The 62,750-nt window shown below is 43.3% G+C and overlaps 1 protein-coding gene across 1 annotated transcript; it reads left to right on the plus strand.

Moving 5' to 3' along the window:
* The first annotated feature begins 10,516 nt into the window (after positions 1–10,516).
* TMC2 (transmembrane channel like 2) lies at positions 10,517–52,609 on the plus strand. The gene is made up of 20 exons (XM_026080441.1): positions 10,517–10,562; positions 10,876–10,923; positions 12,971–13,310; positions 14,319–14,471; positions 16,697–16,787; positions 17,733–17,814; positions 18,141–18,247; positions 20,406–20,504; positions 24,420–24,562; positions 26,712–26,859; positions 29,267–29,455; positions 31,206–31,385; positions 32,484–32,636; positions 33,542–33,670; positions 38,951–39,018; positions 40,486–40,725; positions 42,479–42,604; positions 48,818–48,896; positions 51,131–51,251; positions 52,356–52,609. Exons 1-20 carry the CDS (start codon positions 10,517–10,519, stop codon positions 52,607–52,609), a joined length of 2,796 nt encoding a protein of 931 aa, XP_025936226.1.
* Positions 52,610–62,750: the final 10,141 nt, after the last annotated feature.

Genomic DNA, 62,750 nt, shown 5'->3' on the forward strand with positions numbered 1-62,750 from the left:
TGATGGCTTAGCATTCTGCATGGCAGAGGACAGCTCTCTGCCTGTCCCGTGCATCTGAGTGTTGCTGAATAATGCACGTGTCAGGCATCACACCAGAGACAGGGACTGACTACTGGACTGCCAAATGCCAAACCCCATTCGCAGTGGGATTTTAAGAGAGATCACCTGGTGAAATTGGCATCTAAGACACCAAAGTACGTATGGTTAATGATTTGGTGCCTCTCCGTGAAAGCAGGATAGTCTGACACAGCTAACAGAGAGGAGTGCAAAAACTCTTTCTAAGCCTAAGGTGTGGTAGGTGCATGAAGCGTAAATGTTACCTTGCCCGAAACCTGAACAAAACCCTCCTTGCATTGGGCAGACCCCAGGCCTGTTACAGCCACAGTGGGAGGGGGAGATGGTGGGAGCCATCAGCTGCTTCTGGTCCCAGCCCTGCTTGTTGTACAACGGCTATGGCTGAGTTGGGCTGATCTTTAAAATCTGCTGGGTGAGGGACAATCATGCTTCCAGCGGGCAGAGGGGTGATAAGTTTACAGTAGTCACAGAGGGTCTGAAGTGCTATTTAGGAGACACAGGCGTCTCAGGGAGCTGCAAATTCCCCATAAACACGTAAGAAGTGGCAGATACTGGTCAGCAAAGGCTTGCTGAGAAGCATTGGCTGGAATCTGGAGAAATAGAAAAGAGTGGGGAAGGACCAGAAGAGAGAAAACAGAAGGTAAAAATTCCTCCCGGGCTCTTTCTGCTGTGCATGCTAAATTACCCCTGAATACTGCACCATTCCTAGCACTGGTTATTTCTGCTGGTGCCAGCCCCTCAGGGCACCCTGGTGTAGCTGGGGTGGTGGTTACAGCAGGAGCTGGCATGCTGCCTTTGAACACTGTTCAGATAAGGCTGAAGTGATAAGTCCTTCGGCTGGTGGCTGCTTAGCATGCTAGGAAATGTTTAGCATCTGTTGCCCTTGGGCATCTATTTCCCTTCAAGCAATTGTCATTTTAGCCCCTCAGAGGAGCAGAAATTCAGGGCTCTTCCAACAAGGGGAAATCCTGATGCTGAAATAACAAGTTCAAAAGAAAAGAAGCTGCTGCTGATGGTGGAAGGGAGGACTTTGAGGTCTAGGGGCTAAGTGGTGACATTTTATAGGAGCCCAGGTTGAAAATCTTAAAGGTTTGAATCAAGATACAATCACATAAACCATAAATCTGCTCTGATTAGTTCTTTCAGGTACTTTTAAAAAAGATTTTCATTGCAGTCCTTGCCCCAAATTTTTCCCAGATTTCCCAATTCAGTATATTTTTTGGCATTCCTACTTTTTATAGGCAGTCACCCTGTTTGGAGAGAATTTACTAAGACAGGGTCCCCTACAGAGAGCCATGTGGCAGTTAATATGAGAATAAGGGCTTCAAAACCATTCAAGCAGAGCACAAAATTATATTTGGCTCTTTTAAAAGATAAACAAGTAGCTGGCCCAGGGAGCTGTAACAGAGAGGAGAGCACCATCAGACAGGAGAGTTATGCCTCCTCTTCCTTCTCACTTTTGTGTTTGGCCCTTCCCTTCCTTTGCTTTTTTTACAAGTGCCCAGTGGGAAATGATTTTAATTGAATGATATTTCATATAGAAAAAAACAAAACCTTGTTGTTGGGTTTTGGGCTTTTTTATGTTTGAGAAAATCTTCGGTTTTAAATTGCAGATCATGTTTATCAAAGTGGCCTTTTTTCCATTCAGCTTTTCAGTTTGGCAGCCACAATGAAGAGCCAGTTATCACACAGCACTGATTAGAGCTCCAGCCCTGCAGGACCGGTGGAGCACAGAGGTGAGCACAGCAAGCATATTCGCTTAATAAACTGGGTATGGCACCACTGAAATCTCTGGGGTGTGAAATTCAGTGGTGCTTTACAAACCCTGATACTGGTCTCTAGAAACACCCATGGGGATTATGGCAAACAAAAAAAAAGGATTTTTTTTTAATGTAACTTCGTAATTCAACAGCATGTCTGGTCTGTCACACCAGATTTCTTCCTGAAGCAGATGCTAATGAAACCTCTGCTGACTAAGTAATGAGACGGAAAGCAGACGTAGCATGAAGGAAAAAAAATAAATATACATTTCACACAGGACAAAACCTCATTCCTTTAAAAACTGTGCCACCCCTGCCAGAAGACACAGCAAATCTTCTGAAATGGAGCTATTTGCTATGCAAAGTGGCTGCCACCAGAGGGAGGTCCCATTGCACTACAACCGAGCTCGCTCGTGACTGCTGGTGACCAGGCTCATCTGCATGGAGTACCACCACCCATTTCGTCCCTCTATCATGAAAGTCTTGTTAGAAACTCCCTTGTGTTTCTCCTTTCTGTATCTCAGGCCCATCTTGCACATGAAGGATGCCTCCTAAAACCCTGGCCCCCTGAAATGCTCCCCCATCCCCTACCACTTCAGTATGTCTCTTCCCTGGCTGTGGAGAAGGAGCCGTCCAGGGACCAGGAGGACCTGGGCCCTCCTCAGTGCCTCAAGATTTACAGAGAGGACCTATGGACAGGGTCATGTCTGCTGATTTAGTCATCAAAGAAGATAATTTGACACTCTTTGCTCTTCCACTGTGAACCAGACTGAAACAACCAAATTACTCCTGGGGACTAGCTGCAGACAAGGGCTAAAAGACTGCATGTCCACTGCATGTCACCACTGACGTGGGCCAAATTTGAACTAGTTGAGAATATACTAGCAGCATATTACACACAAGCCATGCTACTCTCTTAGGAACAAAAGGGAGGTACAACTCTTGTAAGTAGTATTGATTCTTCACTCAGGGAGTAAGAGACTGAGGCAAAGGTGGAAACAGGTTACTGTAGCATGGTATAAATGTTCTAGAGACTCACTTAAAATACCTAATCATTGTATTTCTCTTCCGCAGACAAACTGCTTCTGTTATGTCTTAGATCACTCTCATGCTGTGTGAGTATTCTGCACTGTTTTGATGCTAGTTTTATTCTGCATTTTAATCTTTCTAAAAATTTAGCTCAAGCACCTAAGAAAAAAATAATTCAAAGTATTCCAGTAAGATGACATTGCATTTCTAATAATGGTACATGAGTGTGTTGTTTCATTTTTCCAAAATAAATCTACTATGCACAAGTTCTTGAAATAATTTTAAACAGAGATCCAATTCTGACTTCCAGTCCGCACCCAACTTCTTGCCTCTTGATTTCAGGCACAGAGAGAGACCTTCACGATACTTCTGATTCTGAAAGTGTTTATGGAGAGACCCTCAAAATATCACTGAGCCAGGGATCTAGTAGAAGCTTTAGGATTATTTGACAGAAACCCGTGGCTGAAAAACTTGTCAGAACCACGTGGAAGTTGCTAAAGCTTTAAGAGCTTGCAGCAGCAGAGGGTCTGGCTTGTGCAGATGGAGGCAGAATTCGTCAGGGAGCTTTGGGCTGTTTTGGGAAGAGGTAAAAAGCATGCAAGACCCTCTTGCCGGGATTAGATTGGCAGGCAGGTTTCCCTCAATCTTTGTATATAAAAAATACTTGTTTTTCAGGAAAAGGGATTCTAGACAAAAGTGAAGGAAATTAAAATAGGGTTACATTCTTTCCCATAGAAATCCCCTCAGACCCAGGAAGAAAGAAGGGGAAATCCAGTAGCAACAAACCCTCTGCGTCTGTTCAACTCCAGTTCGAAGAAGGAGAAATAAAGTGGTTCTTCTCTTGATCTTCTCATACTGATCCCTTCATTGCTGGCCTTTTGGGGCACCTCCAAAAAAACTGAGGGGACTACATGGGAATTTATCATCCAGACCAGCACCAAGCAGATGTGTAAGGTGGGAAGGGTGCCCACCATAAATGTTCATTCCTAGAAACTCCCTTACTCCAGAATTCATGCACAAAAAAAAGCCTTCTTTTGGGTTACCATATGCATTCTTTGAACAACAGGTTCTTCATATAAATCCTTCAAGAGAAAATCATTCTCCACATTAAGTCCTACATGAGTATGTTGGCCCTAGAGGTTGCTTTCCATTCTTTAGGAGATCTGCCCAGAAGTTTCCATTGTTTTAAAAGTTCCCCTATTCTCTCTTCTTGTCCTTGGAAACTTCATGACCATCTTCATTTTTGGACTTCATTAACTCTTCAGAAAGGGAATGTTCCTCTGGAAAAAACTTCAGGCCCTGTGAAGCCTCTGTTCCCTTGTTAGAGTGTGGGTGATGGGTAGAGGTTTCTCTGGTTAGAAAATCAAACTGGTTGTCCCAACACCACTTAGTAACTCATGCAGCACCAGGACCACCAGGCTGCAATGCATACCACTTTTCAGATGAACGAGAGCTTCCTGCCCTCAAAGACTGTCCTCAACAAGGCCAGCCAATGGGGATGGATGATACAGAAGAACTGTAAGCAATCTGAACAGCATGGCTGCCAAGTGCCTAAATGTGTTGTTTGGGGAGCACCTACAGGCTTATACTCATGTGGATTCAGGACTACCCTAAGCATGTGCTTAACCTGAGACACGGAGTCAATGAAGATGGCAGCAAGCAGGCAGACACATGCTTGTGTTTTGCCTTAAGTTGGGGTCTTAATAATTGTAATGTTTCCTTTCAAGGGTGCTGCTAAAGGAGCACTCTGTTTTCACATAGCTGGACAATATAAGCATCAATTCAACAAAATAATGTTATTACCAGCTCCTACATGGTAAGAAATGGAAGACTGAGAAGCTGTGTCCTGTGACAGATCTATGTTCGAAGATATCTCTCCAAACTGGCATTGCTCCAGGACCTGCCAGTACACATCCTCCTCCTTTTTTGGTTTAGTTTTTCCTGACAGGCCACCTGAATTAGCATCTCTTTGACAGTAATTGTTCTTCAGCTAAAATACAGTCTAACAGAATGCATGGAGCTTGTTATTCTCCTTCCTAGGAAACTCCCAGCTACTCATTGAGACACAAGATGAGAAATGCCAAAAACCAGAACACTATGAAATAATAACAAGAAAGATATGAAAACAGTGATGGCTGTGCCTCATAGGACCTCATCCTCACCTCAGCTTGGGATTATTCAAATAAAGGTTATTTCCAAAGGCACAGCATGAGCTGCAAAGAACTGAATTTGGCATCCTGAAAACCCTAAGATTAGTCTCACGCAATTTCTTCCAGTGGAACTGAATGGTCCTTAAAAGTAATTAATGCCCACAGGGCACAAACAGTATAGGCAACATCTTTGGCCCCCTCTTGCTGCCTCCAGCCATGATCCAGGGCCGCCGTTCTGTATGGACCTGGACCTGGAGTATTATTTTCAGAGACTGCAAAAAGCTGAGAAATTTCTTTGCCAGATTATGTCAAATTAATGAGACTGTCTACCCACATATTTACAGTGAACACTGCTGATGAGTCCTTACTTACTGAATGTTTCCATGTTGTTGTATCAGAGGTCACTCCAGCCTGTCACATTTAAGTACCTAGACACATTGCAGCATTTCAGAGATTACATGAGGATGAGGAAAACCTCTGTATACATATGTGCTCAGGTAAATATGTAGCCCAGACTGGATTTCCACAGCTTAGTCAAAATTTATTTTGCCAAATAAAATCCAGATTTTGGTCAAAAGCCAGATTGGATCACAGATGAGCTGGATCCAGTTTTATCAAGCATGTCTAAGAGATCCTAGAAAAGGCGATTATATCCATTTCCAAAAAACGTAGATTTCTTTAACAGGCAGACATAACTGAGTTAATGTTGGGAAGCGATCTCTAACTTTTAAATGTCTGTCTCGAGTATATCATTAGAAATGGCTCTAGCAATTTACAAGTTTTAAGACCTCATCAAAATATCCATACACACAGGTCAGGTATTATTATTACTGAAAAACCTTCTCAAGTAAAGATTACTTATAGATGAGATGAATATTGAATAAATGTAATCCATGGATTAATTAGCTAAAGCTCTATGTTAATCAGAAAGCAAGAAAGGAAACACTATCTCATTAAACATTTAGAAGCATGTTGTATGTGCTTCCAGGATTCAGTTACCCTCTCTTCATAACACAAATGCTTTTTATTTAACACTTGGAGGTGTGTGAGAAATCTAATGTCCTAGCGTATTAAAATTTGAAACAGTCAAATTGTATTGCTTTAGTTATCAACATGAGGAGAAACAAAATAAATAGTATAAGACAGAAAAATTTACTGCTAGCACTCTATAAATTGCTCACACTCTGTACGCAAAGTCTGACGTTTACATAATAGCTCGATTCATGATTGTGCATTACTTATTCATATATTGTGTGGAATAACTCAGAGGCAAAAGACTAATCCATTAATCCCCCTGGCCCATAATCCTAAGAAATCATAAATGCTGCAAGACACTTTATCCTCTTAGGAAAACCAAACTCTTAAGCTAAGGATGATGGCGTATTTGGTGCTGAAAAATGGCAGTACTTCCCCATTGTACAAGCACATAAGTTCAGGTCAGCCCTGCACAGAGCTATTTTGGGATCTGTTGTCTGTGTGATACACACACACACACAGACACACGGAAAGTCCTCACGTGTAACCTCTCTCAGAGCACATGTGATGTCTCATTGCTCTTTCAGACCTGCCATTCTTGGAGTTTGTTGCAACATTTTTGTATTGTATTGTATTGTATTTGTATGATTCCTTTAACAAAACCCCTTCTACCTTAAAAAAAAGATGGGTTTCAAAAGAATGTGAAATGAAGCACATTTTTTCTACTTCAAATACAGCATTTTATAGAATATCACAACTTAATTTTTCCCCTTCAATAATTCAATTTCACATATAAACAAGAAAAGCTTCAGTATTTCTCTTTTTGACCAACTCTCATTGGTGTCCAGCCTCCCTGAAATGCACTACAAATGCAGTATCATACAGGCAAAAATAGCACAGAGGTAAAGTGAGATCTCCATCAGCCTGATTCTGGGGAAAACTACAGATCTCTAAGTGCTTACCAGAATTCATGACAAGCAAACAAGGCTAGCACGTCTGTTGTTTGGCCTAAACACACTGGTCTTTCTGATAAGTTTCAGCTTGCATTATATCACTTCATTTCACAAACCCCCATCTCTCTGAGGCTCCACAGGCTCCCTTGCCCAGCCTGTCTTCTGGATCATACTATCTGGCACTGCCTAGTCATCATCCAGCCTCTTCTGAAAGCTTTGACCGCTATGTTTCTGCTATGCAGACTCTTCAGTTATACAGACCATTTCCCTATCACTCTTCTAAGATAAGGGAAGGAGGCACAGGTCACCTGTCCAGTGATTTTTGACTTGTGGCAGTAACAGAGTTGGCTGCTGGCACAGGTAGGTCTGGGACAGCTGAGGTGCCATTGTCCTGTGGCGCGGTCCCAAACCTGGGCATGGCACCTAGTGAGAGCTTGTCAGGGAAAAACAGTGATCTGACTCTCCCCCTGAGGATATGTTCCATGAGGAACAAAGATCCTGAGGTTTTTATCATTCTTCTGCGGCTTCAAATCAGCCGTAGGTGGACCGTTGTTTCTGGAGCAGGAAGACAGCATCATTTGGGATTAGTTATGTTGTTTATGCTTATCTTGTGGCTCTAAGGCAAAGTGAGCAGTAGGTGATATGAAAAGGGTTCTGCTATATATAATGCCAAATCTGAAAGGCAATGCAGGGATTCCTCCCTAAGGAATTCCTCACTCCTATGTGATCCAGTCCAATGAAGCTGGTGGTGCAAAGTATAATAATCTCTACTTACGAAAGGGGAAAATGCTGCCACCCAGCCTGTAAGAGTGCGATTTTGTCATCGCCAGTTTTACTACATTTTATAGTGTAGGTGCAGGGGGGAAAAGTGGTATCCACAGAGAGCTTATTGCAGATACTTTCAACCATGAAACAACCAAACTGATGCATTGCCCCAGGGGCACTGTATTTTACAGCTAACATTTCTGTTCTTTCCTATGTTCTGGGATCCCTCAATTAACAACCTCTCTTAAGGTCCAGTGTGATCTCACCTCCACTGTGTGAGGCCATAGATTTCCTCTGAGTTTGTTGTTTCCATGATCACTGTGACTGCCATGAAAAAGCCATAGCCTTACCACCACCTCTGTGAACTGTAGTTCAGGTTATAAAAACAAGGACAGGCATCTTGGCTCACAGCAGGAGGAAGAGGGAATGCCTGGCCTCATATTTTGATATATTGGCACGCCATGAGGTATGGGACAAGAGAAGGTGTACACACACGTGCACCCTATGGGAAAGGGAAGCTCTCTGGGCAAGATGGACCCCGGGAATTGCTGCTGTTCTGGGAGACAATATATTTCCGGGGAATGGGGCACATGGACCTCGAAGACACAGCAAATAAAATCAAAATGAATCTATATTCCAGCTTCCCCATCACTTTTCAAAATCATAACATCAGTATCTGTGGATATGCCAAGTCACACAAGCAGGCCTAGAGCCTGCAGCTCTCTCAGCTACAGTTTAAATAATGAATGAATTTCTGACCGTGACAAGCTGGAAACCACGATGCTCAACTCGCTCCTTCTCAAAGTATTTTGAATACCTCCAACAATGGCACGTTCACATGAGTGCACTCGGGGCATGTAAACAATGTCAAGGTACAACTTTGGTGAAGAGAAAGGGTGCATTGCGGCACGAGCAGTGCCAACACAGAGCACAGGGAGTGTGGTAGGCACCCCCACCCCTCTTGCCTCTTATTCTGAATGGACTGTCCGTTCCCAAAAATCTGGCTTTCATTTAACAAGGAAAAATGAAGTTCCTCGCTCCTTTGTTTGGGAAGGAGATGCTTAGGTCTGAGGCCTGATGCAACTGAAGTAACCCGCAGAAAACCTGGTCCAGTAGCTCCAACTGCTGTGAATTGCTCTGTTTTGCCTGGAAAGGTATTAATTCAACAGCCTAGTGATTGCATTTTGAACAATTTTTCAACCTACCATGTTGACATGTAGCATTACAGGTGAACCTATTCACTGGGAAGACATTCAAAGACTGCTACCCCTGTCGCTGGCCCCAGTTGGACCCATGGGTGCAGGACACACACAATACCAATGCCCTGTGTAGTGAACTTGTAGGCTTAGAGGTGTTAATAATGTATGTGCACATAACATACATTATATATTTAGCTCAGGTGAGCTGAGCTAAAGTCAAAGGTAGATCAAACAGTCTACGGGATTCGACTTTAAATAGTTGAAAGGCTTATTTGAACTAAAAGTCAGTGAGCAAAAAGAAACAGAGAGTCTCCCATTCAGGCTGGCATCTCCTCGTGTGCTGCATCCAACCCAGAGCAAGTGTGCCATGCAAAAGTGTTCACAGTACTCACTGCAGCAATGCCCATCCCTTGCTTTTCAAATCAGTTTCCTTAACAGTCCTCTCTTTTGGGAGGGAAGGGAGGAATTAACACTTTCCCTGCCAACACTTGGAAAAAAGTCTTTGTGTATTGTCACCATGCCAAGACCCCCAAGAGAATGAATGCCAGCATTAGCCTGAGATACAGGTACACCACAGACTCCAGAGACAGGGTGACTGTATGCTTGCTTCTTCAGAAACTATTCATGTGCAATCTTCATGCCTGCAGGTAAAACCCTGCATCATGGATGTATCAACTCCAAGAGAAAGCTAAAGCTCTCCTCTTTGATCCCTACTAAAGCCCTCTTCTGAGGCCTGCCAATGGAGTAGATGCTGCAGTTTTTAACCCATGGATTTCTCAGACAAAACTGTTGTCAGTGGAAGCTTGGTCCAACAGAAGATTGCAAACTACAGAAGGCAATACAATACTTTGTGTTACTAAAGCACCTTCCAGCTGAGGGTCTCACATTAATTAATTAAGCCTCAGAGCACCAGAAGGAAAATCTATCCCATTTTACCAGCAAATGCAATGAGTATGCAAAGGTCATGCAGAACAGAAGGAGCAAAGGACAGAGCCAGTGTCCCGACTCCTGACTCCTTGCTGCATCTATTAGCCCATGAGTCCCCTGCCAAGGACACACATGGAGGACAAAAGGTGACCCACAGTAATGCCTGAGAGGCACTGCACTGAGAAGTTTAATAAAATGCAGAAGGAGAATGACTAGTAGGATTACACAGATTGACATAGGTCAGTAAAGAATATGGCATTAAGAAAGCTGACACTTTCAAAGCCTGCAGCTGCATGCTTATGTCAAAACCAGACGTGACTTGTGTCTGTGTTTCATATGATACCACCAAATACCCACCAAAGGGCTTTCCTTCATGTTTAAATAATGAAATGCAAGGTAATGCCGACAGGTGCTTTTCACACTGAGAAGGGATCAGAAAATAAAGTGTCTGGATTGGGCTGTGGCAGAACGGGGTCTTCCCTGCCTTTCCTGCTCTATTCCTGCCCTCCTGCACCCACATGGCTCGTGAACAAGAGGTCACAGGCGCCTGGATGTCCCCACTTGTGTGCAATGCTCAGGAGACAAGTTCATGGGCACCAGAAGAGAGAGAAACCCGTATATAATTGGGGTGTGTGCATGCAACAAAGCAGCTACAGTATCTGTGCAAAAGACGGCAAGCTGTCATGGGGAAGAAAAAGAAATGTGCGTTAGAGGTCATCATGGAAGATGGTTAGTATCAGTACAAGATCATTTCAGTTTTGATACTACCAAGTGCTTAACAATATGTCTCAAGGCTTTTCAAGCACACCATTTTGTGCCTGTCAAAGATCATGTGTTTTCAGTTCTCTCATGCAGGGAACTCTTGTTAATTTGCCAAATCAAAAGAAATAATAAGAGCATCACTATAGAAAAAGAATATAATGCATAATCAATAAAGAACATTCTGCTGACCTCAGCTGACTGTTAAGAACTGCCTGTGTAAAATATTGCACGTGCAAATCCAAGCAACAACTGCAATTACTCTTTGTTCTTTGTCTTGCAGCTGGAATAGACATTGATGGACAAGTCGAAAGTGACACAGAGAGTGAAGGTAAAGTACAGATTAAAAACTGTGGTCTTGTTTTGAAATACAAGAGGTGATACCTTTTCTTTTTCTCTGTGGGTTGTGACTTGCTCCTTGCTCTACAGTAGGAACTGTTTCACGGGCTACTTGTAAGCAAACAGATTTTCCCCTTAGAGTTTGACTTACAATAGTGATATGCAAAACGCCAGTCTTAAATGGTCTGTTCCCTTCTACCCATGCTCCTAAAGTAGGAGGCTGTTGTAGCCCATGGTTGCAGTCACCCCTGGTAAAACAGGCATCACAGTAAAGCATCACCCTATGCCGGGCTGTGACTGATTTGCACCACACTGAGCTCCTGCTTGCTTTCTCTGCTGGGCTGGTGCTTTTCTGTAATGCTTGCTACTGTAACACACTGGTATCTTTATTGCTCATGACCATGAAAAGACAGAAATGAAAGTGGATTGGAGACAGATTAACAGCTGATAGCAACATCAGGAAGAGCCAGTGACAGGATTAAAAACAGCTTTATCCTCATATGTATAGTAAATAAAGAGAAATAGTTAAGTAACACTAAATAGAGAGAGAGAGATAAGGGGTAAGATTGTAATAGCACTGGATAGATGATATGAATGTAGAGGCAAATGGACAACTGTTTCACATCCTGTGTTCTGTAAACAGCCTGTATGATCCTTAAAATATAAGAAAATAATCAACAAAATGACTGATTTTTTAAAAATCAAATCCACCTTTCCCACACAGACAAACAAGGAAACAAGATAAAAGTGACAAATGAATGTCCCAGATTTAACCTAGTATTTAATAGCTCACAAATGAAAGCCATGACAGTTAGTGGCACAAAACGGACATTTTCTCAAAAAGGGTAGGTGGTCCTTTAACCTAGATCACTCTCTGAAATTTAGCTGAGATAGACCATTACATAGTAACTGAAACCTACCTAATGGCTCTTGAGAAATGAGTTGAAAATTCCTTCTTATTCCCTGTGACAAGTGTGACTACCACCACTTACTAATTTTGAGTGACACTAGCCAGCAAAAACTATGTGCTTGTTATTAATTTCTAATTTTTCACCAAAACAAAAATGCAAATACTCAAACTCTTTTATGTTTCTATTTTCCTCTCCTTTTAGACTGCACATTTTTCACCCTGAATCCCACTCCCCCCCAGTTTTCTTATTCCATTATAACTTCTCCAACCTTGAGGAAAAAATCAACGCCAAAATTTAAAACTTCATTTTTTAATTGAATACTCTATTTTTTTCAGTCAGAAATTTTAGCAAATTAGAAACTAAAAGAATCTGAAAACCTTACTTTTGATTTTAATATACTTGATTGCAACAGGGAAGGAGTGGTTTGAGCATTTTCTGAATGTTTTTTCCCCCTTCCATAATATTTTGCAATTAAATCATGCACCATTTCAAGCCTTCAGAACTAGAAGTGCTTTTGAACCTACACAAATGAGTTTCTTAGCTTGCAGTGCCAATGAAAATGAAATGTGCACCAAAGACTATCTGGCTTTTTTCTTCGCTGGAGATAAACTTCCCAATAGAAGGAAAAACTCAGAGAAACCAAACCTGGTGCCGCCTAAGCTGTACCTCTTCTCTATATAAATAGAAGATATCCATCCCCAGACTTAAGAATTAAGCAGCTTTGAAGGACATCACACCAGCAAGCACATTACATACTGTTTAACTAACTGCATTTTCTGTTTCCACTGTTCTGGTGTATTTACAGGTCAGGAAGATGCCTGTAATGTGCTCTGAGGAACTGGGCTTTTGTTTTTGGAATTAGTTTCCAATTTTCTTATGGTCACACACCAGCCACTGATGTGCTAAAATGAGTCTTTCTTCTCTTACATGGGAGTTGTGTAACCAAGAGCTGGATGTGACTCTCAGACAGGGCATAAGGCAAAGCCCACTGAGGTCAATGGACGTCTGTTCATTGACTTCACTTGGGTTTACATCAGGCATCCCCCTGTGCTTTTCTGGTGAATCTGTATTGTCCCAACATGGAAAATTAAGTGTTTCCCTAAGTACTTTTTTTTTTATCCATTGCAGAAGATGAAGCAAAGGAAAAGACACCTAAGAAACAGCCCCTTAGGAGAGCTGTCAGGCCAAATAGACTTGAAAGGGGAAAGCAACAGAAGGACAAAGAAGAAGATGAGAGCAAAGAGGAAGACAATGGTCCTAGACAAAATAGAGCCTCTAAGAGAAAAAACCACCAGAGAAAAAACAGTGACGGAAAAAAGACAGAAGAGGGAGTAAGCCGGAGGAAGAGAGAGAGAGACAAAAAGGCTTCTACCAAAGAGCAAAAGGATTCAGAAAATAAAGAAAAGAAAACAAACAAAGAGAAAGGAAAGGAGAGGGAGAACAAAGGGAAGAAAGACAGGAAAAACAGGTAATTTAACAATCCCTAAGTACTGTACCACATCACAGAACTGCAGCTATAGCTTTATAGACATGCCCTGAACTTGTGGCATATTGGTCAGAACTCCAAACCCAATAGACTGCGAATAAGTTGTTCCTCTTCCAAAAAAGATACAACTATGAAAAACAGTAGTGTAAAATGCAGTGTAGCCAAACCGTTTCCAAGATCTTCTGTCATTATTGTTTTCTCAGCGAGGATCAGATTCGTATATGTAATYGAGTCCTAACGCATACAGCTGGGGGTAGAAAAGTCCTCTTGAAGACAGTTTCAGTGACTTAGATCTGGGCATATTTTATTGGTTGAATGACGGAAACATTGAGGCTTAAAAGGGATCTCACATTTTCAAGTCTCTTCCCCTGTCGAATCTTGTTTGTTCCAACCTTCTGCTTCTCCCCATATCTTGTTTCCCTCCAAAGATGTGAAAAACATTTCTCTAGAACCAGCTGCAGCACTAGACAATGTTTCTGTAGCTGAAATGTGGTCCAAAGCACAATGTTAGGTGAGTTATGGTGGAGCACGATCGAAGCCTGATTATCATGGCTGGAATCAGTCATGCCCTGGGTGAAAAGAGCTGGTGCTGGCACTGCACCAAGCCACCCACGGGGACAGTGAGGCCACTGGGCCCTGGGGGAGATGCAGGCTCTGGGTGCTTCAGGGACGCTGCCCCCTATCTTGAGATTTCAATATGGGAACACCCAAAAGCCTGGGGCAGAGGCAGGTCAGAGTCTGAGCAGATATGGCACCAGGAAGTGAGCGTCTCTAACCGTGCACTGTCCATATCACGTCTGTCTGCCTACTAGCCTGACCCCCCTTTACTCCAGATGATGATCCTCAAGCAGGGAGGACCCTCCTTCCTGCAGGCCAGCTGATGGCTCTGCACACCATGTGGGGGCCCTGGGGAAGGAGAGACTGTGCCCACCCCAGCCACTATGGCTTCCATCCAAACATTAACATTTTTTCCATTTTGTGCCCTCCCAGTACTCCTTCCACTACTTCCAACTCATCCGATGAGGAATCACTGTCAGAAGAAGAGCTTGCGATTCTGATGGAACAGGTGGAGCAAAAGAAAAAACTAATTTCCACCATGAGGAACAAGCCCTGGCGAATGGTGAAGAAACTTTCGATGCTCAGGTAGCCACCACACACCAGGAACCAATGTCCCTAGGGTGTTTGCTTAGTGTCAACTGCATTTTGCCTTTCTCCCAAATTGCATTTTTGCTGCTGCTACCCTAACACTCCAGTCTTGGAAAAAGCAATGAGCAGAAACCCAGCCAACCTGTTCTGGTTTAAATGATCCGAGTTAAAATGTGGAATTCATTTTTTAATCTCTGTAACTGGAGAAGGGACGAGGTGCAAATCTGTTCAACTGATATCCACAGCTAGGTCATTCTACCCCTGTATTTAAAACCAAATGATTCACTACTGTCAGGCTACTTGTTAAAGCAGACTCTGTGCCCTCCTTTGCTTATTCATGCCCATTATTAGAAATCAAAGCAGCAAGGTGCCGTGTTACTTCACACTTCCTGAAACAGTACTGCTTGGAAAAAATACTGTATTGTTTACAGATGTTTATGGAGCAAAGATAATATTGCCACACAGACCATGCTGAATGTAAGAATAGCACAGACAGCTCCAGAGATCACTTAGTGTAGGGGAATCAGGAGCAGCAAGACAGTGAGGTAGGGCTGTGGGGCTGACCAGGGATGTCAAAACCCACAGATCAACAGGAAATAGCTCATAACAAACTGGATAAGTCACTGAGGGAATGATTCAAATCCCAGTTCTCTTGATTAAAAGTCACCTGAAACCCCTTTCTACCAGACGAGAATTTGGGCATTCAGAATAGCACTGGAACATGGGGATGGTTGATGTCCCACTCTCTGTGTTTGCCTAAGGCGCTGCTCAGAGCTGCAGCAACCAGGCTGTAAAGACCAGCAACCAATGTGTATCTCTTCTTTTCTCTTTTAACACCCTGAAGGTCAAGACCTGCTCCATCCTCCATTAGAACCAGGATGCCTGAACCCTGCCAATTATTTCTAAAGATCTGGATAAAGAAAACTATGTTAAAGCAGCTTTTCCATCTCACAGGCATGCTGTGAGCCTCAGCTCACTACAAATAAAATTTTATGACCCTCCAAGTCAGAAATTCTGCAAAAAAATGAAAAAAAAGCAAGTATTATTTCTGACATATTTTCCCACTCATATAGGATTCTGTCAGCTAAAACTCTGCCTAGGATCATGTTTGATAACATATCTCCATCCTGTCATTTTATCCCTGGACCGTGGCAATCATTACCACCCTTTACTGAACCTAAAAAAAACTGTTGCATTGTTTGTGCAAGGGGCTCTAGAAAGGATCTCAGAGTGCTGTACATTCATTAGTTACGTTAGTTGTACAGTTTACCCATGAGACAAGAAAGGATTAGCTCCATTGCACAGATGAGAAATGTGAAGCACCAAAGGAGTACAAAGGATATCCTGAGTCCTTAATCTCTTCTCATTTTATATCATCTACATCAACACACAATATAATCTTATTCACAAACTCAGCATACTCAATCAACATCTATTTAGGTTCTTTGCTCTGTATTTCCCTTAGAAACCCATTCAAAAACTAATTTTAATTTCCAGCCTAATTTTATTCCTGGCCAGTATACACTCATTTGTCTGGCACTGAGATTGTCCTGTTCTGCCAATAGTTTGTCCTTGATATTTATCCATGGGGGCTCTTCATGGAGGGAAATACTACATCCTCTTGGAGTTTGTTTCATTAGAAAATATTCTTTTCTTCTTGACTAATGCACCAGGATAGAGAAGTTGACAGGAATGCCAGAGACCAAGAGCTCTTGAGGAACATGCAGATCTTCATCCRGGGAAAAAGCAGGAGCAAGATTACAGGCAAATCTCTGCTGCATGAGCATGAGTGCTTTGGCGACCCTACAGTTAGTCCCAGATGAAACTAAGCTCTACACGGCACAGCAACAGCACCAGGAGATAGTAGCTAGCGCCTCAGGAGCAGCATGGGGCATGCGAGCAACGATAATGCCTGTCTCAATGCAAGGCTGCCTCTGAGCAGGGTTACGCTCACTGCCGGAGTTGTGTTTCCAAGGCTGGAGGCAGGACAGCTCAAAGATGCCCATGCCAATGGTTTGCAGGATGGCATTGCCTGCTCAGTGCCTGGCTGTAAAACCACACAGGAAACGCTCTCAGCCAGAGAGAGACCAAAACCCCTGCCTTTACACAGGGAGGGCAGCGCGACTGTCTTTTCCACCTGTGCAGGCAGTACCATTCACAGAAGTGAAAAGCTGAAGACCCTTTCACTCTTTCAATAACTGTCTTGTTTATTTTTAAATTAGGGAGGCACAAGCTTTTGTAGAGAAGTTTGAAGGAGCTTTGGGAAAAGGAAAGGGCAAAAAGCTGTATGCATATAAGATGATGATGGCAAAGGTAAGCACTGCAATGATGGCAGAGAAAACATTGGGTACCTGCTTACATACTCAGCATATTTTTGTCAGAGTTTATAATCCATATTTTGGCAAAAGAAACACCAGGAAACCAACAAAAGCTTCCTGTCCACATTCAAAAAATGCTAGCCAGATTGACATCTATGAAAATTACAGAAAAAATGAGGAAATTTCCCCCTACTGTAATCTCACTGTCACCTTCCCTGAAGGGAGGGTTTGGAGGAACAGGGAAAAACATGAAGGAGCAGGAAAAATCTGGTTGCAATCTCCAAAAACCCTAAGCTATGAGACAAGGTACCCACTAAGGATGAGAGAGGCCATCCCAAATTCATGCGCTGTCCCATGGACTTCCATAAAATTTCATCTTTCTCGTTGACGAGGAGACAACAGGGACAATTGAGGCTGTTTTAAGATTGAAGTGGGGAAGCAAGTCGCATGTTGTCACAGAGATTATACTGAGAGGCAAAAAATGGAGCCAGACCTGAGCTGATGAAATCAATAGGAGTTTAGCCACTGGTCTGGAGAGAAAGCATTCAAGCTCAGTGTTTTATCAAATTAATTCTTGTTTTAAATAGAGTTGGTTTTGCATCAACTCTTTCAATGCAGAGCTAGGTGTGAATTTTCCACCCCTATATAATATGGTAAAATCATAGCAAAATAGTACTTTCCCCAAAGCCTAGAAAGTTTAAAATTCAAATAATGAACTTGTGGGGGGGGGGTATGGGGGTGCGTGAGGGGAGGGTGGGTTGAAAGCAGTTTCTGAAGGAGTGCAAAAGATCAGAACCAGATCCAGATCAGAGTTTTTGCTTTGCATGTTAAGGCTTTATATCCATTTCTAGCAATGCTACCAAACCCTAACATTAAAGTCCTCTTACAGCAGCCTCCCTGTTCACACCTCTCTGCTCACAATGATGTTGTCTTGTTTCAGAAATGGGTGAAATTTAAGAGAGATTTTGACAATTTTAAAACACAGTGCATTCCCTGGGAGATGAAGATAAAAGAAGTGGAGAGTAAGTGGAAGTTGCTCTGCCGTGTGAGATGGCAATAAGACATTTGGCAAGACAGCTCTGTATTCATTCAAAAATTATTCCAGTGCCCTGGTCCCCAGTCTTCACTTGCCCTGGGGTTCAACACCAAACAAGTAGCATGTACCTTTGGCAATGATGGTCTTCACTGTCTCCATGAGCCTTGATTGTAACAGTGGGTGGAGGGGGGGCTGTTGGGAAGGCTCCTGGGCAACACATGGTCGGTGACCTATGGGTAGAAGACTCCAGGTCTAGCTGAGGACAGTTTATCCCTCCTAAATTTCTAAACACTAAGTATCTTCTGGTTCAAGGTCACTTTGGCTCCTCAGTTGCTTCCTACTTCATATTTCTGCGATGGATGTATGGAGTAAATCTTGTCCTTTTTGGATTAATATTTGGACTGGTTATAATTCCAGAGGTAAGCGCTTAATTCTGCTTTCAGTAATATTCAGCCCACTGATTACCACAAACATGAGATTGATGGCACAAACAAGTGTTTTATAATCATGCTTTAAAAGAATATAATGTGTAAGAATGATATATACAAATAGTGACTTATAAGGCTGTTACTGACACAGAAGCAGAAGTTATGTTGAAATCAGTACACCTAAAATGCTGCTGAAGATCCTGCCCATCCAGCAGCTAAAACAGAAACTCAGAAACCTAACTTGATGCTATTTTTACATTTTGACTGAAGTGAAAAACATAATCTAGGAATCCTCCTAGGTACAAGCTCAGGTCCATAAGAGATATAAGAAATGAACTGTGTTCTTAAAGCAATTAAGAAAACCCCATTGACAGGATGGCACCTTCCCAAACATTTTCTTCACTTCTCTGTATTGTAAAAATCACAGTAAAGATGATGAAGTAGGAACAATTATTCCTACTTAATTATTGAGAACCAGAATTATTGGCTGCAATCAAGTTCTCACTGGATTTGTTGAGTCCAGTTTTGACATATGTTCAGTTCAATGAGCTTTCACAAACTCAAGGATAAGATTACGGTGGAAAATTGCCCAGACTTCTGACGGACGGCGTCAATGCCAGGGACCTCTCCTCYGGGTTTGGAGATGCCGGTGTTGACTAGCTGGGGGGACTGCCTTGGAGTGACAAAACCCATGAGCTCTATCTGCACGGCCCAGCCCAGCATGGCAGGCCAGGGCAAGGACACCCAAAAGCGCCCGCTCCCAGTTTCTCCAGCAGCACCTCTGTGGGCCCTTGGAGGGGCTCAACCCCTGGGCAACAGCCACTGCAGAGCCCTGTGGCAGGAGAGATCAAGTGAATGAACAAATGGTTTCCCAAGAACTTTAGTAACTAATGCTTGTTTGGAAAATATCCCCTTTCTGTACTCATTCAGATGATTCAAAAGGAAGAGTTTTATTTTTATTTTTCCACTTCTCACTGTTTTTGGAGAAGGAAAAGGATCCCATAGCCAGCTTCATATGATCATTTACAGAAGAATTTTTTAATGTAGCCATTATAGCTCAGGCTAAATTACTCAATACAATCTTCAAAGGCTGTGCAGTCCACAGACAGTGGCATCTGTTCTGTTCAATGAAGATTTTTATAGAGCAAAAATGCAGCATATAGTCCCTCCTGAGGACCATGCTTTTGTTCTCCTTAATGTGGTTGTTCACACTATCAAAAATAAAAGCTCCGTTTCCTCCCAGAATGAAGAGATATAACCATTAACATTGCACAAAACAAATGTATTTTTTTAAAGAACTATGCATATGGTAGAGGATAAAATAGCTTTATATAATTTATCTTTAATGTATGCATACTATTACTCATTGCCTACTGAGCTGTTACAATATGGAGAGTAGCTGGGCAATAAACATTTAATCATAAATGGTTTCAAAATTAATTAGATAGCCCTGAAAAATAAGTGATAGATGACATGCTAGGACCCTATGAATACTAATGAGATATTTTGGTATGTGCAGCACAGTCTGCTTGTAAATATGTTATTAACTCTCCATAGCCCTTGAAGTTCTCCCTGTGAACTTCAACAGCTGCTGGACTTGCTGCAACTCTGCCTTGCATGGTGCCGTTAGGAGAGGACATACCATGAAACCTGTTCCTTGTGTCATGTTGCTGGTCCCACCTACACTTCTTGCCCAAACTTAACTGCACTTCACCTCGTCTTGAGATCATTTTTCAATTCAAGGCTATATAATATAAAAGCTATCACAGGCTTGACCAAATGCTCTTGAGTCCTCTCAAGGGAAGAGTCCTGCATAAGCAGATAAAATTAATCCCTTTATTGCATTAGACCCATGAAGTTCAAGCAAAGAAGCCTCTTGCTAAACTAAGGACATTTAAACGGGAGCTGTTCATGGAGGAATATAATTCCTTGCCAAAATACTTCCTGTGCAATGGCTGCTACCAGGAAAAGGAAACTCCTTTGATTATTTGGGTGAAATTAACTCTTTTAAGCTGCAGGTCTGGTATTAAGAAAACATATATTAAAAGAAGAAACCAAACAGAATTAAGGAAATCATTAAGAAAATAATGAGGAAAAACTGTACAGTATGTTATACTACATACGTATCATCATTATTAATCCTCTCCAGGTCCTGATGGGAATGCCATATGGGAGCATGCCAAGGAAAACTGTACCCCGGGCTGAACAAGCAACAGCTATGGATTTTTCAGTTCTTTGGGATTTTGAGGTAAGTACAGGACAGTTAATTATAAGAGATCAATTGAATTTCTGGTAAAACCCTTCAGAAGTTATCAGCTACAAGCCTAAATTTGGTTCCAGGATAAATAAGCAACACGTACTTTTTGTAGAAGATGAAGATACTCCTGCTGCCATGAGTGGCAGAGAGCACAGGTCCCCAGCATGTGCAAGTGCAGGCATCTGCATATGGATTTGAACCACTTTCATGTACAAATGTGCTTGCTGGCATACGCCACACATGCATTTACACACACACACACACACACACACACACAGAGGCATATATTTCTTGGTTTTGCAGGAACAAAGCAGATGCACTTTCATTCAGAATGGGATGTATCATGTCCCAACACAGAGCTCGCTGACACCACCCAAGATGTGTCTGTTTGGGGTCACTGAGGTGCAAAAGGACAAGTAAAGTCCACTAAGACCAGCGGAGTTATACAGCTCCACACTGAAGAAAATGAAAGGAAATTTAGGAACTCTATGTCTGTCTATCTACATTTTTTTGCAGAAAGCACCAGAAGCCAAAGGTAGGTTTTTTCCATGAACATTAGTAGAAGCAGGTGACTGCATAAACTGTAGAGCTCATTTAAACCACATTCCACTTAATCCAGAAAATGACTTCAAGCTGCAGGCCTCGTTCACCCAGCAGGGAACATCTTAACATACCACAGAATTTGCTCATAACCTCGGGAAGAGGATTGCTCCCCCTCATCCCCACCACCACTGCGCCTGTGAAATATTTATATGCGCTTTTAGCTGGTACAGGTTTCAGATTTGCATCTGAAAGGAAAGGCCGAGCTTGCAGCAGCTCCTCAGCTCTGCTCAGGCAGGGCTGCAATATCAGTTCAGATCCCACTCACTGAGTCCTCAGCACCACTGCCGCAGGATTTCACTTCAGCTCAGGGTTTGTCAGACAGCCATAACCCAAACTGCTTACAAGCCACAGCACTAAAATTCTGGTCTAAGTAAACCAGCATCTTCATATAAGCAGAAAAAAGATGGGAAATGAATGAAATAAAAAGGGGTCACAGTAGTCTGCAGGGCAGCTGCTTGCTCTTTACTAGTAGCAGCATTGCAAGTACTGAAGGGGATTTCAGTCTAGACACAGGGCAATGAGGTAAGATGCTACGTAGCCATCCTCTCAGGTTGTCATGCATGACTAGAGATGAGGAAAACTACACTTGTGCGTATCTAACATGAAGATCCTGAGAGCCTATTCACTGGAAATCAGCCTGCCTGAAAGACAGTTCAGGTTGAGCACCCATAGTTATTCTTTGCCTTTGGAGAGTTAGGCCAAAGGGATTAAGTGTTTTTAGGGGAGACAGTATTTCCCTCAAAAGAAAAAGATGTTTACTGGGAATGAAGAGAATCCACTATGGCCAGTTCCTTGGGATCTCACTTTCAAAGCTGCTATTTCTGGAAGTTTTTTTGAAATGCTATCTGGCACTGGTGCACACATTACATTACCTTCTGTGGGACACAGTCCTTCCATAAAAAACAACATAATTTCCTTTATTAAAAAAAAMCCATTAATTTATATACAAGCCTTCAAGTACTTGTGTATAAAGGAATCTTATGCAGTCAGACCTTTGTACACCGCTCATTTTCTTCTAAGGATCCTTAAATCTCGCTCTCCCAGTCCTTTCACCCACTTGCCAGCATCCAAAATTCACCAGAGGCAAAGGTGAATTAGTGACACATTGAATAACATTGCACTGAACAAAAAGCTCATCTGACCAGCGCTCTGTGAAAATACAAGAAGCATCATTTAAATCCATTCCCACAGAAGAAAAAAAACAAAACAGGAAGACTATGTGCTGCTGAACTGCAGCTGCTGGTTTTGTTCAAGACCATAAATTGTACACATAACAGTAAGGAAATTTGTTCTTGGATGAGGCTGTATCATTGTATTAGAGTAAAAGACTAACGACTACAACCAGTCTCCTGCCTGGTGCTTGGTACATACATCTACATTCCCCTGTTGTCACTGAGGGCTTGATCCTCCGCCTCCTTCTGCCACACAGGTCCCCATCCTGCACCTGCTCTCTTGCTGCTTGACTTCAGGGAGCAATCACACAAGTGGCTCATCTGGCAGATTTGAGAAGCGATCTCCAGCCATGGGGCAATGATGTACAGCTATAACCTCTGCAGCTGGAAGATGTCAAATTAAGCCCTTCACAGAGCCTTGCCCTTTGAAAATGAATAGATGCTTATTCCAGTGTGCTCAGTAGGAGGAGTGCAAGGGGGAAATACATTTTAAAACAGGCTTAAAATGAAGAGTTAATATGCTGGTCCCTGAAAAATATATTTCAATAGAGGGGAGCCAGTGGAAATGTATGATTTGGCAGCAAACAGGTCACTTCACGCATTTCTAGAGGAGTAGAAAGGAATATACCTCACTCGGACATCAGACACTATGTCTCATAAATGGGGTTTAAAGAACATACTGGATGATGTGTGGAGAGACATTCATTTTTCAGTCCCTACAATAAGATGAATCAGAAAGATAAAGGTTTGGGATTCCAACCTGAAAATAAACTTTACTAGTGCATCATCTTTATATTTTATGGTGCTTTTTTCTTTACACCTCCCCAGCCCACACTACATATAACATGCTACAAAACTCTGGTCTGCCAGGCACAGGCTTGCTGAGTTACCCCGAGTGGCTCAGCAGCACTGGACGAGAAACATGCAAAGTTATCCTGTGCTGGTGGCACAGCACTTTGTGCAGAATGAATGTGCAGCTAATGTTGCAACCAGGGAGACCAAAGATTTATATTAGGTTAGAAATGAAAAAACTAGCACTTTGGGGGACCCTAGTCTAATTGATTAAATGAAGGTGGTCAAACACCGCAACAGAGGCCCAGAGAGGTTGTGGGATCCCCATCCATAGAGATTTTCAAAACTCAGCTGGACAATGCTTTGAGCCACTGGATTTAATTGTGAAGTTGGCCTTGCTTTGAGCAGGGACCTGGACTAGACGACCTCCAGAGATCAATTTCTAAATAAATTATTCAAYGTTGCTAAACTAGATCCAGTTTCACAGCCCCTGGTATGGTCTTCTAGTGATGTCTCAATTTTGGTTCTTCCAAAAACTTGATCAGAGAGGAGCTTTCTCAACTATCACAGAGAGATTGATTTGCTACACATAACTTATCAACTGAAAGGTAAGAGGCAAAAAACAGAGAAGTACAGTATGCAATGATATACAACAACTTGGGTGAGATATGACAGAAAAATAGGAAGAGATCCCTAATGCAGGTTAGAAGATCTGCACATTCATTGAATGCCCAACAGTACAGCAAAAAATAGGTCTGCTTGAGACAACTTAGCTGATATTGTGTCAGAGCTTTGCTTTCACAGAAAATAATGCTTTGTTTTTAGTCTTTAGTTACATTTGCTTTGCAGGCGGTAGCCAGTAAAAGGAACTAAATCTGCAGGGGACTGAACATCAGCTGCCTCCTAGCTGAAAGAAAAAGTTTCATATCATGGTGGGAAACCCCTTTACTACAGCATTTTCACAAGATCTGAGTCTTTGATACTGGGTTAGAGAAACAGATGGGCTACAGCCACAAAGAGCAACAGGGATGTTTTTCTGCTAGAGATGAAACAATGATAGATAAAAACTTCATTTTAGTTTTGAGCTGGTACTCCCTGACAAGCTTCCCCTCTTCTTCCCTCTCTTAGGAGAGTAACAATGGTGCATCAACACCTCTCAGAGATGACAGGGCAGCAAATGGCCAAGAATGAGACACTAAAAACTTTGTCAAGTTGATTTTCCTTGTTTTAAATCTTCAGTTTTCTCCAGAATGGGTACAAATATTTTGCAGTAAGCCTCTTTCCTGCAGAAGAAAAGCCTCACAGCTTACACAAAGGTTTGCTTTTGGTTTTCCTCCAGGGGTACATCAAATACTCAGCACTCTTTTATGGCTACTACAACAACCAACGGACGATCGGCTGGTTAAAATACAGGCTACCGATGGCATATTTCATGGTTGGGATCAGCGTATTTGGCTACAGCCTGATGGTTGTTATAAGATCGTAAGTATGGTTTGTGTTCCCTTCTCTTCCAAATACACCCAGATATGTCTCGCAGCTAATTTTCCCCTCCACCAGGCACAGCTAACAGCTTGGTCCAGCCGCAGCTTGGCTCCCGCAGCCCCAGCAAGGACCCCATGAACGTGGAGCCTGGGGCAGCCCCTGGGGYTTTGTGGGAAGCCTGGCCCTGCAGCCCTTCGGGCACCATGAAAGGCTTTGCTTCTCCATGCTGTGGCTCAAGCAAAATCACACATACAATATAAAACCATTAAACTTCTGTCAAATAAAGGACAGAGAGGCATTTTCAGGTTTCCCTGCTACCTGCCTCAACAATTTCCTGAGAAAGCTCGGGACTGTAGAAGACAGGAACTGGAAATATCCTCTGGGTGAAGGAAATACTTACTCCACCCTCACCACATTAACCCAGTATAAACCCAAGGTGTTTGCCCTGTGTGTGCTGGGTGCCTCCAGTACACCTGAAAAATAACTGCAAGCAATTAATTTACCACAGCTTAAGCTACCAGTGCTCCACTGGATGCTCTTAGCAGTTCAGCTGGCAAATCTTAATACTTGTCAACAGGACACATCACGAAACAAAAATCCCTGGACGTCTCTTCAATATGAATGCACCACCTCTGCCTCAAAGTGCCTGAGCCCCTGACCCTGGGAGAGCGCTGGGAAAAGCGGGGCTGTATGCTTTCTGCGTTCATATACTCTTACCTCAGCATCCACTGCCACCTCCTATCATGGGCTAGATGGATCTTGGGTCTGCCTTGAGATAGCTCTTCTTCTGTTAAACTGCAGTGATTTCAACACTTGCAACCCCTGCCTCCCTGGCTTGCTCACACACATTATTTTGGACTCATCGACCTCCTTCTCCAGCGCTATTCTTCCTTCTCCTGTCTAGATTGCTATACTCCTTCCTCCGACTTTACTATAGGGCTGCCTAACAAGCGGATTTTGTACATGAAGAAGAAACTTGCCTACAGGAGATTTCAAAGGCTCCTTTTCCCATCCTTTCATTTGCAAAAAAAGGCTTCTGAAAGACAGTGTGAACTGCACAGCTTGCATGAGGAGAACAGAAAAGGGCCAAATTGACAGATTGTTTTAGATGCATCCCCAAACCAATCTGCACAGTGCAGAGTTTTAACCCTGGGCCTTAATCCAGGCCTGATGGCCATGACTGCCGGTGCGCCATCCCCAGGCACTGGTGAGAGTTCCCGTGGCCTCCCCAGCCACCAGCACAAACAGAGGCAACCAGTGTGCGAACCAAAGCACCTCTTGCTGTTCAGAGCATCTCCGCAAAGCCAGGAATAAAACCTCTCTCTCTCTCTCCCAAGATCACTTCATCCAAAGGTTATCCTTCCTTCCTTTACAAGGAAGAACTAGCCAATGTATTTGTATTGCTATTGAAACTATGTCTGTGCAGCAGAAACAGCCTTTTGAGCCCTTGGTTAGAGTAGGACATGGGGATTTGCTCTACATTTGCCATGAAATATACAGTTTGTTGTCTCATCTTCCTTGAGGGACTGGTGCTAGGAACTCTAATGAGAGTAATGCAGGTATTTCAGGGATCAAATAATAGAGAGAGAATAACAGAAGCCATATCTGCTCCTGTGCTGATTAACAAGAATAATCCTTTTTCTTCCCTTGCATTGATTTACTGCAAGTTCTTTGACTCCAGCATTTCACAGCTATTGAAATCTCAATTAAACTTTAAGTGGTGGTGGGTATTTTGGACAGTACCCATGTTTTTTGACTTAATTTAACTGGCTAAAGATAACTGTTACCCTTTACCCTACAGCCCAGAAGCACTGTAAATAGACTTTCTTCATGCACTAAGTGGTAGAAGCAATTCCTCACCTGCTTTAATCACCAATCATAAATTTTACACCATGGCTTTTAAAACAAAACCTCTACAGCCCTGAAGATCCCATCTGACAGTTCAGTCCTCCTCCTTAAACACAACAGGCCAAAAGCATGTGTTAAAGAGAACAATCACATACACAAACCCATGCACTGTCACCCTTGCTTTCCTTCCTTATCCACCAGCAATCTCAAACCATCTGCCTTGCTCTGCAATGCTCGAGGACATCTAGCAGCTCTGTGAAACCCTTTTTCTGACCTTGCCACCATACATGTCCTTACACAGGATGGCACGCAACGCCAACGAGAGTACAGGAGAAGGGGATGATGAAAACTTCATTTTCAGCTGGAAAATGTTCACTAGCTGGGACTACCTCATTGGCAACCCAGAGACAGCAGACAACAAGTTTGCGTCAATCACCACCAGCTTCAAGGTAACCCTAAATGGCATTTCTCTGCTTATGGGGATGCTCCTAGATCCCACCATAGCAGAAGTTTAAGGGGAAAACTGGATACCTGCATGGCATCTCTCAGTGCAAACAGGGTATGGCACTGAACCATGTCAGTTCCAGCTCCTGTGCCCTCGGTCACCCCCAGCACCCTCTTTAGGATTTGGAAGACCATATGCATTTAAATATCCTCTAGAACAGTGAGTGGGAAACATCAGCTAGAGGCCGGCTGCAGTGGGTATGTGGGGACTTTAATTTTTCCCATCACCTTTTTCTCCTCAATCCCATGCAGAAGGGAGAATATTGGATCTAGATGCTATTGTGGGCCAAACAGCCAGGGCTGCTGCAGCACTGCATAGATAGCACAGGAACAGGTGGCACAACCCACCCCCCGACATGAGGCCAAGGCCACATGCACAGCTCCAGATGTGGCCAAGGCAGCCACAATTCCCTCTTTCCTCCTCTTCTATCCCCCACTAAATCTACACCCACACAGCAGAAGCAGGATAAGCTTTGGCCCAGACTCATCCCTTTCCTAGCATGGGTTTTATTCTGTAGCTTGATGCACAAGAGAAGGTGAGTGTCACAGGATGGTTATTCCTACGGCTTTCCCCTACAATACAGCTTGTCTCTCCTACTTCTATGTCTCGCTTGTGACCAAGCCACATCTTCTTGAGCTCCAGCAAAGCCCTCTCAAAGACTCAGTAAAATTGCCCTGCGTTTTCTTGTAATGTCCTTAATCCTAATGCTCTGCTACAGATCTTGTCATCCAGACCACCAAGTACACACCTCAGCATCCCTAAATTCAAGAGGTTCAAGCACAAGCTTCCAATTGGAGTTTCTCTTAAAATTTCAGCACAGAATTGTGGATTTCTTCATTTTCATTGTGACTTCCACAAGGTTCCCTCATTCCACCAAAAGTACTTTCCATCTGAAATCTGAAAAGCTCTTTTTCCAAGAGAATTTGCTTAGCTTAATGTACTTTTATGTAATGTCTTGTCAATATGTACATATAGAGACAGGCAAGATATTTACACTGCTAATGTTATGTTGCATAGTGTGAGAAATTCTGGCTGCAACACACTGGAAAAATTGAAAATAGTTCCATCAATATCAGTGATACCACAAAGGATTTGGAGTTAACTACTTTAGACCAGAATTTGGACTAAACTAATTCCAAAGATGATTAAAGAAAACAACTCACAGAAAATTAAATGGAATTTTTTTTTAGTATCCAAGTAAAAAATGGGGGGGGGGATCTTTCTCCAATGAAAAAAACAGAAACTAAAAGGAGAAAAACAAAAGTCTGCAAAAACTTATTTTGTTTAAAAAAATCAATTTGCTTTTAAAGCCCATTTTAATGTGTTTTCCTTTTTTAATTTTACAAAGAGTGTAAAAAAACCCAAAAGCTAGTTTTATTTGAAACACTGAAAAAAGCAGCCTTTGGATAACGAATTTCTTAATAATGTTCTGCCTTTTGACTACTAAGCCCTCTTTTAATCAGAACTTGTTTCAGAGAAAAAAGATGAAAAAAACCCAAAGTAAACAAAATACCCCAAGCAGTAGAGTGATTTTTGTGATTAGAAAAAATATACAAAAGAAAGCCTAAATATATTCTCTTGAAGGAATAAAGAGTATTTCATACAATAGCCCACCCCACACTTTTTTACACACTCAAACCAGATAGTTTGGTGGAAGGTGAAACTAGTAATTAAAAGAGCAGTCAGTCAGCACATAGCTACTTAATCTGAAATCAAAATTCATTCAATTCAATCTTTTTCCATGGTTAACACTCCAAATAAGGCCCCAGAGAAGTGGGACATCATGGTAGCATTGGGTATGGATAAAACCAAAAGAATCTCCGCTAAAGTGCACAGATCAATTTTTCAGAGTGTAACAGAGCTAAGACTTAAGATACTGAGCAGGAATTAACCACAAGAATTATTCACCGAGTGGAGGAAAAGCCTAACTGCTGGAGATTTCAAGGGCTCAGTCAGCTTTGTTTATGAAAATGAAGCACAAGAGATGACTTGATTACAGTGTGCAACTACCTGTGCAGGAGAAAATAGCGAGATCTAAAAGGCCCTGTAGTCTGGCAGCCACCAGCAGCTGGCTCCAAACTCGGCGAGGAAGTGCTTTATTTCAGAGTGCAATTACCCAGCTACACTCCCCTGGGACGCAGCAGGCTGTTCGCCACCTGATGTCTTCCAGTCATGCTGGGATGCCTTTAGGAAGGTTTGTTTGAGCCTAACAAATTACCAAGTTCAATATAACCATAATAGCATGGAATTACGTTTTATAGTCTAGAAAATGATCTAATATCGCCTTCTAGCCTTAGGCTTTGTGCTCCTACATTCATGTTACAATTCTGTGAGTATATCTTCTTCTTAAGGAATCTATTGTGGACGAGCAAGAAAGCAACAAGGACGAGAACATCCACCTGAGAAGGTTCCTGCGGGTGCTGGCAAATGTGCTCATCATATGCTGCTTGTGTGGCAGCGGTTACCTCATTTACTTCGTGGTGAAACGCTCCCAGACTTTTTCCAAAATGCAAAACATTGGGTGGTATGAAAGAAATGAGGTAAGGAAACTTTACTTCCAGTTTTCTACTGTGATAACCTTCACTGGACACCAGCATAATCATTGCCATAGTTTGAGGGTGGCATCCAAGGCAGAGGGGATTCCTTACCAGGGCTCAGAAGTCCCTCAGTGACTTTGTACTTGTATTAGCTAGGAAGCACGTTAAGCTCACTGAGACTTTCCAGGACAAATTAACAATTCCTGTAGATAAGGTAAAATAATCTCACAATCAATTGCAATAAGAGTCAATGGGTCTTTAGCATGTACATCCCTTATCAATTTTTAAAGTATCTATACTGAATTGCACATTATTTACAAATTCTGTTGTGCCAGAAAGCTCTCTGGGTGTTAGAGTTCAGATACAAAGCTAACCTGAGATCATTTATGTCTACCTTGAATAATGAGAATAGGATTTTGCAGTCTGCAGAGAAATGTAAGTTGTCAAATTTTTTTTTATCTGATTTTGGAATGAAAATTTGAAATTTTGAAGCTCTTCACACAATATTGTTTCAATCTATTGAAATGCTTAATTTCAACATATACTATACTATCAGGTATTTATATATCGAAACCAAATCAAATTCAAAGCCGTGCATTTTCATAGCTCCCTCAGAAAGCATTAACAAAATAACATTTTCTCTCAAAATGTTTTGATTTGCTTCAGTCAACTTTTCCCAAAGGAAAAATAACATACAAAAAAAAAAAAAGTCTAACATCTGAGACTTTCCTGGTGATAACTTAACATCTCAATAGGCACAACTCTGGCTACTTGTTCCCTTTCCTGGAAGGAGATGTTTAGAAAGAGACAAAACTTGCCATTGGCTCTGCAGATGCAGTYCCCTGCAGGCCAATGGGCATTGTATGTCTGCAAGAAAAGATAAAGTCCCCAAGTGATGACTGAGTTAACACTGGTTTGTCAATGACTTCACTGACTTTAATACAACTTGGTGTTTTGCAGAGAAACAAAAAAATGAATAGGACGTATTCTCTTGAGCTTCAAGACTGAGTCCGTGCTGTGCTTCCATTTAAGTCTGTAATCACCTATTGCAAAAGCAAAGGTGCTGAACATGGAAAATAAACATTAGCATCGACTAATTGCTTTATGCACACAAGCCAAGTCTTGTGATTCCTCCAAAACTAAAATAGGAACCTAAGAGCTGATGCAGGCAGTAGTACGTGAGAATTGAGGAAACTAAATATTAATGAGTATGGACTGATGGGGAACAAATTCTTCTGAGCTCATCCCTTTGAGATAACAGCAAAAGTGCTCCTGCAAGAGCAAGCCATCCACCCCAACCCTCAAGCCTGATGCTGTGCTGACTGCAAACTAAGCAAAGCCAGGAGCTGAGCTTGTTTTAGCTCTTTCCCCTTCATAAATTCTTCAGAAATCTCAAACTACTTGTTGACAAGTTGCCTGCAGCTCCTACTCTGCTCCATGTGTCACTCAGTCTCAACCTTATTACTGTAATTGGCCTTTTTGAGTGGGAAAGAGCAGAAACTAATTCGGTGACACGCTATCACAAAATGCAACTTTCTCCCTATTATGTGCCATTTCCACATTTGCTGCCCTGTTCTAATGGAAAATTGTTTGCCAACATTAAAGAGATCTGTCAGTTTGCTCCTCAGCAAAATCGGATTGCAGTGGCCACACTATACGAAATGCTGGCATGCATACTTTTGATAACTGCTTAAAGTAACATGGTCACTGTTCTTAGTATTAGCAGCAGTAATCTAATCTTCCTTTTTGGCAGGTTGAAATCGTAATGTCTTTGCTGGGTATGTTTTGTCCACCACTGTTCGAAACTATTGCAGCACTAGAAAATTACCATCCCCGCATAGGTCTGAAATGGCAGCTGGGACGGATCTTTGCACTCTTCCTTGGGAATCTCTACACATTTTTGTTGGCTTTGATGGACGATGTCAATGAAAAAGTAAGATCTTAGCCAAAAAGGCAAGTTCACTAGTATTTTCTAGAGCAGCGTGTGAGCACAGCCCACCTCTGCGGCTAGCATGGACAACCATTCCCTTTGCAGCAAGCAGTTGGTACTTCCTCCCTCCCTGATCCTCTCAAGCATGGACAGCAGCTGCCCAGAGGTCGCTCACAGCCCAGAGGGGTTTTTAGCCTTGTTTTAAGATCAGAGCTACATGCTGCAGGGCTGAAATGAGCGACTCAAGGAAATGCTCCTAGGCCTATCTAGCTTGCCAGAGATTCTCAAACTTCTCTTTACAACCCTGAAAACAGAGTGGTTATTGTCTCCTATAATCATGGAATATAAGAGTAATTTGAATTTTTTCCATCTGACACTCTTTGCAATTTCTATTAACACAGACCCTGAGGATATAGTTTATAATCCTTTCCTCCTGCCCCTCCCCCCTTTAACATTATCTTGGCAGTGTGTCGCAGGCAGATAACCACAGGAAAGGATAAATGTCTAACTGATCCACAAAAATATGACTCCATTTTAAGCTGAGAAGAATAAGGGGAATCAGGGAGGTTTGCTCTGCTCTGAAAAATGCTAAACAAAGTGAGCAAGAAGGACTGCAGTGGAGGCTTGTATTAACAGCAGCCCTGTTTTCTTGCTCATCATAGGCCAGATTCCCAAACCTTGGCTCGCCTTACAGGAGCTCCGGCTCCTCCTGTAATGCCATTCATGTATTAGGAGCAAGCTAGTGGTTACCACAAAGAAGGGGAGCAGAGTCCAGCTCAAGCGAGGACTGCTAAAAAGCAGGTGTTGGAAAGGCTAGTCAGTATTTGCTTGCCAAAACTAGCAGTGCCCTTTAGGTCTGGAGAGACTGCCTCCCCGTTCCTGGCCACAGAAAACAAGTTTCCATGCTATTTTCCTTTCCAATGCTGGCCCTGCAACTCTGTTGTCAGCACTTTCTTTTACTAGAGGTGGTAACTGGTAGAAATGAGAGAGGAACCCTATGGCTTGCACTCTCTGAGTGCAAGTTAGCTCCAGCTCAGGCCACTGCATCCTCTAGAGCTCCATTCGCAGATGTTTTCAGCCAGGGCGTCTCTCCCATTGTAGCTGGCTGAAGAGGACAGCTTAAGGAACATCACATATTGGACACTGCTTAGCCACCACAACTCATCCGCAGGGAATGGCAGCACTGCCACCCCACCTCCCCTTGATCCGGCAGACGTGCCCAGGGGACCTTGCTGGGAGACAACCGTTGGCATTGTAAGAAATTTGTTATACAGTAAAGCTCTGGACTGGTTTGGGTTTTTTTGTTGTTGTTGCTTTCAGTGTTTCCAGGATTGATGTTTTCCTCACAAATGGCATCTCCTTTTTCAACTCCTCACATAGAAGCACCAAGGCAATTTAAATATATGGCCATGGATCTCAAACTATGGTCATGAGATACACAGCCAGAAGTGCCTGGGACACCCACAGCTCTGTAGTATTTTCAGTGAAGAGCACAGGTGATTCCCATTTTGTGAGACTGTCAAGAAATGTTATTTTCAGAAGCACTGGTAGCTCCTTCCTGCTACCTTAACTTGCTAGTTTTCAACTGATATTACAGGTTTCAACATAGATTAGGAAAACCCTGCAGTTTCCCAAGAGTCACTGGCTTTTACTCAGAACCTCTTCCAAAGAGGAAGTAAAGTCCACAGATGGGAGAGTCTGAATTAACCACTAATTTCACACAGGACTTCTTTAGAACAGTGAAATCCCTGTAAGACTCTCAAAAATAACTCACAGTAACACAGAAATTTCTGTGAAAGTGTTTGCAGACTGCTAAACTGCAAAATCAAAATTAGCCTCTGTGTATGTATGTTTCAGACTAGCATTATTGCAGCATTAGCATTCTGCTTTCATTTTATATGCTATCACAATATGTAGTGCAGTCAATAACACTAGCAGCAACTGATAGGGCTAATAGCTGTAAAGGAGCTCGTGGTTCCCAAGTGCAGAGGTGAACCTTAAGCACTGCTGAGTGTCTGAAAACAGACAAGGAGTTTGTTCATGGCATGCCTTTCTGCAGGTTATTGTCATATAAAGAAAAATGGCTTAATAAAATAAAATCCAGAATGCACTACTGAAATTATAGCAGCTAAATGTTCTTTCCTTGTTTCAAATTGCAGGAGTTTGTAAGGCTCACTGTGTCTGATATCCTAGTGACATACGTAACCATCCTGGTGGGAGATTTCATCCGTGCTTGCTTTGTCAGATTTGTGAATTACTGCTGGTGCTGGGACCTAGAGGCTGGATTTGTAAGTCAATGTCTTTTAGCTGAGAAGATAAAATTAATTTAGGGCCATTTATTTAAATATTACTGATAAATGGGTTTTGAATGGTTCTAAGTATCTTCTGGTCTTGTTTGATACTTTAATTGGCATCGTTAGTCTCTGGATCAGTTTCATCCCAGAAAGAACCCTACAAAAAATACAGTTCTCTCACAGAATCACAGAATGGCTGAGGTTGGAAGGGACCTCTGGAGATCATCTAGTCCAACCTCCCTGCTCAAGCAGGGTCACCTAGAGCACATTGCACAGGATYRCRTCCAGGYRGGKTTTGAATATCTCCAGAGAAGGAGACTCCGCAACCTCTCTGGGCAACCTGTTCCAGTGCTCTGTCACCCTCACAGTGAAGAAGTTTTTCCTCATGTTCAGAGGGAACTTCCTGTCTTTCAGTTTGTGCCCGTTGCCTCGCGTCCTGTCGCTGGGCACCACTGAAAAGAGTCTGGCTCCATCCTCTCGACACCCTCCCTTCAGATACTTGTACACATTGGTAAGATCTCCTCTCAGCCTTCTCTTCTCTAGGCTAAACAGGCCCAGCTCTCTCAGCCTTTCCTCATAAGAGAGATGCTCCAGTCCCCTAATCATCTTTGTAGCCCTTCGCTGGACTCTCTCCAGTAGTGCCACATCCCTCTTGTACTGGGGAGCCCAGAACTGGACGCAGTACTCCAGATGTGGCCTCACCAGGACTGAGTAGAGGGGCAGGATCACCTCCCTCGACCTGCTGGCAACACTCTTCCTGATGCACCCCAGGAKACCATTGGCCTTCTTGGCCACAAGGGCACATTGCTGCCTCATGGTCAACTTGGTGTCCACCAGCACTCCCAGGTCCTTCTCGGCAGAGCTGCTTTCCAGCAGCTCAACCYCCAACCTGTCCTGGTGCAGGGGGTTATTCCTCCCCAGGTGCAGGACCCTGCACTTGCCTTTGTTGAACTTCAGGAGGTTCCTCTCTGCCCACCTCTCCAGCCTGTCCAGGTCTCTCTGAATGGCAGCACAGCCCTCTGGYGTATCAGCCACTCCTCCCAGTTTTGTATCATCAGCAAACTTGCTGAGGGGGCACACTGTCCCTTCATCCAGGTCATTGATGAAGAAGTTGAACAAGACTGGACCCAGTACTGACCCCTGGGGGACACCGCTAGCTACAGGCCTCCAACTAGACTCTGCGCCGCTGATCACAACCCTCCGAGCTCTGCCATTCAGCCAGTTCTCAATCCACCTCACTGTCCACTCATCTAGCCCACACTTTCTGAGCTTGTCTATGAGGATGCTATGGGAGACAGTGTCGAAAGCCTTGCTGAAGTCAAGGTAGACAACATCCACTGCTCTCCCCTCATCTACCCAGCCAGTCATTCCATCAGAGAAGGCTATCAGATTGGTTAAGCATGATTTCCCCTTGGTGAAGCCATGCTGACTACTCCTGATCACCTTCTTGTCCTCCACATGCTTGGAGATGGCCTCCAGCATGAGCTGCTCCATCACCTTTCCAGGGATGGAGGTGAGGCTGACTGGCCTGCAGTTCCCCGGGTCCTCCTTCTTGCCCTTTTTGAAGACTGGGGTGACATTGGCTTTCTTCCAGTCCTCAGGCCCCTCCTCTGTTCTCCATGACCTTTCAAAGATGATGGAGAGTGGCTTAGCAATAACGTCCGCCAGCTCCCTCAGCACTCATGGGTGCATCCCATCGGGGCCCATGGATTTGTGGGTGTCAATTTTGCTTAAATGATCTCTAACCCGATCCTCCTCGACCAAGGGAAAGTCTTCCTTTCTCCAGACTTTCTCCCTTGTCTCCAGGGTCTGGGGTACCTGAGGGCTGGCCTGAGCAGTAAAGACTGAAGCAAAGAAGGCATTCAGTAACTCTGCCTTCTCTGCATCCTTCGTCACCAGGGCACCCACCCCATTCAGCAAAGGGCCCACATTTTCCCTAGTTTTCCTCTTGCTACTGATGCATTTGAAGAAGCCCTTCTTGTTGTCCTTGACATCTCTCACCAGATTTAATTCCAAATGGGTCTTAGCCTTCCTCGTTGCATCCTCTTCCACTCAAGAACTTGAATCATGAAATTGAATTAAAAAAAAAATTATCCTGATGTTCATTCAGTAGTTAAAATCCCAAACCTTTGGGCCCTTTTATACTCAGCTCATCTTCTCAAAGTCTGGACCTCCTTGTATATTGCCCTGCTTGCAGGCAGTAGCATGCTTTACTCACAGATCAGAAGACTGTGCTATGTTGGAAGTTGGTGTTATTTTTGCTGCAGTGAAATAAGGAGGATTTTTTTTTCCCCTCTCACATATGTGTAATGCACAGCAGTACCAGACTCTTTAGTATTCATAAAGGCTATATGACCAAAGCAGCCAGTACCAGAGCTGCACAAATACAGAACAAAAGAATAAAGAAAAGGGTCACTGTTTCACACAGTTATAACCTAAATAAAAGAGAAGAGACAAYAACGGGTGGATTCAGACAGAGAGGAAAATACTTGGAAATAATACAGCTGTATCAATGTACCAACCACCTAACCACTACACTGGAAGGGTTTCCAGGAGAGGTCTGGAGAAGAGCAGTGAGGTGGTTTTTGCAGGTGCCTGTGGGGGCAGACCAGATGAGGGCAGCTAGACACCAAAGGTATTTGCTGCTCATGGATTTATTTGCATTTCTTCTGGGAGAAACAGAAGGCGTTTCTCAGAAGTAGATGGGAGAACTTGGAGCCTTGGGAGTCCCCTGCCTTGAAGCAGCAGCATGTTCCCCAAACAGCATGCGATTGCTCCTAGTATGGATGCTCACAGACTATGCTCTTCTTGAAAATTCTGGTTTTATCCTCCAGCCCATGTCTGCTTCTCACGTTGTTAGCCTTGTTTGATTTTTTTAGATGCTTTCCTCAAAACAACCTTTAAAAATACCACACGGGATTTTCTTTTATTAAGATGATCTCCATTGTACAAATAGCTGGAAGTTTCTTCTGCCCTTCAGAAAAAAAACATTTCCTGAATATCCATCCTCCACTTCTCAGTGAAATTTAAAACAGCTGCTTTAGGGCTCACTTGGTTCCTCCCTCTCCCCTTCTCCTGGGCTTTCAGCATGAGCCCAGGCTTGCTGCAAGGCAATATTGTACTGAGAAACAAAGCCCATTCAGCATCTATCAAGGGATTAACCAATGTAGCCAGCTCCAACAGGTGAACTTTTGCAAACTAGCAGTCTAATCCAGCTTCCAAGAAGCTCAGATGGAGTAGGGCAAGGCCCTTTTTTATTATGACTAAGTAGGAGCATTAAGTTGCAGCCCATAAAATGAGCAATGCTAGAGAGACTGCAGTCTAGGGAAGGCAAAACTCTCCTTTCACGCCAAGCCAACTCCACTCCCATAGTAGGTGCAGAGAGAAGAAAGCCCTGTGGTCTTCCCTGTTTTTTTTCTCTCACACCTTTGGGGCATTTGTATACAACTCCTGGTGCTAGAAATCACTGGTGCTCAAGTAGGGTTGTTTTCTTTTCCCTGCCTCTTTGCACATTGTCCTTTTGCTTGGCTCCTGCATACTGCCAAACACGCTCTGGCCCAGGAGGGAAACTGTGGGAGATATGAGACTCCTTCAGAGGAAAAGCATCAACCAGTTGGCCTGAAGCAAGAATTCACTCTTTTTATATGCCATTAATTTGTGCTTTACTGAGAAAATGTCTTCCTGAGTGCAAAAAAAGGTTTATATTGAGAGTTTTTATTTCTTTTTCTCTTCACATCCTTCTCAAAGTCTTGGCTTTGCCCAAGTCCAGAAGTACTGAGACCTCACCAAAGAAATCATCTTATCATTTTTAAATTTGTTTTCTTATTTTACAGCTGGCTTGATTCCTGTTTCAAACAGGTAACTCTACAAAAACCATCCTGAGCTAAGGGAAACACTGAAGGTTTTACAGTTCACCTCTCCTGGATGGAGCAAAGTAGTAACAGCCATCTAGCCCAGCCTAGCCATGAGCACCAGCACAATTGTATATGTGTTTTTCTAACATGTATAGTGACTGTTGTTTAACCTAGCCTTCTCACACAGAAGTACTCAGCACAGAAGAAAGCAGGCACTGAAACGTGTGGTTACTTTCATGGCAAAAAAAGCGCCAATATTAATCTGTAACTAAAGACTTTAAATAGAGATGGACCAGAATCAAAAAAATAAATAAACAATGTTTGCAGCTATTTCTTCCCAAAACCTACCAGCATTTGACTAAACAAAACTCTGACTAGGATCCTTTCAAGTTTTTCATTATCAAAGCCAAACTTGTTTTTGCCCGTATGTTAAACCTCAACTTTACAAAACACTGACAGTATGGAATACGTGGAAACTGGGTCAAAAGCAGACATACTATCCAGGATGTTTGAAACATTTAAGGGCATCATCCATCATTTTTTAAAACTGTATTCTATATTGCAGTAAAGCATAAGACTGGTGATTTCCTGGGTCCTTTCCTTCAAAAAAATTTTTTTCCAAGAAAACAAAAAAACCTTTACACATAATTTAAGCTGCCAAAAGTCCCCTGAGTTTGTGCACGCAAAAACATACATATGTAGAGGAAACAATGGTTTCATCATAGGCAAATCTAGCAGAATAATAATTTATAAAATGAAAAATATTGCAGACAGATTATACCTGCCTGCTCTGGAATTACCACCATTAGCAACCACATCAGATGGGCTGCTCCATATAAAGTGGTACTTTAAATATTGTATAGTGCAGTGAAAAATAACGCCACATATTTATCAAGCCATATATTCCCTCAGGTTTTGCCCCCTAGGGCCTTTGCTTCTCTTCTGCAGCAGCCTGCTGCTGCAAAACCTGAGGGAGTGGATATAGCTGCTGTAGTATTTGTCCTCCAACTCAGCCTTACAACAAGTCAAACATTCAATATTTTAACAGGGTGGAAATGTAAGTCCATAGCCAGATATACATGCTGGAATATAAAATCCTAGTCTTATGCCATGGCTTCTTTGCTCATAGCTGGCTTTATTAGCAGGAAGAAGATACAAACGCAGAGCAAATCTAAGCACCTTAGCGCATCTTTCCAATTTTCTGCAAGCCAAGAGAGTCTTGCTCTCCAGACAGCCCAGAGCACAGTAGCTCCATTTTTGCTTTCACAGCTCTGTTGCTGGGCATTCAAGCAGTATGCATGCAGCAGGAGACCTCCTATAAATCCTTTCACTCCAGGTTTAAGCAACCTTACACCCAGCAGCAGTAAGCAATAGCACATACCTCTGGTAACAACAAACTCTCCTTCCCCCCCCCATGCAGCCCTCCTATGCTGAGTTTGACATTAGTGGCAATGTTCTGGGTTTGGTCTTCAACCAAGGAATGATTTGGTAAGACGTATTTCCTTTTTCGTTTTCATGTTCTTTAAAAAGCTTTCCAGCAGAGCTAGAGAGCTTCCAAGCTTAGACTGCTTGTACTTTGTTTTCTCTGATTGTTTGACTTTCTGTGATTGACTGTAAAAATGGAAATAACATTTTAAAATTCCAGCTTAGTCAAAGAGTAGCAGCATTGGCCTAGCTTAAACAGAAAACAGTCTTGCAAACCCCACCCTACGCTCACTTTTATAAGGCCATTTTTTTCCAAAGGTAAAATTGTCCCTTTCCCCGCCCTTTCAAGATGGTTCATGTGGTGGGGGGAGAGATAAGAAAGCAATTCTGAGGGCGCTGCAAGCTTACACATCAATACAAGGGTGGGCAGGGAGCTGGCTGAGTGGGTCAGGGAGTAGAGGCACATCCCAGAATTACCCCAAAGGAGGGCAAACAAGGGCAGCTGCTGCCCCTGCTCTGGTGGCACAAGAGGCAATGGTGCCAAGCACCCTCAGCTGCTTTGGGGAGAAGGTTGGTTGGTTTTTTTTTGTTTTTTACATGCTCTAATATTTTCTTTCTGTTCATCTACTGTAACATCTCTGCAGACTCAAGGAAGTGTTTTCCCCCTGCTCACATTCACCTGATATTTTCCAAGCTTTCCAATCTCCCCCAACTTCCCAGATTGTACCTATTTAAGGCAAGTGGAGATTATGGTAGGATCTGATCAGAAATGTTCTGACAAAGCCAACTGTTTCTAGAAACTGCCAGTTCTGTGACACCTGAACCATGAACCTGATGATCTCTCCTACACGCCAAGGCTGAATCCCAAGGGACCAACACTCAGACCTCCCAGCACTGGGGCTGAATGCCCCAGACACAAGGCTCTCAGCACCTGCAATTTTAGGGGACCTAGGCTTGCCAGTCTTGCCGTGGGCTCTTTACTGAGAAGCCAGGAGTTTGAAAGCACAGGGAATCCTACCTATTACCACCGCCACAGGCCCCACTTCCTCTGCAACCACAGAGCTGCTGGCAGCGGTGACAGAAGGACACTGCCACCATGGGCAGCTGCAGGTCCAGGCATGTGGCCCACTTCAGGAATTCCCTCTAAGCATGCCTGTGAAGCACAGTTTTCCTGTGCTTCTTGGTCTTTCAGAAAAATACATTGTTTTGGACCACCTGGGATCAAAAGCCACCTTTTTTTTTTAAGCAATTTTTGTCACAAACTGAAAATCTTTCTCTGCAACTATTGAGAGGTCTGAGACATTGCTGGTCCTCAATATACAGTTACTGTGCCTTAACACAGGTGGCTTCTCCTCCAGAAGCACAGAGGTGGCACAAGCCAGCCCACTCAGACATAATTTACAGGCAAACTTGCCACTGCATTAACAACTTTTACCTTCTTTTTCTGAAAAAAGAAAAAAAATCTTCCAGTCCAGCAAAAAAAAAAAATAATAATAATAATAACACCTGTTCTTCTCCTTTCCTTTTTAGGATGGGATCCTTTTATGCACCAGGGCTTGTGGGTATAAACGTGCTGCGCTTATTAACCTCCATGTATTTTCAGTGCTGGGCTGTCATGAGCAGCAATGTCCCTCATGAGCGAGTATTTAAAGCATCCAAGTCTAATAATTTTTACATGGGACTTTTGTTGTTGATCCTGTTCCTCAGTCTCCTGCCTGTAGCCTACACCATTATGTCCCTGCCTCCTTCCTTCGATTGTGGACCATTCAGGTATTAACAAAATACCAAAATGCCAGCTTTCTGCTTTGATACATAAGTGTATTTGCATGAAATTAAAAGGCCTGGTATCCAACAGAGATGGTGAAGTACCTTGATTTTCTGTCTTGTTAAACCCTTCTTAGGAATGTAAGGCAATAGGCCATGACCACCTGTGGGGTGCAAACAGGCGGCTGGGAGCACTGAGCCTGCTCCAAGTTCTTGTCTACTTTTTTTCCAGCGAACTCTGCTAACTCAGCTGCTTTGCCCCCTCCTCAGCTACATGATTCCCAGTGCTCTCCCGACAAGTGCCAATGAAAACAGCAGAGGACTGCAGGGATGGGACAGCAGGGTACAGCTCCCCCCAAAAAGCAACAGGAGACCCCAAGCCTCCTTCCAAGACCTTCCTTAGAGCCAAGAACTCCCACAGCACAAGATGTATTTTATTTGTTGAATTTTGTTGGAAAATAGCAGGAAATTGATAGGTCTGAGCCTGCACTGTAGCAGCTTTTTTTTTTCTTCCTAAATTGCCTTTTTTTTTTTAAATTAGGCCTGAATCAGCACTGCACAGAGCATTCAGTGGACTGGATTAACATGCCCATAAAGTCTAATTTGATTGAGTAACACCATTTCCTGTGCCCACTGAGTCTGACTCAGCAAGGAGCCAAATCGGAACAAATTGTTCCTGTAGAGGCACTGTTTTAGGTTATCCATTCGCTAATGAAAAATGGCAATAGAAAGCTGCAAAGACGTGGGGGAGAAGGTGATAGACCAACATTTTCTTAGTTCAATAGTGAAGAAAGGTGTCAACGAGCAAGGTCAGGAGATCTGACAAGGAACATGTTGCCTGCAGGTTATCATTTGAAGATGACTAAATGTGAAAGAGCTATTTTAGTTTCTAATCTCCCCTTCAAAATCCACTCAGCACCTCTCTCCTACCACAACTTGATTAAAAGCTTAACTATTCTGGGCTATGACAGTTGAAGGTGGGATACCATTTAGGCAGATCTGTCTTTATTGATTTCATCGTGAGGACAGAATCCAACACTTTCCTGAGCAGAATCCAAAGCGCCTGCAAGATCTACAAAAGAAACAAGCCAAAAGATCAGGAATAGCACCAAAAGGGCTGAAAACACAGACCCATAGGTACTGGAGATTGAAGAAGGTTATGCAATCCAGCCCAACTCCCTGTTTGTACAGATTTGTTCTATTTTCATACTGAATATTCTCGTCTGTTTTATCAATCCCATTTAAAATGACTCTTTCACTGAGTTTCCTATTAAGTGATAATCACAGCTTGCTATTTTTGTCATTACTTAGCTGCTCTTCAAGTAGGCTCATTATTTCAGAAAGCCAGAATTTACATATGGAAAGTCATTCTTATTATGAAAAGGCCACATTCAAAGAGATATTGATCAGAAATGTATGGTTACTGCAATTTGTAGGGGTTTTTATACATTTCAGAGGAATAAATGATCAGAACTCATTCAGGAACCACATGTTGAAATAGGTTAACTTTCTCCAAGAGAAAATATATTTAACAGAGATCATTTCTATAATCAGTAGGGGGAAAAAAAAGATGGACCAAAAGATAATTCAAAATAAACAATTCAGTAGAATTTTTATGTCAAAATGCCTTGGTGGCCAACAGCAAGCAGCTGCTCAGTGAAAGAGGGAGGAAACATGCTACTTCATGTCTTTAAATGAGGTGCTATTGCTGCCTTCCAGGAACTAGCTACACTCCTTAACTGACTATTTGTCTTTCCAGTGGAAAGAAAAGGATGTACGAGGTCATTCAAGAGACCATCGAACTTGATTTCCCATTTTTTGTTGCCAAGATCTTCAGCTATGTGGCAAATCCAGGACTGATCATACCTGCAATTCTGCTTATGGTGTAAGTTTTTCTTGCAACATTACATGCCTAGCTGGGGGGAGGAGGTTGAAAAAAATGCCAGGATTTTAGCAATGCCAATGTGCAACTTCTGCCATGTTAATGGCCCAGATCCAGGCAGAGACACCCTCCTTCCCATGCCCTCTCCCCCTGCTAGACACGGCCATCCCAAAGCAGGATGAGGTGCCTCCCAGGATGTCTCTCTCCGCCCATTTGCGGGGACCCACTGCAGCACCCGCTGCCACTGGGTGCCTGCATTTAGGTGGTTCGAACGTTTGCCTTGGCAGGGTTCAAAGGACTTGTCTTCAGGAAGCAGCTGGAGTTAGCAGTTGCAATTTGAGAGCAAGGTAACCTCTGCGCTGAATCAGCTCGACTGCTTGTCATCACTTCATTTCCTGACCCAATTAAACACAGCCTTTAAGCTGAAATGCATTGCTGACACTGACGGATTTTCAGAGCATTATAGCTTCCATGTGAAAAATTTTCAGTAGCCTGTAGGAACTAGATGGATGGTCTCAGCCTGGTTCCTTGTGGAAAAGCAATTTCTATCACAGCTGGTGGTATTTTACAGTACTGCCAAGCCAGGGTATTCAAAAATTACAAGTTCCAAAAATATGATAAGGTGGATTTTTTTTTCAGATAATACATCTAGAATTTGTTTCAGTGCTGTCTGATCATTTAAGCTTTGAAGTCACATCTGAAGCCATATTTGATCCCTAACATCTTCAGAAGCACTAGGACCAGGCCAGTTCTTGTTTTGTTTTGTTTTTTTTAGGGATATTTTGGGCATTGCTCTTTAGGTTTCCAAAGTTATCAAAAGGAGTGGGAGAGCTGTGGTCACAATTTATAGGCAGCTTTGAACACACCAGACCAAACAGCTGGAGGCTAGGAGAGTGTCAGGGGACGTACCACACATGCTTTTCTGCTCTTACTCTTCCCTGGCCATCCACTCACATTGGAGACAAGCCTTTGGGCCAGATGGACCTTTGGTCTGATCCAGCACAGCCATTCTTGTGCATTGTAATCCTTTTTTCTGAACAGGTTACAGCAAAGATATTTCCTTTAAATTAAATCAAATGCAAGTTCACTTGCTACCATATGTCATAGGAGTTTCTTATTAGAACAGCAAGAAAAAAATCCAGTTAAGCTGAAAATGACTTGTCATCCCTCTACCTGCCGCAAATTACTTTATTGGTTTTAACCTAAATAAAGATGATCAGATAATTTAACTCACATAGACAGACACTGCACTTGGAAGACTCAGACCAGATACATGCAGAAGACAAAAAGTCTCATGCTACATCCCCTTTATGGCCAAGCATATTATTGAGTTATCAGCTCTATTCCTGAGGGCTTCGAAGTAGCACTAGCAGATGCTACTGCTAATATGAGATGAAGAGTGCAGAACTAATCCACCCCAAAAGGATGACCTTTACATCAAGGTTGCAAGTTAGCTTACTGAGGCTTTGATGCAACCCCCCCCATCCCCTCCACCCCCCAAAAAAGTGGAGGGAGAGGGGTAGATCTTGACATTAACATAAAGTTTTGTTCAGTGACAATTTCCTTCTGTTTACTCCAGTGACAGCCAGGACAAAGAACCGGCAGGAATTCAGCTCATTGCTGAAGATGCTCCTTTTCCCCCCGTTCCCCATCTTGGCTATTCTTCACTCCATGCCGCTGCCTTCCTATTGACCCTTCTCTCCTTAAGATACCATTTTGCCTCTGCTCCGACTCCCTCTGCAAAGTGAGGGCTACCATATGTCCACCCTCATGCATCCTTTTTTCCCCACCCAAATACACAGTCTGTGCAGCCTTAGAGGATTTTAGATATTTGCCTAGCACTTCCAGTCATTCAGCTGCCCAGAGAGCATGTTGTAGTCTTAAGAAAGTGGATGCTTCCACTGTGTCGACACAAATCAGACCTACAGCCCACCAGCGGTAGCCCTCATGTGCCCTGAAAGCATCAGATGTGTTGCATAAGCACTGCACACTATGTGCACACAAAGTTTTCCTGGGAAAATCCTAGACAAAATTATAGCTACCATACAAGCACCTTTCCTAGGGCTTGGATCCTTCTTTCCCCTACCTTTCCAACTCTAGCTGGAAACATGGCCCCTGCTTAAAAGTCCACAGCAACCTGTCACAACAAGACTGGAAATGACTTAAATATACAAGGAGACAGAATCTAATTACCACAATTAAAATTTTGCCAAAAGAGCAAGATAAAACTCTTTTTCCTTAGAGTCTTATAACTGATGCCTACAAGTGGTCAGAATGTTAGTTTTATGTCTCTTTCAGCATTTTCTCCAGAAAGAAGTAGATAACTATAAATCATATACAAGTGCCCAGTTTCCTGTCTTCTCCCTGAAAGTCTTCAGCTTCTGCCACTTCTGCTGTTGTGCAGACGGGTAGATAGGGACAAGATGGAGCTAGTCGCTCATGCCAATCCTGACCCAGCTTGCCATGAGATTAAACACAGGGAAATGCAGCTACTGGAGTTTCATCTGGCTCAGATGAGCAAAGAGACAGTGGCTCTCAAAGTAGCAGGCAAAGCAACCTGCAACACAGCCTAAATAAAAAAATAGCCTCTACAAACATCGGCAGGTGGATCACAAATTGACAGTCTGTTGATTTTTGTGGCAGACGCTCAAAAAACGTGTTTCCCCCTTCTGTGGGGTGAATTAAGCCATTTTCTCTAGCCATTATAACCTCCTCTCTTTTTCCAGACATAATCCAAAATGTCTCTTCTACTTATTTCCATTGGTGACTTCAGGTGCCAGACAATGACGGGGTCTAATAGGTGACACTGGTGTCAAAGTTACTCTCCTGTTTCTAGCTACCTGAGGACAAGGGAAAAAAGAAACAGAAGGAAGCAGAGGTACTTTGCCCAAGCACTGTTTTTAAGCACATCGCTGAATCTCACTTGAGTGGGGAGCAGGATTTGAACTCATGGCTTGCAGAGCTTCCTGGCTGAAACTACAAGTACCTTGCTGCCTCAAAAAAAAGGAGAAAAAGCCCCCAAATTACTCTGTAAGACAGTGACCCACACTCTCTCCCCACCACTAAGGGCATGGTAAATCAGAGATAAGGGGTGTCAGGGCCACCAGCATCCATGCTAAGCAGCTAGACCATGAGAGCGCACCCCCAAACACACTTCAGAGACAGAAGCAGTAAATCTAAAGTACCTCCATTAAAAGTGAGTAAACTCCATTTGCCAGTGCTTACTCCCAGTTCCCAGCAGAAATTATGGCTCTTCACACCACTGCTCATAGTCAGCCAAGGGACAGACCCAGACGTGGCACTGCTCGGCCATGTCTGAGAACAACCAGCCTGAATAGTGAATTCAATGGTGAATCCAGCCCATGTGTAAAATCTGCCCAGGACACTGGGCACACACCTTGGAGGATCACCCAGCCTGACCTTCTGTCTGCTGCAGTGATACTGGGGCTTGGCCTGAATAAGCCCATTCAAACATACCTACCGCATACCTCCTGTCCCAGGTTTGGACTGCAGCAAAGGCATCCCCCCAAATTCCCTTTCTTTTATGCTGTTCCTTTCCCCTCTCACCTCCAAGTCCCCTTTGGGGCAGCTCAATCCTGGACAAACTCACCTGCCCTTGAGTGACTTCGTTCTGGGCCAGAGCTTGGGCTGAAGCAACGGAGCAGCCCAAAAACCGCTACAATAAACGGATGGAGGAAACTCAGGCTTAGTCTGATCACAGGAATATTGCAGATGGGGGCAGGCTCATATCTCGCTGCCTTAGGGAGAGGAATCCGGCGAGTTCATCCTTCATGTCCATGTCCGTGTTAAACTAAAGAGGGGGAGGAAGTTGTGTTGTTGTTTAAAGATGATGCTGGCTGCTTATGAAGAGGATGCGAAAGGACTGAAAAAGGAATGGAAATTGATTTGCTCACAGTTACTCAATGAACTTGAGAAAGAGGCTCAAAAAGAGAGCCCACGGCATCCCAGATGGCTCTGAATAAGCAGATCTAGCTATCTTTATGAAAATATGCTACTTTCAGGCACTTATGGCTTAGTAGGTCACAACAAAAAGGCAAGAGCAGCCTCAAAGCCTTGGATTACAAAGTATTATTGTATTTCCCATACAATCAGCTTGATGAAGAAGAAAAGAAGAAATGGAACTACTGCCTCCTTACAGAAGAACAAAAATAACAATTCCTAAAGGTTTTTGGCCCAGATCACCAATATATTAAAAACAAATATTGAGTTTTGGTTTAATTCTAGGGAAAAGGAAGTAAATGTGTCTCTTCAAGATAGACTCCTGCAGAAAGTCTCAAGAAAAGCTATCCAGAGTATCTCCTTCTGATCTCCCACCGGGAAACCAATTTACCTGTATACAGTGCCTTGCTTGGCTTAAAGTCAGATACTCTGCTGACAAAATCCTCTAGTCTGCTTCAAGGTTGCTGAGCCTGGGCCAGAGCTACGCAATCAGATTATGAATTGTCAGGAATTTTTTTTTAGTCTGCATGTTTTATATGAGAATTTTTTGTTTTATTTTTGAAAATCAATAGTGGTGAACTGAACGGATGGTGCTTTTCCCAGGAATGTCTCGGAGTCATTGAGCAGATGATGTTTATAATTTAGAAGAATAAAAGCACTCTACAAAAGCAGGAGGAGACATTTTTGACAACCAAAATATTACCGGCTGGCGGGTGGCAGTGGTGGTGAGACAGTCCCAGACACTTTGGCATGTTTTAAAATATGCACCTCTCCATGCGCCAAAGGCTGGCTGCCAGGAAACCTTCTCCTATCCCAGTTGCCTTTCAGATCCCTCCAGTTTAGCTCATTTTTCTCTCTCTTTGGCATGCCTTTTCCACAGAAGGAAATGAAACAAAAGCCAGTGGCTCCATTCCTACCTGGCTGCTGCTCACCCTCATTTTCCTGTCTCTGCTTCAAGTGCTGCGCTTTGAGGGTTCAGGCCTATCTTGTCTCAGTCAGGTGAGAGAGGGGAATCTACCTAAAAGGTTGCTGCCAGCAAAAGGGGACGTTGGTTCCTCCTTGACCCCAGCTCCAGCACTGGGGAGTTCCTGTGAGCCGAAAGGACCTGCCAGCCTAGCAGAAAGCTGTGCACTGCATCAGCGGAGTTGGTTTTCATCCAGGTCAGGGAGTTGAATGGGCTTGCAGAGGAAAGACCCAAGGGCCAAGGCTTGTGTAGAGAAAGCAGAGGGAGTCCACGACAAGACAAGGAGGAGGCAGGAGGGCCTCTTTTTTTTTGGAACAGAATTGAACTACTGGACTCRTGCAGCCCATCTTACCTGACTGTGCCATGAAGAAGCCTAAATTCCTCTAAGCCTTGAGCCTCTCAAGGCAGCTTGCAGACCACCAGAGGAAAAAATAGGTACTGGGAGGCAGGCAGAACTTCACTGGCGGAGTAGGGCACTTCATCAGCCCTTCATCCCAACAAATGGCTGCTGTGCAATCAAGGCTCAGTAGCCAAGGCCTGTAGGTAATCCTCCTTGGGATGTTCAGCTGTACATAGGCCCACTGTATGGGTCACAGTGGGTCCTGCTTGAAATCCATTTGTGTCAGAGCTGGTGAATGTGGACCTCTGGACACAGCCACTAGACTGGGTTTGGTTGACACGTACATACACTGGCTTTCCTAGCCCCTCACCCCCACAGCACAGCAGATCCACCAAGGGACATGTGTTTGAGGGCACCATCCAAGTGAGGAGAAGTGAAGATGCTGGAAGTAAAAGATAGAGCAAAGGATCTGCAAGATATAAAACATGAAGGAATGTTTCTGAAGTTAATGATGGCTCCTTGGTGATTCCCAGTGCTAGTCAATGCCAGTTGCAGCCAGACATGACTTTGAAGATTTCTTTAAAATGGAAGTTCCCTATCTGCCAGGCCTGCTGTCATATAAAGTGAAGCAATGTGTGCTGGTATCCCCAGCTCAGCAGTGTGGGGCTGCTTGGGAGCTCTGCCATTTCCCACAGGAGCTCTTTGAGTCCAGCACAGTACTGGAATTTCCCCAGAACTAGAAAACAGGTCAAATAAGACAAACCTGTTTAGCTTTGCTCATTTGTGAGCCGAACGGTAAGGTGGTTCTTTGGAGGAATTCCCATTGTTTGGGTTTTAAGTCTTCCCTCAGTGCTTTCAGGAAGGCATTAACTTCAGGGTTTTTACTTTCCCTCCCTATAAAAGTTTCTCTCTCCCCGATCCTATCACTATACCAACACATTTGTTTTTGTAGCCTTGCCATCTATTACCTAAATGCTGTGTCTGAAGCATACCAGCGCGCCAATGCAGAGCTGAAGAAGAAAATGCAAATGGTAAGTATTCATCTGGCAAAGCTGTCTTTGACATACTGTGCACTTCAAGTTTGATGGGTAACACATGCTTTTAAATTGCTTTTCACTTTAGACCACTTTAGTGATACAAGGGGAAGACACATTTTATGTTTGTTCATTCCTTTTTGGTGGCATTTAATGGCTAACTGCAAAGAGTGGTCTTATCCCATAACAGGCTTCTATTTCATACATCAAAACTACACTGAGTTTTCCCAGCAACTGCACTTTCAACCTGCAAAAATACATTACCTCAAAGTTCAAGTAATGTTTTGGAAACAGCAGTTTCCCAGGGACAATAATAAGCCTATAAAAACATCAACCAGGTTTCATACAAGCTGAAGAGCAAAGAGCCATAAATAACATGGCAATAACATTTTATATATATTATGTTTATATATATAAATATATAAAATAGCATTTATACCAGTAATTCTCAAAGCATTGACAAAGGAGGCCGGTGTCTCTTATCTCTGTCATACAGATTGGAAAACTAAGATACAGATAAAACTGCTTGAATTAGCAGGATAGGATTTTGACTTTCTGATATGCAGAACTAAGGGAGGTTTGCAACATGCAGAGGACCATGATGCAGAGTCCCCTGAACTGATATGAATTAGGTCTGGAAGCAGAACATCTGCAGAAGTGCAGCTCTGCTCCTGCTCATTTAATTAGAGTTGATGAGAAACAGAGCAAAGCCATGCTCATGTAGCTCTCCTGCTTCCAGGACCCATGCTGGTCTGGCAATATCTGTTTCCCTCAAAGCTTTCCTGGTGGGTCCCTAACACAGTATTGTTTTGTACAATATAGAGGTACCCAGAGTATCCAGCCCTGCATAAGGACAGGATGTGATCCCATCAGAAGAGTGGTATCATCCATTTTAATGGTACAGGGCAGAATCCAAGCCAGGGAATCAATGCTGCATAAAGTAACGCACTGCATAAAATAGAGATCGGTGCAACATTAAAAGTGAGAAAATAAGCACTGAGAAACGAGAATCCATAAATTGGTCTGAGTATCCAAATTCAGCACTGATCACTTGTGCACATGACTTAAAATATGGGTCTTGGTGCCTAGAGCACCTTCAAGTATTGCAAGAGTTGAGCCCCTCTTACAGCAGAGTTGGACTTAGGGACACATAGCCGGTTTGTGCTATGCAAACCAGCTCTTTGCTGGGACAAGTGACCACAGCCCCCCTCATGGGAGGGTCACGAGACAGAGCGCAGTACTACTCAGAGACACAGCAACATCCACAGACAAGCACCTCTCTTTGCACAGACCTTATGTATCTCTGTCCCACATGCACCTGCAGGTTTGCTGAAGTAGCTGAGGGGTACACAGCAGAGCAGAAGGGGAGGGGTGGGCATGGTCCTGCTGCTTAGGGAGCAGGGTAGGGAGCTGCCTGGCATTGGCAGAGGGGTTCAGTGATTGGATCCTGCCAGCGACCCCAACCTGACAACCTGCTGAGCTCATTAATATCTGCCTTGGCTGCCCCAAAAGTCTGCCAGGTTCACTCAAAGGGATGGAGTCATCTCTGCAGGTTGGGACCTCTCCGTGGAGCGAGGCCACAAATCACCTTGGACCCCGTGCCCCATGCGCCGGTCGGCTCAGGCTGGACACTGGCTCAGGCATACAGCCCTCTCCATTAGCAAGCCTTCCTTTTGGGAGGAGGGTTGGAGCAGGAATGGTGTCCAACTAAGCTTTCTCTTTGCATGAAGAAGGGAACTCTCTCCCTTCCCCCACCCAGCATGCTTGTCCTTTGTAGAGAGAATCCCCTTATATTTTACTCCCTCTGCTAACTAGAAGGTAATCAATCAAAGACCCCAAAACGTTCAAGTAAAATTAAAGACAGCCTTACAGTCACAGACACCCACCCCGAGAGATACAATTTTACAAAACAAAATCCCAGTGAGGGCAGATAGGCACCTGCAGAAACGCACAGTCTGAGAAACCTAAACGATGTTATCCGTTAGCACTTTCCCCTAACACAAGCAGGGTTGTTGCTTCCATGGATCTTGGTCCTGTCTGCATTGTGTTTCTTCTCTATAAAGCCAGACAAGATGTCACTGGACCAAGGTTCAGCAACACTTTGAACTTGAGAAAGAGATTACATTCTTATCAACAAAAACACTTAGCCAGGCCAAGCATGACACCAGGCAGTCATATCACAGATTATGTCTTCAGYTGCAAATGAAACCTGATGGTTTTAATTAACGCAGCTCCGTGAAGAGGAGAAAAACAAGAGAAACAACAAAGCCACCACAAATTCTGCAATGCAAGATCTGGAGGATTTACTTAAACCAAGTATGAAGAGCGAAAGTCACCCCAAACAAATGGAAGGTAAAAACAAAGCAACCCCCCAATCCTCCTGAAAAGGCTTCTTTTGTCATCAAATGATGACAGGGAAGGATGAAGAAACTGGGAGGGTATGGGGTTGGCAAGGGATTGGAGGAGTATAGCCAGCACAAATTTTGTTTGCTTACAAAAGTCTGTCTGTCAATGGAAACCAAGGAATGGCCTTTTTTTAGACTGGATTATGTCTCACATAGCCTTATCAAAGCGTGGGAATTACAATCCAACATTATGATTCAAAACCGAGCTATTAATCATACAGACCATGAAAGTGGCAATTCATTCAAGAAACTTCTTGTTTCTGGGCTGCTGAGTTGAACTGGTCAAAAACTTTCTTATCAACTGATGTTTTCACTGGAAAATTCATTCACATTTAGGACAAATAAATGCAGGCAGCGAGCTCTACTGAGTGGAGTTTCTGGCTAGAGGAGTGGCTGCAGCTGGAGGCAATAGTACCAGAGTTAGGCCACTCTCGAGGAAAGTGTAAGTCAGATCTTTTAGCCTCAGTCTGAACTAGCCATCTCCACCAGAGTCTCTTGCTATCATTTTTGAAAAACAAAACTCAAATTTAAAAGATTTTGATTTTATCTTAATGCAGGTGGAGGGGGGAGGGGAACAGATCAGTGCCACCATAACCCCTTACCATTTTGATGAGCTGTCTCTGTCTGTTGGACAGACTGAGATGAACTGGAAAGTTGTGATGAACCTGATATAGATTATCCCTGGAGCAGACCCAGGGCTTTCATTTAGATGGAAATAGTGTTTGAAACACTGCAGGTAGATTGAAATTAAAGACTAAAAACAGTAATTATTGATCACCATCAGAAGGCTGTTTACCAGCAAGGCTGGTAGGACTATCATGTCTTAGAAATGTATCAGTAAGAACCTGCAAGGAGAATTTGGACAGTTGAGACACATACTGTATTTTGGCCGGGGACTAACAGTCTTGTTTATGGTTTCTTCACTTAGATGCTCAAACACAAATCCCTCCACAACTGGGTTATTGCATGTAGAAGAAACAGCAGCCACTGGGGAAAGGGAGAAAGGCAGCGTTTGCTTTCAAGAAAATAACATTCATAATCTTTACTCTAGACAAGAAAATAGAGTCTTCTAATAAAACCAGCCCTGTTGGAAAACAAGGAAAAGCAGCAGCTGAGGATGGCAGTCCCATCAGCAGCAGGAGAGGAGCAGCCCTCACGCCACCGCTGCACAYGCTCGTGACACGGCCACTGATGCCTGGTGTCAGGGCACCCTACCCTGGCCAGCCCAGGCCAGGGGCTCACCCACAGGGACCAGTACCTTGGAGGGGGAAAGGACAGCMACGCTACCCACATGCTGCTCAGTAAGCTCAGGAACATTTCTCCTGTTTGCCATTAAAATAGACGTGTTGTATGATCTATAGTAGTTTTAGTAGGAAATGATTATTGTACATTGGTCATCCATTAATGATCTATATTGATCCAACACTGATTCTAGCTATAACAGGCTTGTTTAGAAATGTAGTAGTACTTTGGAGTTGCAAAGGGTAATAGCTGCACTGATTCTGGTGATAAAGATGACAGAAGGGGGTCAGTTTGAAAATTAGTTGTGGCGTTGCTGAACTACTTACTACGTACAGTACCCAGTTCTACAGCCAGTATCAGCTGCAGGGTGAGCACACTCTTTGGAGCGAGGATTTTTTAGTCTTTTCAAAGACTTTTTCAGTTAATGAAAGTTGTATGAGTTTACTTGTCATTTCAATACAGGTGTTTTGCTATCCCCTGACCTGAGGAAATAAGTATTCTTACAAAAGTGAGTAACTCTTTCTAGCTGCATGGAAGCCTGTATTAGGAATAGAGGACTTCAACTAGATTAGCACAAGAGAAGGTTTTGTCAACTGTATTTTGTCCTCAGTGATAGTTCTCCTTCAGTCTATCCGCTCCAAACTTTCATCCGTTTGTTTCAACTTTGCTGCACATCTCACCACCACTTCTTCTGGGGTCTATCTGTTCACAGCAGTTTGCACCATGATTTTCACCCTTAAAAATGACTTCTGATTTAGTAAGACAGCCCAGAATGGTTGAGAGACTACAAGTGCTTTGGCCCAGTTCCCAATTATAACCATTTAGAAATTTCTGGGGCAGTTTTAAGATCTTATATTCCATATACACAGAGCTAGAACCCGGGACTTCCCAGAACTTAGTGGCAGGGCTTTTCTGAACTGCCCTGCTCTTTTACATCTTCAGTTTGTTACTGTTGTTTACTCAATCCCAGCTCGGAAGGCTTAAATCTGAGGGGGAAAAAAAAAAAGAAAGAAAAAAAAGGGGGGGGGGAGATGTTCATATATGCATTGTTCTTCATAAAATTTCTGTAGAAAATAAATCCATGTCCTTCAGTAAAAACAAAATCATAAATCTTGCTAGTAACTATTCCACTACAGCTAAGTGAAATGTTTGGAATTAAAGGCTCTGCCCTGCAATTTTCCCACTAAAGGCAATAAATCGTGTCATATGATATGTTCAGGAAAAGAAATTCTATAATTTAGTTCTCTATGACTTGACAGACTGCAGACCATTTGACATTCAATACAAGAACATCTGCCTTTGAGGAGCAGGGTAAAGAGATTTAGTTAGGTTGAATGTGAAGCAGATTGGGAATAGGATTCTTTTTTTCAGATCCAAATCAAAGTATTTAGGCATCTGATTTCTAGTAGGAATTAATAGAATTTAAGAACTTAAATACCTCTCTAGTTATTTGTAAAGATCTAGCCCATTTTTGCATGTCTGTGCTTTATAAAGTAGAACAGGTGCGCAGAGTACTAGAGAGGCACTTCCAGGAGATTTAAATGAGAGTCAAATAAAAGGAGAATTCAGAAGTTCTTCAAAAATTAAAAGACCGCATTTTGCTTTCAAATACGGAAAAGTCTATTGGTTATTTGTAGACACAGATGTCCCTGACATGCAGATCAAAGTCAGTTTGGCTGTTCCCAGATAGGTTGCAATGGTCAGTTTTGCCCCTTCCCCGAGGGAACCTTCACAGGAAGCTGCTCATTAGATTTATTTCCTGGTCTTGAAAGGAGATTTCTCAGAACTGGGTCTCACAGATAAAGTCTTCACTTGCTCATTGCTGCAGAAGGTCCTAGTGAATGCGGATGCACTTGCCTCTCCTGCTGCCTTGGTCTGCAGAGATATTCAGCCAAATAAGTGGAGAGAGGTCAGACAAGAGAAGGCCTTTTCTGGTGTGCCCAAGAGCAGTAGTAACGTCGGTCAGAGACAAAAAAGCTCCCTTATAAACATCAAAACAGAGTCATAATCTTTACAAAAGATTGTAAAAAGCAAAAAGATTGTCATGGCAGAACGAATTGAAGCTGAAGCGTAACAGGATATGGAGGATGTTGCCCCTCATCCTTCCCCACAGGTGTCCATAGAAAATACATGTCAGAAAGCGTTAAGCTGCAGTGGATGAACATGCTGTCAACCTGCTAAGCAAGAAGGATCTTGCAGGAGTGATATGGTTGATTCACTGATTTGCAGTCCAGTTGGTCTGCCCTAATAACTCCAGTGTCTTAGCAAACGGTTGCAAAAGGAAAAATAGGATTTCTCTTTTCTTGAGTCCTCATTTCACATTAAAACATGATTTGCAAGCAAAGGGGAAAAGTGAGTTCATATCTTACATCTTTGCTAGAAAACATGAACCAGCTGGAAACGTGTATGCACACGTGTGCACATGTGAAGGAAAGGTGTAGAATAGCTTTATAAATTTATTAATTTGTTTTTATAAGAAATAAGACCAATAAGAAGTCTTATAAAGAATCTGGAGCTGATGAGAACTCCAAGCTGATTTTGAAAACCTGAGAAGCTTAGACAGATTTAGATCAAGACTGAGTAACTAACTATTCCAGGATTTGAATGCTCTCCGAATCAGGCCTCTGACCCTTGCAATAATACTGAGCACTTCAATACAAAGAACTTCATCATCACTGGAGCACCTGACTGCTCATTAGCTAATTAATCTTTCAAGGTTTGCTCATCTCAAATTATGATACATTAGGTTCACCCATTAATCAATGTCTTTTGCTAGCTCAGAGCCTTCAGGATATAAGGGCAATAATATTAGCTGCACAACGATTTCTGCAAAGACCAGTGACAACTCTTCTCCTTGCCTCCCATTCAAAATTGGGACATTTGTTAAATCACAGCAGTTCAAAAGAGTGTGAAAATGTCAACCCTCAGTTGTCCTATTGAATGGAAATGATTATTTGTCTCTGTGAGTTTTGAGCCTATTTACCAGTTGTTCAGGTGCAATTAGAGGTTAAACTTCACAAACTCATTAGAGCATTCAGTAGCGTTTGGTTTCGTCCCTATTTTTCTATTCTTAGGAACAGTGATAAGTACTTGTCTGAGAATTCAGCATTGATCTTTTTTCCCCTCCTCCCCTGGCATTTGTTGAAAGACTATATCCATCCCAAGCTTCCCCTGGGGCTCAGTCTAACTTCAAGGGAAAAAGGAAAAAGAAGAAGAAGAAGAAAAAAAAAAAGCTCAGTATGTGTTACTAGAAGGTTCCCAGTACGTCTAACACAGCACACAGTTTGCTTTCTTGTACAGCTAAGAAGCCCTTTGCTTTGCAAATTTTACACATCTCCTGTTGCCACCAGTTCTAATGCTGCATTCCAACTGGTTTTGTTAAAATGAGGGAAAATGTGCAAGCTTAACTCTTTTCTTATTATTCTCACTGAACACTCTTTCTAAACAGGTGACTCTTGTAGGCATCAGTTATTCCTTTGTGCAGCCAGAAAGAGTATGGGAAGACTGAGCATCTGCTCAATTTAACTGACTAACAGGAATCTCAAGAAAATAAAAAATAAAATAAATAAAAAAGAAAGGACAGCTGTGCAAAATTTGGCTAAGCATGATCTTTAAAAGGGATACCAGCAGGTACATTTCATTTAGGGTCAAAAATACCATTCAGCCATTTCTTTCACACTGTGCTTGATCGTGGTGTGAGACAAACTTGTACTCACAATGGACAGAAAAAAATAGACACTGATAATCAGGTTTGCTCATAAAGCCAGCAAAGTGGTCCAAATATCCTGTGCAAATGCATGGAATACACTGATTTTGCATTCAGTGACATAACATTGGCACCTTGACTTCTTCAAAGCAGAAAAATCACCATTTTGCTGCATGAGGTGAATAAGCTCCTTCTTTTCCACCTTTTGCAACAGGTTTGGAGAAGAGGTTTCAGCCATCTGCCACAGACTTCCTGGTCTCCCTTAACGGTCAGAAATGGAAGAACTTTAAAATATCCAGGCCTGCATTTTCAGGTTGCTCAAATAAAGCTTTCCAAGAGAAACAGAAACAAGCATTGCACATCACAAACACTGACAGTATTTTTTCTGATAGCCTTAAAACCTTATTTATTCCAAACAAATAGTCATACTCATCCTGTTGAGCCCTCTTTCATTCTCTGCTTCTTTAACCATCCCTGCACTGAGACAAAGCCATCTATCACATGCTTTGAACTTTTACAGCTAATAAGATTGTCATCTTACTCAAAACTCAGTTACAGAGGTATTTTGTCTAATCAGCCTCCTTGCTTCTTCAGTATCTTCATCATCTTTTGCTGCAAAACACTGCTTACAGGGAAGGAGGAAAATTTCTTCATAACAGATAACAAACCAGTATTGTGGGGAGGGATTTTTGGTTTCTTTCAAGGCGCTTAGGAGGGCTGTCAGCTACACATCCAAGTTAAAGAAATCTCTCCAGTACTTTGAACCAAAAGGGCTCCACACACTGCAAGAGCCATAGTATGCATAAGGGCTGTGAGCTGTACAGGGCCAGGCGCTGGCTGATAAATTACCCTGAGTAATCTTCACTGACAAATCAAGATGAGAAAGACAACTGGCAACTGTTCCCCATGTCCACAGAAACTTCCCAGTTATGGAAATCATTCTTATTTTAGCCTACTCAGACCTCTACAAAGCACATTGCTTACCATGCCAGGCCAGCCTGAGGCTGTGCCAGGATTTCTGCGTAAGCCGCCAGCAGCTGCGACCTGGTGGCTTCCCCACTGGCCTGGTGGAGATGCTGGTTGGTGGCTGCCGAACACTCCCGTCACCATCAGCGCCTGCTCAAGGGGTATTTAGTGACATTGCTGGGCTGGCCACAACAGGTATTTCCTTGACCACAAACCCACCAGTCCCCAGGCTCCATGCTGATGAGATGTAGGGACATGACCCCATTTCTCCGACATTGCCCAGAGTCCATGATGCAGGATTGCAGCAGCAGCACCCTGCCACCCTGGCCTCAGCTTATGCTAACTGAGCAGGATGTGGAGAAGTACAGGGCGTGACAGGAGAAACTGCTGAACATAAAGAGAGGTGCGGGAAGCTGACAGAAGTTGCAGATAGCGTTGTGGGGGACAGCTGGATCTCACAGGGGTTATGGGGGAGTTGTGCAAGAAACAGCCAAACCCCACAGATACTTGCAGGGGAGCACTGGCGACTTTGGGGGAACTACAATCTTGCAAGGCCAACAGTACCTAGGTGACCATATCAGTAATACCATATAAGGCTGAGATTGCTTATGTAACATTATCAGGAACACCAAATTTGGGTACAGACATAGCAAAACTGGGACCAACAGAGAAAGTAATTGGGAGAGTTGTTTATCTGGGAGGAGACCAGGGTGGAGAAAGGGGGGCACAAGGCTGGCAGAAAGGAGGACCAAGAAACAGCAAAGGGGATAATAAAGCATGGAAATCATGTGATGGGGGCTGCTCGGGGTACCTGTCACCAGCCCTGCACTTGGGACAGGACCATAACCCAACCCGCTGCTCCAATCATACCCTGGGATCAGGGCCTGTGTTCACTGTCAGGAGGACCGGGGCAGCAGCAGGGCGAGCACTCACCTTGGCCGGCCCAAGAGCTCCCAGACGGACACACCAAGCATCCCAGTACCATCATGTCAGCAGCCACCCACCGCCATGTAGCACAAACATCACTYGCTCCAGCTGCCAGTTAATACGGACGGACATTGCCCAACCTCCCAYGCAATTTGCTGAGACAGAGTTACTCCTTCCTCTTTTTCTCCAATACGCATTTGAACTGGCAGAAGTGAGTTAGCACAAGCTCACAGACCTGCAGTAGTTTTCATACTGGTGAAGCAAGATTTAACGTCCTGCAGGAACCTGTCAGACCCTGGCAGGCTGTGGATGTGGTCCTCTCCCCAGTCAGGATGCCCTGCTCTCTGCATGCCCCGGTGTCCTCATGCCTTCCCCGTCCAGTGCTCCCCGGGGGCAGAGCGAGGGGCTGCTCAGGATCAGGCAGTGCTGCCGCCACATTTCCACAGGGAGGCACATGCCATCAGGCTGGAAAGCAACAGGCTGCCTTTTCTCTGGGAGAGGGAGATTGACAGATGGACATTTTTGCCTGGGTCAAAAGCTGCCCTTATAAAATGGCAGATAATCCGCTGTAATGAAAATGGATTATCAAGAGACATAGAATAAATAAATAAATATGCCTGACAGAGAAGCACAGAATATATGAGGACACAGACAGGAGAGACACTAGTGATGCTGACACAGTTTCTGCCCCGTGAATTACAGTAAATCAGATGCTTTTGCTGCCGTTGAAGCAGGTCGGACTTGGACCTTTGAAGTCTGACCCTACTGAATCTCTAAACCACGTCTCTTCAGAGCTGCTATGTCCTGTCTAAGTGCTGACTAGCAAAAAATGCAGTGCTCACCGGAAGGCTGAAGCAGAGCATTAAAGAACGATCCCTCCCATTTTGACTCATGCTGTATGAAACATTATCATCTCTGCAGCATGACAGCTGTGGGGATGGGGGTTTTTTTGTTGGGCTTTTTTTTTTTTTTTTACTATTTGCTTAAACTCAAAAGCAGCAGCTTGTCCTTTGGCAGGTGTCAGCCTTTTTCATCCATGGCCAAGACTTTATCGCTCACATATGCTAAAACACAGTTTTTCTTAGGGAAAAGGCAACTCCACAATCCAAGAATTTCTGTGTCCCTGCCCATTACTCACACAGCATGGTCCTAATTGTTGAATCTGAATTCAGCAGTGTATTTTAAATAAACTGTATCAACTTGATGCTACGCTGTGGTGAGCTAATCCTGGAAGGTTTGGCTTTATTGCCATTCACCAGAGGACCCAATTCCCCTGCTCCCCCTCATTCAGCCATCTAGAAACAGGTGAAAACAGCCCTGAACATTGTCTCTAAATCTTAAATTGATATTACATGGTGTTGCCCAAGAATACCCAAACAGTCCTTTCAGCCAGGAAATGGATGCCATTAAGCTCCTGTGTGTTAGGAGACCATCTGTGTATGTGCACGTCCACACAGACACTGAGATATAGATGAACAAATTTTAAAATGTTTTAGGATTAAAATCATTCTCTTGGATCTCATCTTCTGCATCCTTCCTGATTTATGCCAAAACTGAGAAGAACCAAATTAGAGGTGAGCACAGGTGTTTGCAGGCAGTACGTTGAATCTCTTCCTATGTACAAAGGAGTACATAGACAGAGGAGACCTGCCAAAATGCCACCCCCGCTTGGCACCCCCAGGAAGCTGGCTGTAACGAGGCAATAGGGCCAGAGGGGTAGAAGGTCCTGGGGTCCCACTGCCAGGCAGAGGTATGAAGGCTAGACCAACATGGCATTAAGCAGGGAAGGATGGACCGAAAAAATAGCAGAAGCCAGAAGATCTGTCAGAATAAAGTTGGAAGTGTGAGAAAGAGAAAAAGGACTAATTCTTTAGACAGGAAACAACCAGTATAAGGTAGATAAATTAGAGGAGGTAAAGTAGGGGGGAAAACAGATGAAGTGTCTTTTCTCTGTGTGTTTGCAAAGGCCTAGATAAACAGCTTCTCAGAGCCTTCTTTCAGATGTTTAGACATTACAGTATCAGTAGTCCATCCATATATCACTATATCTTCAGAAATAACCTATTGTTTCCATAGGAAAACAATGGTAAACACTAGACTTTTGTGGACCTGCACTTTCCCTTTTTCTTCTAAAGATTTCTCCTGCAGAAAAAAAAACATTTAAGTGATTTCCCTGCTCCTGGCTCTGTTCCTCCCTCCTGCAATAGTTCACTACTTTTCCAAACAGTACTTGTTCCTGGGGTCATGATGTGATGCTGTGGACCTGTAAAATCATCTGGGTTAAAGAAAAGATTCCTTCCCTCTTTTTTTTTTTTTTTTTTTTTTTAATCCAAGTCATGTCACAGTTTAGATCTTGTCTGAGGAGATATAACTAGGGGCTGGAGAGAAATTAAGTATAACCTCCCCCAGTGATTATGGCACTTCACCTATCGTTGTCGTGTTCAGGCAGAGAAAGAGTTTTACAAGGAAACAGCTCCAGGATATTAAAGCAGAAATAAAGGAGAGGGAAGCTTCTCTCATGAGAACTGCACGATGCTCACAGAAGCTGCCAATGCCATCTCTACAGGCAATGTGGGAGGGAGAGAAAATAACTTGAGCTCAGTTTAAGATTAAAAAAAACAACACCATCCATAGCGACACAGCACCTGGACTGTTTGGGGGCTGGCAAACCATCACAGTGATCAAGTGTGCAGATCACATTAGAAATAGGTGGAATGTTATTAAAAATGAGTTAGTTACCCACTGCAATTTATGGTGGAACAGCTGCTGCAGAAACACCCCAAGCAGGTATGTCCTCCCCTCTGCTCCAGCAAACTAATGCTGCTCAGGCTTCTGCAGAAGGCTGAAGACCCAAGCCTTGCTCTGACTGAGAAACATTTCACACATGTGGAAATTTTTTATTTTGTATAGCAGAAGTAGTAAATAATTCAGTGCCTAAGCAGATGTTTAGGAACTTTGAGATATGAAGGTTATCTATCAGATTTATTTAAATCAGGAGTCTCCAAGAGCCAAGTAGAGAGCAATTGCTTTATAACCAAAAAAAAAAAAAAAAGCCTTCTTCAGTAACTGGAGCACTTTGCCACAGCTGCTTGGGCATAGCACTAGAAACATTGCCTGAATACAAAAGGGAGCTGCATTGCCATAGCAGAGGCCATGCTGCAGCTTGCAGGTCTTCCCAGCTCTGTTAGCTTTAACTGCAGAGGGGAAATGGTCACCGAGCCCAGGGCTTAAAGGGGCCTTTGCAAAGGGCCTTGCAGGAAGGGCAGAGACCCAGCTCCCCCAGATSACACTGAACTGCTGGGCTCACATTGCAGCAGAGTTATGCTTCCTCCCACCCAGCTGTTTTGAGATGACAACCAGCACTGGTCAGGAAGCCCAGCATTTTACTGATAAGAAGGCTGCAGAAGCATTTCAACACTGCATATGCAAAAATAACTAATTAAGCACCAACACGCTTTCAGTTGCAATCTGCTGTGAGCTCACCTCGGTGCCCAGAGCGCAGGAGGGTGCCATTGCCCTCTGCCAATCGCAACCTGCTGGAGCACATCTGCGGCCAGGTTACCTCTCAATAGCTTCTGCTGAGCAGCCCCACTTCTGAACTTGAACATCTTTCACAGGCTACCTTTTACTTTTAAAGTAGAGTAAGGGATGGCAAGGAGAAACAATACTGGCATGTGTTCATGCCTGCGAGGACAGCTTTTAAATACAGCCTGGCTGTACAGGTAAAAAACCGGACCTCTCTGTGATACTGCATCACCGACGCAATTTGTGAGCTTACAGATCGTTTCACCAGTCTCAGCTCCCCTGCAAAAGCAGGAGAGATATGAGGGGAGGGCAAAAGGATCAGGACTAATACCACACCACATCCTCCCCCGACCATCAGTAGGGACCCAGTGGGTGAAAAAAGTGACTGTAAGGGTTGTTTTGCAGAGAAAAAGAGGGACAGAAGTTCTCCCTTGCTGGGGCACTGGCCATCACTTATTTGGGAGCTTTCTGAATGAGCTCCTTCTTTGGGAGAGGTCATGGGGGGTAAATACAAGTAAGAACAGATCTGTTTATTAAAGACAAAGCCAACACAGCAAAAGCCGAATTCATTTTAGGGGAAAGAGAGCAATCCAAGCAGAAGCATCCTGTATAGAACAGTTTAAAAGCAGATGACAAATACCTTGGGAACATAGAAAAATCTGTTGTCAAGAATGTACATGTACCAAATAGGCAGTTTCCAAGAAATAATCGCAGTCCGTTGTGCTGAGGCACTGATGAGAAACTGGCCTTTCACCATACCTTGTAATCAATTTTTCTCCTCCTCTACATGACTAGTATTTGGCAGTAGGCCACTGGCAGCACATAACCTATTGCGGGGGTACACCTGAACGGAGGCCATGACCTGAAGTATGGCCCCAAACCACCATTATGCACAAGCAAGAGGCTGCACTGCTTCGATAAAGGCATCCCAGCACTGCTTGAAGTGCCTCATGGACTACCTGCAGGACAGCAGCCAGCCAGAGGTCTGACTAGAGCTTCATTTGCTGAACCTTCAGACTAACTTTTCGGGCAGGACGCCAGTGTTTGAGACCACATGTACTTCTCTCTCTTGTGTTTAAG

The sequence above is a fragment of the Apteryx rowi genome, unplaced genomic scaffold, assembly GCF_003343035.1.
Source record: "Apteryx rowi isolate R43461 unplaced genomic scaffold, aptRow1 scaffold_1153, whole genome shotgun sequence".
NCBI lineage: Eukaryota > Metazoa > Chordata > Aves > Apterygiformes > Apterygidae > Apteryx > Apteryx rowi.